General features: G+C 44.8%; 1 protein-coding gene across 2 annotated transcripts; it reads left to right on the top strand.

Moving 5' to 3' along the window:
* The first annotated feature begins 20,335 nt into the window (after positions 1 to 20,335).
* On the top strand, positions 20,336 to 47,281 carry DCUN1D5 (defective in cullin neddylation 1 domain containing 5). Of its 2 annotated transcripts, XM_088456673.1 has the most exons (10): positions 20,337 to 20,477; positions 30,574 to 30,627; positions 31,731 to 31,847; positions 32,568 to 32,656; positions 36,401 to 36,471; positions 38,472 to 38,563; positions 41,062 to 41,170; positions 42,734 to 42,838; positions 43,797 to 43,899; positions 45,300 to 47,281. In XM_088456673.1, the coding sequence occupies exons 3-10, from the start codon at positions 31,777 to 31,779 to the stop codon at positions 45,353 to 45,355; spliced, it is 696 nt and encodes a 231-aa protein (XP_088312799.1). In that variant the 5' UTR covers positions 20,337 to 20,477; positions 30,574 to 30,627; positions 31,731 to 31,776; the 3' UTR covers positions 45,356 to 47,281. The 2 variants fall into 2 exon arrangements, with proteins under 2 accessions (XP_088312800.1, XP_088312799.1); XM_088456674.1 differs by lacking the exon at positions 30,574 to 30,627 and having other exon boundaries at positions 20,336 to 20,477.
* The last annotated feature ends 24,808 nt before the right edge of the window (positions 47,282 to 72,089 follow it).

The raw sequence follows: 72,089 nt of genomic DNA, 5'->3' as shown, positions 1-72,089 counted from the left end.
TTGTAAGCTTAAACACCTCTGTCTCATCCATATAGGACCCCCATGTCTTTTAACCCATTATTTTGCATTTTGCAGCATATCACCGCAAAAAAAAATTATTATTGGCAAAATTAAGCATATTTGAAACTTCTACGTGCCTGATTTATTAATAGAGGGCGTCCCAGGGGTTCCAAATCAAATACTGACATTTTTACCTTAAAATAGCTATTTTCCCCCAACATTTCACCTGCTCGCGGCGGCAGCAAATATCGTCATTGCATGCTATGGTGAGTTACTGCCGGTTAATTTGCTAATTGAATAGCGAAAAATTCATGACCAGCCACATTGTCATATTTCCCTGCATTAACCCACCTAAAAGAGTTATTGGAGCTAATTTAATTCCCCCCTAATAGTATATACGTTTTCTATATTTTCACCTGCAGTTCACTATTATTTATATTAATAGTTTATATAATTTTTTAGATTTAAACCTGCAGACTGCAGTGCCTTCTTATTTATACTAATAGTGTATATCATTTCTTATATTTACACCTGCAGTCGCCTCATATATATTAAGAGTATATTGTTTCTTACATTCATACCAGGTGTGCCCTCATATATATATATATATATATATATATATATACTGATAGTGTATACTGTTTCCTCTACACCTGTAGTGCCGTCTTATTTATACTCCTTTTACACCAGAGCTAAAACCCGGGTTATTGCAGGGTTAACCCGGATAGCTCCTTGGTGTAAAAGGGGACAGGGTTGGATTTCCAGGTCGAGTGACTCGGCAATCCAACCCAGGTAACTTGCAGGGTTTCACAAGGGAATAACCTGTGAAACCCTGCAGTGTAAACGGCGCAGTCTGGTTCACGATGACCTGGAGCACGCCGCATCCGGCCAATCAGTGGTGATGCCATCTTCAAGTGTCCACTTCCACACTGGAAGAGCCGGGTCACTGCAGACCCGGCTCCGGTGTGAACGGCGCCGACTCGGGAATTTCCTGGGTCGGCGCCGGCCCTGGGTCTTCTGGGTCTGATCCAGGTTTGGAACCCTGGACCTGATTCAGACCCGCTCGATAAGAAGCGTTCGCACGCTGGCAGCCGATGTGTGCATTCTGCGCATGCGTATGTATCGCAGTGCATGTGCGCGAACCAGTCCCGAGCGATCGGGAAATGTCCGCTCGCTGCGCATAGACAGTCCGGCAGAATAAGTGACGGGAAGCCGTTTGTAGGTGGTGACGGTGGCTGGCTGCTAGAAACGGGGGAGTGGATGTGCGAACGCAGGCGTGCCCCGAGCATCTTAACGCCGTTTCAGAGACGTGCATAATTAAGAGGCAGCGTCATAGTACACTAAATTAAAAGTAAGTCAAATTCAGTGCTGGGATATACTCATATACAGTATATTCCCTCCACCCTATGACATGTCCCTCCAAAGGAGCGCTGAAAATTTTTGTGCCATTTTCTAGAATATCTGTTGTGGCCAGTCTGTGATAACACTGGTATTAATTTTTGGCTGCTCCATTCCAGCGCTGAATTTGACTTTTCATTTATAGTACTATTTTGTTGTAATTGTCTTTTTCAGAGGCAGGATGTTGGGATATAGAGAAAAAAGAAAACTCATATTGGACAATATCTTTGAGACATCAGAGATGAATATTATACATAGAGAGGAAAGTTTAGAACAAATTTTATTGAGATTAGAGAAAGCCCTCCTGAAAGAGAGTAAGGTTTGGTGGGTAATAGCAACCCTTGAGAGATATAGGGCTGAGGATTTAGGGGCTCATTCAGAGTCGGTCGCAAGCGCTGAGTGCTCGCAACCGACTCGATGTTGCCCCACTGGGCATGCGCATGACAGAGCCGGCTCCGTCGTGCGCATGCGCGAGATTCGGCTAGCAACGGACACTCCGTCGCTAGGGGTCTCGCAGCAGATGGGACGAGCTGTCGATGGTGAGATGGTGCGCCAAGTTTACACAACAGGAGCACCAGGTACACTCTGGAGAATCCTCCACATACCTACCCACCCACTTACACTGCTGGAGTAGACTGGATGGTATGGTGGTAACATCCCCACATTACAGCACCCTGTTTGCAGGATTGATTCATCTACAAATAAGTCGCTCCCCGCTGGTCGGGTTGAGTGCAGTACCTGCTGGGTACTAGGGTGCCTTCACCCTCTTTAACTGTGTGCTAAAGGATTGGAGCCTGCAGGTAACAATTTTGGGATTTCCTGCTCAATTAGTCCTGTACATACAGGGGCCTGCAACATCACATTCAATATTATATGTATCTTTTTTCAATCTACAGGTTCATTAGACTACTTGAACCCTCTCCTGAGATCATTATTGTGTTTTAACCTCCATGTTGTATGTATAGTTATACATTGGTTCAACAATATAAATTTTTATTGTGGATCATGCTAGATCACATGTGTGATTGTTTCTTCTTTTATTATTAATAAATAATATACATTACTAATTTTGTATATTGGCTTGAGTTTTATAACTGATATCCTTCAATCTCTACGACTGCTTTTACATATACAGTTTTTCCCTTTATGAGGCTGACTACCTCATTCAGTCGTTTTGAGATTGAAAGGATTTTTCAACTCAAATAAGTTCCTGGGCATTTGTTTCTATTTGTATTTTGGATAACGGAATATTCCGTATTTTGGAATATTTGCATATCATAATGAAATATCTTGGGAATGGGATCCCAATATACACACATAATGCATTTATGTATTATATGCACCTTATACACCCAGTCTGCAGGTAATTTTATACAATATTTTCAATAATTTTGTGGCTAAAACAAAGTTTGTGTACAGAAATTAAATTCATTTATGTTTCAAATACACCCTATACACACAGCCTGTAGGTAATTTTATACATTATGCTTAATAATTTGTGCTTTAGACAAAGTTTGTGTACATTGAACCATCAAAAATCAAAGGTTTAATTTTCTCAGTCATGACTCAACCTGTACAATAAAAATAAGAAAACTGGAGAATATAAATATATTCGTAACCAAAGGAGGAACTGATGATTACTTCAAAAGGAGAGATGAAAATCCTAGGGAGAGGATAAATAGGAGAACAAACTATCAGTACCCAACTTACAATAGGAAAATGGGACAAAAAACCTATTTAATAACAGATGAGTGGAACGAAGGTGATTTGGATCACTACACCCCAATAAGATGTAAAAACAAATTTGATGCCTAGATAGGGATTTTTTAGAGGGGAGTAGGAGGAGGTCACACCAAAGAAGGTGACCCACTATAAAAGGTAAAGAAGAGGAAAAGGTCTGAATAAAAAAGAAAAATAAAGTAAATTCTGGTATTTCTACCTTCCCACAACCACTTATTAATAAAAACACTCAAGTGGATAATAGAGTGTTCAATCTGAGCAATAGAACTCTTAATACAGCTGAATCGTCGGTAGGTTTAAAGTATGCTCTGGACAACAAACTTAATAAATTTAATAATATGGGTATATGAGCGCTGGTATGGATTAGAATTGGTGAACCGCACAAATAAAAATATATGAATGTAATGAATAATCAGTAATCAATAATAAAACAAAAAAAAAAAAATAATAATAATTAATAGAAAACAAAGATGAAAATAGAAAGAAAAAACAGCAAAGGAGAGAAAAGGCATAAACAGTATTATGGAATTAATGTTGATAGTCTTTATAGACTAGTTGGGGGTGTGCCAGTTCTGCATGTACCCCACGAGGGGTCCGCTGTGCTATTGCCACCTAACTCACCCTAACTAGCTCGGCGTTGACTGCTGACTTCAGCTGCAGATTCCCATCTGAGCCGCGATCACATGTCCCGCCGGGCTGGCGCCGCTTGATGACAGAGGGCTTCGGGGGATGTTCAGTGGGCTTGTAGCGGCAGCGGCAGTTGTTCTTTTCCTGGGCACTCCTTCCAATCTCCAAGGCGTTTCGGACCTTCCACGGGTCCTTTGTCAAGGATGAAGGGGGTGGGCCTTAGTATGGCTTTATTTATAGTGTGACTAATTAGTAAAAAGAGTTAAAACCCGGATATCCGGTCCCGGAATTTGCAGGAGGGTTGGAGGCAAACACGTTCTTTTTTCTGTGCCTGACTCCATTTTGGTTTATGCCAGAGTCAGGCACAGAAAAAAGAACATGTGCTTGCCTCCAACCCTCCTGCAAATTCCGGGACCGGATATCCGGGTTTTAACTCTTTTTACTAATTAGTCACACTATAAATAAAGCCATACTAAGGCCCACCCCCTTCATCCTTGACAAAGGACCCGTGGAAGGTCCGAAACGCCTTGGAGATTGGAAGGAGTGCCCAGGAAAAGAACTGCCGCTGCCGCTACAAGCCCACTGAACATCCCCCGAAGCCCTCTGTCATCAAGCGGCGCCAGCTCGGCGGGACATGTGATCGCGGCTCAGATGGGAATCTGCAGCTGAAGTCAGCAGTCAACGCCGAGCTAGTTAGGGTGAGTTAGGTGGCAATAGCACAGCGGACCCCTCGTGGGGTACATGCAGAACTGGCACACCCCCAACTAGTCTATAAAGACTATCAACATTAATTCCATAATACTGTTTATGCCTTTTCTCTCCTTTGCTGTTTTTTCTTTCTATTTTCATCTTTGTTTTCTATTAATTATTATTATTATTTTTTTTTGTTTGTTTGTTTTGTTTTATTATTGATTACTGATTATTCATTACATTCATATATTTTTATTTGTGCGGTTCACCAATTCTAATCCATACCAGCGCTCATATACCCATATTTTTAATCTGACCACTATTTATTGAGCTGCGGAAATACAAGCGCAACACACCATTTTTATTTTTTACTTCTAATTAATAAATTTAATACCTATGTAGATATACAAAAACTTACAAGAAATGTAACATTAAAAAGGTATTTTTCAACACAAAAAGAAGCAAATTCGGGTGCACGGAACATTTTCAAACCAAAATCATTATTCAATCTCACGTTTGCAAGAGGATGGAGGGGAGGATTTAGAAAACATTAAACCTGAATGGAAAAAAACAACATTTTACTAAATTAGAAAGAGAGGCAATTAAAACCCTGGAAGATGATGAAACAAGCAGATAAGGGGGGGGAGTGGTCATCCTAGATAAAGCATACTATGAAAAGGAGGCCCTTAGGCAGTTAAATGACAAAACCACCTATAAACTAACAGAAATAGAGAGAGGTTTTATTATTAACAACAATCCCACCCTCCCAGGCAGGCCAATAGTGGCAGGCACTGATTCTATAACAGCCAACTTGGCCGAATATGTTGACTATCACTTCCAACCAGAAGTAGTAAAAATTAAATCCTACTTAAAGGACACTATTAATGTGATGGGAAGAAGGTGACATTTTGGTCACTGCGAATGTGTGGTCATTATATTCTATCATCAATCATCAACTAGGTTTGGAAGCAGTCAAGTACCATCTTCAAAAAAGTGACATGACCCATAATAAAATTTTATTTTTAGGAGTAGCTAATAACTTCATATTAGAAAAAAAAATTTCTGGTTCAAAGGACACTATTACAAAAAGGTCCAAAGGACCGCTATGGGTACACGCTTTGCTTCTGCATATGCGAACATGTTTATGTCCTTTTGGGAGGACAATTCGATTTGGGAAAACAATATATACATAGCCAATATCAAATTGTGGAAACGTTATATTGATGATATAATATTCATATGGCACGGAGCAGAAAATGACCTCCCCACATTCTGTGAAGGACTCAATCACAACACTTACAATATATCTCTAACGTTTAATAAAAGTAAAGAAAAAATAAACTTTCTAAATTTGTGCATCTACATAAAGGACAATACCATACATACAAAATAATTTATTAAAGCCATGGATAATAATTCCTATATCCCAATATCTAGTAATCATCACCCAATATGGCTTAAAAGTGTACCGAGAAGTAAAATCCAAAGAATTCGAAGAAATTGTTCTGAAATGGAAGTTTATGATAAACAGGTTGAAGAAATGAAAATGCGATTTATAGAAAAAGGCTATACTGAAAATAAAATTGAAGAAACAAAAATATAAAAATGACTGAGAGTTCCAATCTTCTTAATTACAAAGAGAAAAACACTATTTCTAAAAAAAGTAATTTTCCTTTTATTACACAGTTTAATGGCCAATATAGAGAAAATAATAAAGTAGCACTGGCACATTTTAACAAAGGATCCAATTTTAAGAACTATTATTCCTCAAAATCCATTTATAGAAAAGCTCATAATTTGAAGAATTGTCTTGTAAAAAGTGCCATACCCGAAAAAAGGAGTGGATGTATAAATACAGTAGGTTTCCACAGATGTGGACACTGTATAATGTGTAGAAATCATAAAGACACACCGAACAAAGTAGTAGAATTTAAATCCACAGTCAATGATTGGGTTTTTTAAATTAGAGATTTAATGACATGTAATAGTAAGAACTGCATAAATCTGATTCAATGTAAGTGCAAGCTCCACTATATAGGGAGAACTTCCCATACCCTTAAAGAGAGGTGGGGCGAACATTGCAGAAATATTAAAAAGGGCTTCGAAAACCATAATCTGTCTAATCATTTTAAAGAAGCTCATACCTGTTCCATGGATTCTATTGCATTGGTAATTGGAATAAAAAAGATGGAAGGCAATTGGAGGAAAAAAGATACAGGTACCCTTTTAGCCTAAAATGAGATTAAATTAATCCATGATGTTAAAACTTTGGTACCCCAAGGTTTAAATGTGGAATTTAAGGTTGAATGGTTCTTATAAAAATATGACATTTTAGTTATATTCATTTAAATACAGGTTTTCTACATGTTTTGTCTACATATTTTATACCATTTTATATAAGTTATGATGGGATTTTATATTTATGTATTTTAATATACTCAGTTATATTTTATATATATTTGTTAAATAGAGTCCTTAAAATACTATATTTATTCCTAGTCTGTGCCCACTTTCTAATTACAGAGATGATGGCTCGTATTTAATTTTGCCGTTTAATTTGATGGACACTACAGAGCTCAGATTTATCATAAATGTTTGGGTCTCCAGAGTGTTAGTTCCATTAAGGCTGATGAACGTTATCTGGAAACAAAGCGTAGCTACATATCCGGCTTGCCGTGGAACGCAAGCCAGAGGGGTAACCTAGCTACACTTCCAGCTCGGCGCTATCTCGCTAACCCAGAGAGACCACATCCGGTGACGCTAACAGGACATCTGGGGGACAGTGTTAGTCACTAGAGGCCGGAAACTATTGGCCCTAGTGCTGGAAAATCAACATAGATGAGTAGCTGATTAATAGGTTACCAAGGCAACCACGGGGACACACTCGGACCGGTAGTCCAAACTAAAATTATTGGAACACATTTATAAGTTAAATTTTAAATTTATGAATATCATTATAAGGACCAGTATAGATATGTATGTTATGTATAATTAATTAAGCAGCTTCTGGGAAGTGTTTTTAATGCATTAATGGCCCAAATCCCTCAATTAGGGGGTGGAGTCCCATGATGTCTTATATACTCACTGCCAAAGGAGAACACCCACACCTTGAAAAAGACTGTTACACAGTCGAAACGCGCTGGTGAGACGGTGTGTGTTCTTTAAGACCTACCCAGCCGGTTACTAACAGCCTGTGAAACAAGGTGAGAACAATAGGGGCCCCTTTTACTCACACATATTTGTTTCTGAAGTGCTGTTTTTTTTTAAATAAAAGGATCAGTGCTGGCTGGTATATACTTATTTTTCATTCGTGTGATTTTTTTGTTCATTTGGATATTTGGAATTCATTTTGTCTATTATATGTGCATTTTTGAATAAATATCAACTCATTGAGTGATTATGCACATATATGAATACTGACCATTCGGAGAAGTATAACAGATACCTTTATGTGACCATACCACACCTAACACAAGTAAGCATACATGTGAGTACAATTACTATTGAAGATTGAAACATGAGGTGGTTCAACTACTCCTATACAAAAGCACGGGAGTTAAAGATACTGTTATATACGTAGAGCATTCTGACTGATGTAAGCATTGATGTGAGCATCATTCTGTGTACTAATATGATACGCACTTGTGGGTGAACCTTCAATTCCGATCAGAGCACGAACAATATTGATGATATTAAGGAGGATTTGGACTTTTTTCTTTCTATTTGAGATCCAAAATGTGCATTTGAAGTTATTACACTATAAGATTATTATTTGTTCATTTATTTTTCATGTCTTTGGAGAAAAAATCCTGACTGAACGGGAGGATCAGCAGAGAGACGTGTTCCAAAGTAAAGGAGGGTAACTGTGTATAGAATACTCATATGTATTCCCTCCACCCTATGACATATCCTTCCAACGGAGCGCTGACATTTTTTGTGTCATTTTCTAGAGCGTCATAGTACACGTCACTTGGTTGAAGTTTACACTGAAGTGCTCGCAGTGTTTGCGGTAGGGTATAGTCAACCAACAGCGCTGCGTATGCATCCGATGGTTGCATCAGGCTTGCTGACATTTAGATCCCTCCTTCCGGGAGGGAGCTGTCAGGCTTGCACGGCTGGGGGCGTGACGTGGTCAAAGGGGGACGGGGCCAGCAGCTGACGCTGCATTGGGGGCGGAGCATGGGGGCGTGGCAGCGCGATGGCGTCATTGTGGCTCCGCCTCCTCTTCACAGTGCCGTGATTAATGGCATTGTGCAGCCGGGGGCTGAGCCACAATGACGCGATTCACCGCGAATCGCGTCACTGGCCACCCTGGTGCCGGGGTTTTTCCTTACAAGTGCGCGGGGGGGGGCTGCGGACACATCGCCGGGAGGATTGCCTGCCTTCCCGGGAGGTCGGGAGCGGCACTCGATTTTCGGGAGGCTCCTGACCAAATCGGGAGGGTAGGCAAGTATGGGTTGCATAACTTCCTGGAGATGACGTGCACAAGTGGGCATCTTAAGACAGGCACGCCAAGTCATAGTGGGCGTGCTTATGCCTTGCCGTGCGATCGCCTGCCTTGCTGGGTGCGTGCCGGATTTGCATACGCTGGGTGTGTGCAAACGCACCTAGGAAGCGGGTCTGAATCGAGCCCCCTGTACCAACCTCCGAGTCAGACCCGGAATTTAGGTATAAAAGCAGGTATACTGATAGTGTATATCGTTTTCTATATTTACACCTGTATTCCCCTCATACATATGAATTGTGTATACCGTTTCTAATATATACACCAGGAGTTCCCTCTTATTTATGCTAAGGGATCAATTTAATTAGATGCTAGCTGAAAGTTTTATGAAACTCACAGACTTCGCACGTATGCGCGGACCCGAGAATTCTCCAATCCAATTAATAATACTTATACGCGGTACACGCAGTGGGGTTTGCGAATTGTCAGCCAAATGTGATGTGAGAGAAGTGCATGAAAAAGTGGGGTGACCATCTTGGACCCCAAAAAACTGACAATTTTGTTTGCAGAATCATACAGAAGGCTTTTAGTGGGCATAAGAAAAGTACTAGAAGTATTTAAATAGTGTTAAATGGCTGATTTAAAACAAGTAAAAAAAATTATAAAAAGCAAACTTTTTTCATTTAATTTTATACGTATAAACGAAAAATGGCAAAAGAAATGTAGGAAAACAGATGCTTTTGCGGTACTTTGATATGACTTTAGAAAAATGAAAACAGATAAAGGCAATTATTTAAAAAGTAAGTACTCTTAATTAAATTTGAGGTGCCTAAAGCAAGGAAATTGTTGACTTGGGGGCAATTCAGGCATTTTTTTTTTTAAATCCCAAATAATTACATATAATTATTGGACTAATTACGTTAATTGGAAACTTTCAATTACCCAATTAGTCATATAAGGGGGGGGGGGGGGGTGACCATGGGGTTCTGGGCCTGATTCAGAGCCGCTTGTAAGCGGCCGCTCGTTCGCTCCGAGCGATGTTCGCACATCTGCGCATGCGTATGGGTTGTAATGCGCATACGCCAACCAGTCAGTGCGGTCGGAAATCGTTTGCTCGCAAAATAGCGAATGCCTGCTAATATGAGTGACAGGATGAGGCGTTTGTGGATGGTAACAGGGGAAGGTGCTTGAAAACGGGGAGTGGAGATAAGAACGCAGGCGTGCCAAACGGTCAAAACGGGCGTTTTAAGGGTGTGCATAATTAACAAAGCAGCGTCATCGGCCACGTCACTTGGTTGTCTTTTAGCCTGAACTGCTCGCATGATTGTGGTAGGAAAATCCAACCACAAGCACTGCGAGCATTTCATACGCCTTTCGATGTACTCGATTAATCTAATAAATAGCGGAGATGATGTATGATGCGAGCAGCCAGGGGGCGTCTTTACAAAATAGCGAGCGCATGTTTCGTTCGCTCGTTCAGACATAGAGGCGTCAACAGACCGCAAAGAGCGAGCGCTCTATTTAAATATCCGGCCCCTTTTTCAGAACGACCGTCCGGCTCTGATCAGGCCCTCTGTACGGTGTCCCAACATTTTAACCTTGAAATAGAGATTTTCCTTACCATCTCTCACTCTCAGGGAGGTGCGAACAGTGGGCCTGATTATTATTATTATTATCGTTTATTTATATGGCGCCACAAGTGTTCTGCAGCGCCTAACAAAGTACATAAACAAATAAGTTAATTTACAGTGACTTACAGTACAGTACAATACAATACAAGGATAATGTACATTGCTACATTCGCGACCATAACAACCAGATAAGCAGCAATGCAAAGCAACCAAGTGTTATGTGCCCTGGTAGAGAGTAAGATTTAGATGAAGGTGGAGTAAGGAGAAGCACAAGAGGCTAGAGGGCACCCGCCATGTCCTGTAAATTAACTTATTTGTTTATGTACTTTGTTAGGCGCTGCGGTACACTTGTGGCGCCATATAAATAAACGATAATAATAATAATATATTGTGTAAACTCTTTCAGTGTGATTCCTCGTCCCCCTGCCATACAAACAACGCTCGCAAGCGGGTCGATGTTGCCCAAGTGCGCATGTGCACAATGGAGGTGGCTCCGTCGTGCGAGTACGCGAGACCCGAATAACGACGGCCAAGCCGTCGTTATGGGTCTCGCACCAAAGGGGGCGTGCTGTTGATGGTGATTGACAGCACGCCCCCTTTGGTGGGCGTACTGGGGGCGTGGCTGCCCAGACTGAGGCCTTCCCATGGGAACGCCTACCGTCTGTGGCCGGCCTCACTGACATCACTCTGATAGAGCCAAAAGCACTCCAGGGCTTGCGGCAGCGAGACCCTACCGCAAGGGTCTCGTCGCAAGCCCAGTGGTCGCGATGGTCTTGACCATTGCGACCATCATTTTGGCCGCTCGCTATAGCTGTGGGTGGTCACCCACAGCTATGCGAGCGGCCAGGAGGCCGCTCCAAAAAGTAGGAAGGACGGCCCTTATTCAGAGCGAACGCTCTGTCAGAGCGTCCGGCTTTGAATCAGGGCCAGTGACTTGTTCAATTCGAGTTGCTAATTGGATTGCAAAATGCAATGCGAGTTCACAGAGAAAACATGACTTACCACACTGTGGACCTCATTCAGAGTCGGTCGTTGCGGCCACACGGTCGTACGCCACCGATGTTCGCTAAACTGCGCATGCATAAAATTCGCAATGCGCGTGCGCAAACTAGCTATTACGATCAGAACTTGGCCAGGTCGTTAGTTTGAGTGACAGGATGAGGCGTTTGTGGATGGTAACAGGGGAAGGTGCTTGTGAACGGGGGAGTGGAGATCCGAACGCAGGCGTGCCTGACTATGCAAACAGCGTTTTATGGATAATTAACTAAGTAGTGTCATGGCACATGTGACATGGGAGGTTTTTACACTAACTTGATCCTAGTGCTCATGAGAGGGTATGGTCAACCTTAAGGTCTACGACCAGCTCCAATGGTCTCGATTAATCCTTATATGCCCGGAGATGACGTGTAATGGGAACGAGAAGGGGGCGTATTTTTAGTCTTACGGCCGCATCCTCCCCTCGCTCGTCCAGCTAACGATCCCATCTTAAGGACGCAACTTGCGAGCGCTTCATTTGCATATCCGGCCCCTTTTACTTTACGATCGTGCGGCCGCAACGACCGACTCTGAATGAGGTCCCGTCTCTCTGTAACTAACGATGCAGGCTGTAGTTCTCGTATGCCGTGTCTTGCAAGGTCTTTTTGATGACAGTGCTGTGGATGCCTCAGAGGTAGGAGGGATGGTGTCTGCAGCCAGCCATCCTCAGTCCTCAGCCCCTCATCAACTTCCTCAAATTCAGCCTCTCATCACATCCTCAGCCCAGAAGCTGCCCATCACCTTTCTCCATCCCCTGTCCCATCACCTTTCTCTGCCCCCAGCTCCATCACCTTCCTTCATCCCCAACCTCCATCACCTTCCTCCGTCCCCAGCCCCAATCACCTTCTGTCCCAGCCTCCATCATCTTCCTCTGCCCCCTTCACTTTCCTCCATTCCTAGCCCCCATTACCTTTCTCTGCTCCCAGCCCCTATCACCTTCCTCTGCCCCATCACCTTCCTCCATCCCCAGCTCCTATCACCTTTTGTCCCAGCCCCATCACCTTCCACTGCCCCTTCACCTTCCTCTGTCCCTAGCCTCATCACCTTTCTCTGCCCCCCAGCCCCTATCACCTATTCCTCTGCCCCCCAGCCCCTATAAGCTTCCTCTTCCCCCAGCCTGTGTCACCTTCTGGCCCATCACCTTCCTTTGCTCCATTACCTTCCTCTGCCTCCACCCCCTATCAGCTTTCTCTGCCGCCTTCACCTTCTTTCATCTCCAACACCCATCATCTTCCCATGCCCCAGCCCCTATTCCTCTACCATCCCCTATCCCCTCAACACCGGGCAGGGAAAACGGGTGGCGACGTGACCTATGATGTCACACCACCGCATTGCTCACTTATAGGTCAGGCCTGGGCAAGCTGAGCCACCTGGAATAGCCCAGCGCTGCCCGGGCCAGGCTACAAGGGACTCAGGGCCTGATTCAGAGCCGTTCGTAAGCGGCCGCTCGTTCGCTCCGAGCGATGTCCGCACATCTCCGCATGCGTATGGTTCATAATGCGCATGCGCCAACCAGTCAGTGCGGTCGGAAATCGTGCGCTCACAAAATAGCGAGTGCCTGCTAATTTGAGTGACAGAATGAGGCATTTGTGGGTGGTAATGGGAAGGTGCTTGAAAACGGACATCCGAACGCAGGCGTGCCAAACGGTCAAAACGGGCGTTTAATGGGTGTGCATAATTAACAAAGCAGCGTCATCCACCACGTCACTTGGTTGTCTTTTAGCCTGAACTGCTCGCATGATTGCGGTAGGAAAATGCTACCACAAGAATAGCGAGCAGTTCATACGCCTTTCGATGTACTCGATTAATCAAATAAATAGCGGAGATGACGTATGATGCGAGCGGCCAAGGGGCGTCTTTACAAAATAGCGAGCGCATGTTTCGGACACAATTTAAATAGCCAGCCCCTTTTTCTGAACGATCGAGCGCAAATAGCGTCCGGCTCTGAATCAGGCCCTCAGAGCTGGGGCTGGACAGCAGCTATGAGTCCCGGTGGCCGCAGCCCCATTTTGTGCTCATCCGGTCCTCGGGGCCTGGTACGGGGGTACCGCCCTGTCGCTGGGCCTGCACCCGACCACCATGGCGCCGGCATTAGATGCACGCCTGCAAAAATAGAAGAGCTGTCATGCTGCCGAGCACAGTGACTGGGGGTCTGATTCAGAGCCGGACGCTATTTGCGGTCGTTCGTTCAGAAAAAAGGGTCTGGCTATTCAAATGAACCGTTCGCTCTTTATGGTCTGTTCACGCCTCTATGTCTGAACGAGCGAACAAAACTTGCGGTCGTAATTTTGAAAAATACGCCCCCTGGCCGCTCTCATCATACGTCATGTCCGCTATTTATTAGACTAATCGAGGACATCGAACAGCGTATGAACTGCTCGCTATTCTTGTGGTTGGTTTTTCCTACCGCTATCTTGCGAGCAGTTCTGACTATAAAACAACCAAGTGACGTGGTCAATGACGCTGCTGTATTAATTATGCACACCCTTAAAACACCCGTTTTGACCTTTAAGCACGCCTGCGTTCTGAATTCCACTCCCCGTTTTCAAGCCCCTTCCCCTGTTACCACCCACAAAAGCCCTCTTCCTGTCAATCAAAATAGCAGGCATTCGCTATTTAGCGGACAAACGATTTTCGACCGCACTGACTGGTTCGCGCATGTGTATTACAATCCGTACGCATGCGCAGATGAGCGAACATCGCTCATAACGAATGAGCGGCCGCTTACGAGCGGCTCTGAATGAGGGCCAGGGTTAGGTACGGGACGGCGGTTGAAAGGCAGTCAAAATACAGACAGCGACATCCCAACAGTCAGAATCCCGACGCATGCGGGTAAGTACTCTAACTCACCTTACCCGCAGCCTAACTCTCCCCCTCACCGGAGCCTAACCCTCCCCACCCCGCAGCCTAACCCTCCCCCTAGTGCCTAATACCAACCCTAAACCTAATACCTTTGGGATGTCAGTGGTGATTCTGGAGCTGGGATCCCGACTGCTAGGAGACCAGCTGCATCCCCTGTGGCTTGCTCTGCCAGAGCTGCCGGGAGTGCGATGATGACATCACAACGTCACCATCACTGTTTTGGTGCAAAATGGAGCCGAGCCGCCAGCCATGCACTTCCAGTTGTGTCCCTGCCTGTCTTCCATGAGTGGGCTAGCAAGGTCCCTGTTAGATTGCTACCTGTCAACTGAGGAAGAGAAGCATGCAGGCGTTTAAACATAGAAGGTAAGTTGGAGGTGGCCGGGGCGGGTGTTGGCTCTTGAGGGGGCAGGAGACTGGACTGACAGGAGGCTAGAGGGGACATGGGGCAGAAGGTGACACAAGGGGCACACGTCTGGTTGAACCTCTGTTTTATGACAATGACATTGGTTATATTCCTGCGCAAACAGTCATCTTCTGGATCTCTTACATGAATAGTGAATACCGACTGAAGTCACAATCTGCCCAAGGATGATTATTTTCTTCAGAGGTTCACCTTTGCAGAGAAACCACCATATACAGATGTGTCCTGTTACATCGTTGCTCATAGCGTGCCATATAGGCCTCTAAGTCGCGACATGAGAATTGCGCGGCATGGTGCGGTAAGGTGCATTGAGACTTGACAACATCCACGGCATGCAATACACAGCTTCACCACTGGGTGGCCAGTGCTCAAAATTACATTATGGCACTACAGACCACAGGGCCTGATTCAGACCCGGACGCTAAGCTGCGCATGCGCTATGGGCGATTGTCGCCCGTCTGCGCATGCGTATGCATCGCAGTGTGCATGCCAGTCACTGCGATCGGGAATCGTGCGCTCGTAGCACAAAAACTGAGCGCTACCTTGAGGGACAGATAGCGCTGTTTGTGGGTGGTAACAGGGGAAGGTGCTTGTGAACGGGGGAGTGGTGCTGCAAACGCAGGTGTGTCTGGGCGTCAAAACGGAGTTTTGTGGGTGTGCATAATAAGCATGGAAGCGTCATTGTACACGTCACTTGGTTGTATTTCAGCCTGCAGTGATCGCAGTGCTTGCGGTGAGGTAGGGGCTACCTCAAGTGCCACACTTCCTGGAGATGAAGTGTGTTAAGGAAGGAAAGTGGGCGTCTTTATACACCAGCGTACGCTCACTGCCATACAGACATACAGTAGAGGGCGTCCTTACGCCACACAGTGCGATCACGGAATTTGCATACCCGGCCCCTTTTGGCCGCGAGCGATAGCGGCTTAGCGTTCGGGTCTGAATCAGGCCCACAATACAATAGAACAGTAAGCTCTGACAGGCAGGCCAATCACATACTGTAGAGTATTGCAGAGAAACTACTGTAGTAGTGCGGTCTGGGTAGCGAAACTGACTGCGTTTTAAGCTGCACACTTGCGGCACTGTCGGCCCTAGCGCTCATATACTATACTGTACTGTAGTGATTTCTTGTCTTACAAACTAGTAGTGGGGTCTGAGTGACATATATACTGTATATAGCAGCGCGAGGATGGAGGTGAGTATCACATCTTTTTTTCAGGTACACCCATTGGATTCTACATGGGACAAGGGGACAGACCAGCTGGCACAGGTAAGTATGTGTGACTGGGGTAGGTAGGTATGTAATAAAGCTGAACTATTTATGGTGTGTGTTCTGTCTTTTTATAACTATTTATTTTACAGAGGTGGTACGGGTGCTGGCCGCCTGCTGGCACTTGTAGTTCCACAAGTGCCAAAGGGCAGGCATGCTGGCACCCGTAGTTCCACTGTAAAATACAATAGTTTGGAACTATTTAACACATTATTACCCCTTTACCTTTACCCCTTTACCACAGCCCAGGAGTGCGGGTAAGAGCCCCCGGCTTCAGATCAAGCCTGGGGTTTCGGAAGAGGGGGGACCCCTTCTTGGGGGGGTCCCCACCTCCCCTGAGATCTCCGGCTTCGGGTGCTAATGCTTTGGCCATGGAGACACGGTAATAGGGTCTCCTGGCTGTGGCATTACACCCCGCTCAATTTACGTCCAGTGCTGGTTTTAAATATAAGGGGACCCCTATGCATTTTTTTCCTCACTATATTTAAAACCAGGACTGGACCTGCAGCCAGGTGCTGGTTCCTAAAATATGGTGGAACCCTGCACGTTTTGTTCCCTATAATTTTAGTTATCAGGACTGGCTGACAACTCCGGGGCTGGTTATGGCTTTTGGGGTGTGAGCCTACGTCATTTTTTTTACATTTAACCCGTTTTTTACAGGTATAACTCACAAGCAGCCTTCACATATCTCAATGATATGTGCAGGCTGCTTGCTCGGGAGAGTTTTGCAGAGAGAAAACACTGGAATAATAATCTCCTTCAAAACTTGCCACTTGAGGGAGATATCTTGACCTGCTTCACCATCTCACTCTCAGCTAACCTCACTTCTTTGTAAATTATACCCCTTTCAGACATACTGAGATTTCCGGGATTTTGGCCTGCCTCGGCCAAAATTCCCGGGACTCATGTCTGTGTGAAAGGTACCTACCCGGGAACACGTTCCCGGGTAGCCGCCCCTGCAATCGACCAGGTTACGTCCCGGGAAATTGCCCTGCTTCTGTCTGAATGGTGCTACCCGGGAATTTACTACTCCCGGGCAGCACCAAGGAGCTTCTGCATGTAGCTGACAGCGCAGAGCGTCCTATAGGACGCTCAGCGCTGCTGCCTTGAGCTGACAGCGCAGTGTCCTATAGGACGCTCAGCGCTGCTGCTTTGAGCTGACAGGGCGGAGCGTCCTATAGGACGCTCAGCGCTGCTGCTCACCACCCCCAGCACCAGCCGGCTGTGCCATAGCAGGCCTCCCGCAGTCCCGCTGGACCACCAGGGAATTAAAATAAATGTTAAAAAAATTATAATAAAAAAAAAAAAAAAACTGCATTTCGATTGGCCAGCTTTTGGCTGCTGAATGATGACATCATCATCATCAGCCAGAGAGGGGATAGGCTAGGAGGAGCAGACGGCAGAGAAGAGGCAGGTAAGCAGAAAAACCCTGCTCTTGTCTGAAGGGGTCTACCTGGGAATTTCCCGGGTAGACACTGTAGTGTGAAAGGGGGGTCTCGACCAAATACCCGGGAATTTGCACAGGAGAAATTCCTGAGTCTGAGCAGGAAATTACCCGGGTTGTATGTCTGAAAGGGGTATTAGTGAGTTTCAGGAGCCTCTAATCACCCAAGTTTCAGCGATGCTAATCAAGTTGAAAAAAAAAACTAGATCAGACTCAAATCTTAGTAAATTTACCCTATATTGTCAAAATTATGTAACTTTTACTAATTTTATTTTCATTTTTAACTAAACGAAATTTGACTATCATCTAAATGTAGAACCATGGTGAGCCCTGTATTAACAAGTTATGGCATGGAGTAATAGTACCTTGAAGGACTGATTCAGAGAAGCATACTAAGTTAGGGATGGACATCAACCATCATTGGGTAATAACCATCAATGATTAACCACTGATGGTAGATGGTTTTGCCATCAATGGTACAGAGGCCCTGATTCAGAGCCAGACGCTCTGACAGAGCGCTCTCTCTGAATCAAGGCCGTCCTTCCTGATTTGTAGAGCGGCCTCCTGGCCGCTCGTATAGCTGTGGGTGACCACCCACAGCTATAGCGAGCGGCCAGGAAGATGGTCGCGATGGTCAAGACCATCGCGACCATCGGGCTTACAATGAGACCCTTGTGGTAGGGTCTCGTTGCCGCAAGCCCTGGAGTGCTTTCTGCTCTATCAGAGCCGAGAGCACTCCCACTGACATCACTTGCGATGTCAGTGGGGCCGGCCCCAGACGGTAGGCGTTCCCATGGGAACGCCTCCGTCTGGGCAGCCACACCCCCAACACGCCCACCCCTTTGGTACGAGACCCGGAACTACGGTTTGTCGAAATACCGACGCCTATCTTAATCCTGACCTTGAAACGCCGAAGGACTCCAGCCAGAACAAGGTAAGTCCAGGGTGCCCTTAGCGTTAGCTGCAGGGGGGAGGGTTAAGTTTAGGAAGCGTAGCGGGGTTAGGTTTTGGGGGGGGTTAGGCACCCCCAGGGAGAGATTAGGGTAAGGCACCCCCCGGGAGGGTTAGGGAGCGGTAAGAGGGGGATAGTGTTAGGCACCCCGGGGGAGGTTAGGCACCCCCGGGGGGGGGTTATGGTTAGGCACCACCAAGGTGTGGGGGGGAGGGGTATGGATAGGGTACTTTCCAGCCCTGTCAGGATCTTCTCCCTTCAGTCCCCGAGACTTCATACCCATTCCCTTAGCTCCACCCCCAATGTGACCCAGCCCCCCCTCTGATTAGCTCACTGTCCGGTGAGTGAAGCCCCATACACACTGGATTATTTTTGTGAACAATATTAACATCTTTGATCGATATATCGGCCAAATCGTCCACTGTTAATGCACTAAGCCAGTGGTTCCCAAACTTTTTTGAACCATGGCGCCCTAATGTATCAGCATTGTTTTCACGGCACCCCTAAGCTAAAAGTTTATTGTGAAATTCAGAAAAAATGTAGTGAAGTAGTAAAGTGATGTAAATTGTGATTACCTGTCACCCTTAGGTTTGGTTAAATAGCGGTGGACAGGTTTGTGCTACTGTTTGTGCACATATTTACATTAAATTGACCATAAAGAATATGATTTGGTGCTAGACCACCAACCTGAGGCACCCCTGCAAGTGTCCTGTGGCACCCCAGGGTGCCACGGCACACAGTTTGGGAACCACTGCACAAGCGATGAACGACAAACGCTCCCGTGGGTCCCCAGTTGTCTGTATATGCAGCTCAATCTGGGGATATTGCCAGGCTTCCCCACCGTCATTCGTCGTTGCCAGCATCGGCAAGTGTGTATGCACTTACCGATGCCGGCACCCCCGCCGAGCTCATCGCATTCGACATCGCTCTTTACACACATTGTCCAGTGTGTACAGGGCTTAATAGGGCAGCAATGACTATCGGTGAATTAAACCATCGATTGTTCCCTTGTTGATAGTTTCATACCATCAAGGTTAACCACCAATATCACCATTGTTGGTTAACCGACCGATGGCCATCCCACCATTAAGTCGATGCCGCATGCAAGCGGCCAATGTTTTCAGTCTGCGCATATTTCCGAACCGCACTATGCTTGCGTCCCATTGGTTACCACCGAAAGTCAAAGGACAAATTTAAACGCAGGGAGAGGCAATTTCCTTGGGCGTTCCTGGGTGGTCAGGGGGGTGGTAAGCTAGACGCAGCAGTGTTGCAGTCAGCAACTGTGGCTTTTGCCGCATTTGCACTGATTTTGGCAGCCATGTTCAGATGGACAATCTACGCCTCCACAAAGCTTGTGAAATGTTCGATGGTGCGATCGATGGTATAACTAATTCCGCAAAGCGACGGATAAGCGCTGCAACCGGTGGGCATCTCTGTATGAATCCCATCGGCTGTGGCATTAACATAAAGAAGCAATTGTGCAGCGGAAAAAGACGCAAACCTCTGAATCAGGTCCTGAGTCTGCAGTACGTCAGATTGTGTGATGCCAATGCTTATAGCGTAGTGCAGTGCTGGTGGGCACTGAAGTGTTGGCAGTAATGGCAGTACTGGTATTGAGGGCAGTGCAGTGAAAGTAATACTGCAGTGCTGGCAATTCAGTGGGTAAAGTGCCGGCAATAGGGGCAGTGCAGTAGTTCTTATGGCAGTGAGGGCAGTGCAGTGAGGGCAGTGCAGTAGTTCTTATGGCAGTGAGGGCAGGGCAGTGAGGGCAGTTCTGCTGGCAGTAGTTGCCGGTGTGACACACACAGCACTCTCTCACGATTGGCTGTCTTTCTATGTGACGTCATCAAGGCTTCCCGAGACGTCGTCAGCTCAGCGACTTCATCATCCACCACCGGCCGCCGGCAGCAGCAGTAGGGATTCCGTGCTCTCCCGCCTGGGCTGCAGCACGACCCGGAGCTGAGAGGTAACTATATCGGGGATGGGATCCCTGGCTTCCCGTACACCGGCTGCCTGCCACGGGCTATGCTGTCTATGTATACAGGTCACATCCTTCTACGTCGTAGGGAATAATACAGTAGGAGGATACGTGCTCCTGTATGTGCCTGATCATATGCCGCTCTACCATGTGTCTACTTGTATGTTCCCAGGGCAATGTCCCAATGTGTTCCTGTATATTATACTGTCCCCATGTACATGTCCCTATGTGTTCCTGTATATTAGACTTCCCTATGTACACGTCACTGTGTGTTTCTGTATAATCGTCTGTCCCCATGTACATGTCACTGTGTTCCTCTATATCATAATATACTGTCCCCATGTACATGTCACTGTGTATGCCTGTATATTATACTGGGAATCAGTATGTAATGCCGACTGTCGGGATGCCTTCTGTCAACATACAGACAGTGGCATGCCGATGGTTGGCATTCCGACAGGGGTTGGGTAAGTATACTTACCCTCCCCCCTTCTCACCCTAACCCTCCCTTTTTGTAGCCTAACCCTAAAGGTGCCTACACACTTGGCGAAGTGCTCACGATGCGACATAGTGTACGATTTCCCTTGAACTTCCCGGCAGTCCTGCACACGATTTGGTGTAAAAATGTGACAAACGATCTGTCGCGCATCCTTCTTTTTCCAGTGCATCGTGTCCCAGATTGGCAGATCTGTCGTACAGCACGGCAGATCTGAAGATGCGATGTACGACCAGCGGGAACTCTCATCGTGATCGTGAGTGGAGACGCACGATTAGGACATATTTTACACGATCTGTCGTTCCGATGCTTCGGAATCGGGCAGATCGTGTAAAATATCACTAAGTGTGTAGGCACCTTTACCCTCCCCTTTAGTGCCTAAACCTAACGTTAACCCTGCTGTGCTACCTAACCCGCCCCCCTGCAGGTAACACTAAGGGCGCCCCGGCTTAACATCGTTTGGGCTGTCGTCCTCCTGGTTTCTGGCATCGGGATTAAGAGAGGCTTTGAAATACCGACGCCTATCTTAAATCCCTTGTCGGGCTTCCTGCGTTGGGATTGAGACTGGTGGCATCATGGCCACCAGTCTCATAACTACATCCCTTATACTGTCCCCATGTGCATGTCACTGTGTATTCCTGTATATTATACTGTCCCCATGTGCATGTCACTGTGTATTCCTGTATATTATACTGTCCCCATGTACATGTGACTGTATTCCTGTATATTATACTGTCCCTATGTACATGTCCCTGTATTCCTATATATTATACTGTCCCCATGTGCATGTCACTGTGTATTTCTGTATATTATACTGTCCCCATGTGCATGTCGCTGTGTATTCCTGTATATTATACTGTCCCCATGTGCATGTCACTGTGTATTCCTATATATTATACTGTCCCCATGTGCATGTCACTGTGTATTTCTATATATTATACTGTCCCCATGTGCATGTCACTGTGTATTCCTATATATTATACTGTCCCCATGTGCATGTCACTGTGTATTCCTATATATTATACTGTCCCCATGTGCATGTCACTGTGTATTCCTATATATTATACTGTCCCCATGTGCATGTCACTGTGTATTCCTATATATTATACTGTCCCCATGTGCATGTCACTGTGTATTCCTATATATTATACTGTCCCCATGTGCATGTCACTGTGTATTCCTATATATTATACTGTCCCCATGTGCATGTCACTGTGTATTCCTATATATTATACTGTCCCCATGTGCATGTCACTGTGTATTCCTATATATTATACTGTCCCCATGTGCATGTCACTGTGTATTCCTATATAGTATACTGTCACTGTGTTTCAGTATAATATTCTGCCCCCATGTGCATGTCACTTTGTGTTAGCCTCTATCCACATCCACTGTACAATTTTCTGTCAGATATCTGTCCAATCTGGCTGGTTGGAATGAAAACCTGGTAATGTATGGGAGCAAATGATCTATCATATGGTTTTAAACACTGAAAAAAGGACAAAAAATTGGTTAAATTTGTGTGTTTTAACCAATTTATCTGAACAACCATGTTTGGCTATTTTCCAGTGTTTGTGAGCAAATGGATGACTGTCATTTGCTCCCATACATTACCAGATTTTCATTCCAACCAGCCAGATTGGACAGATATCTGACAGAAAATTGTATAGTGGATGTCCAGCTTTAGTGTAATCTCCATATATGTAAAGGACTCTGCAATAGTTATCTCATAAAGGAGAGGTGTAAAGCTGGGCATCCACTATACAATTTTCTGTGAGATATCTGTCCAATCTGGCTGGTTGGAATGAAAACCTGGTGATGTATGGGAGCAAATGACAGTCGATCATATGGTCTTAAACACTGGAAAGCAGACAAAAAAAACAATTGATCAAATTGGTTAAATTTGTGTGTTTTAACCCATTTGTCTGAACGACCATTTTTGGCTGTTTTCCAGTGTTTGTGAGCAAATGGTCGATTGTCATTTGCTCCCATACATTACCAGGTTTTCATTCCAACCAGACAGATATCTAACAGGTAATTGTATAGTGTATGCCCAGCATTAGATGTGGTAGGCAACATGAGGCATTCCAGCTGATATGGAGCTACACTTCCCAGCATGCTCTAGCAGCCAACTTGTTGCAGGACATGCTGGTATGTGTAGTTCCACAGCAGCCAGAGGGACGCACCTTTGCTACCCCTGTAGCTAGTCAGTGCTAGATAGTTCAACCTTTGAAACAGGTGTCTGATGGCATGCAGGGAGATAAAGGCCATTTATGGGACATGTGTGGTGGTCTATACAAGTTTTCTTATATTTTGGTCCCCAATGATGGTCTGGCTCCTAAACTTTTAAGCTGGCTCCTAGATTTTACAAAAATGTGTTGATCCCTATATTATACTGTCACTGTATTCCTGTATATTATACTGTCCCCCATGTGCATGTCTCTGTGTAGTGTTCCCGCTAGGCTGTTTTAGTGGGGCGCCGTGCCCTGCCCTATTTCTGAAGGGTCGAAAGCACCCTGCCCTCCAGCGCGGCGCCCCGCTGAGACAGCCTGCAGGTTCTGTCTCCAACCGCGGGTCAGTGTCCTGCGGGTGGTGAAAATGGCGGCGCAGCAGTCACCGCTGGCGAATGGATGCTGTGCGCATGCGCCCAGCATCCATTCACTGTGACCGCAGCGATTGGGGGCTGCCCGGCACGCCCCCAGGAGTGACGAAAAGGGAACGCGTCATAAAGACATGCCCCATTTTCTTTGGCCACGCCCCCTATTCAGGCGCGCGCCGAAGTGCCCCAGCTCTAGGCCCGGCACCCTGCCTGCTGCCGGAGCTAAAGTGAGCACTATCTGTGTGTTCCTGTATATTATATTATACTGTCCCCATGTACATGTCATAGCTTTTCTGAATATTCCCATTATACATGTCACTATATTCCCATGATACTGTTCTCTAGTACTGTACAGTACATGTCACTGTTCCTGTATGTTCCCATGATGCACTCATATATTTACATGATAATGTCCCCTTGTACGTACCTACGTATCACTGTGTTCACCCTTAGATATTTACACAATAATTTCTCCTAGCACATATCATTGTGCTGTCCTGTATATTTACCCTGTCCCCTAGTATATATCGGGATGGGTACGGGATGCCGGCGCTCGGGATCCCGGAGGTCACAATCCCGACGCTGGCATCCCAACAGGGTTAGAGTACTGACACTTGTTGGTCAATATTCCAGCCCTCCCCTCTCCCTATCCTAACCCTCCCTCCCCGGTGCTTAACCCTAACCTCCCCCGTAATGCCTAAACCTAACCTCCCCGCATACTAATCCTAACCATCCCCCTAGTGCTTAACTCTAACCCTTGCCACCAACCACGCTGCTTACCTTCAGGGTGCTGGGATTCTGACAAGTGTCGGGATATTGATCACACCCCATATGTATCCCTGGGTGTGTGTTCCTTTATATATTTACATGATAATGTCCCCTTATGCATATTATTCTACTACATTACATGATCATGTCCCCTTATGTATATTATTTTACTACATTACATGATAATGTCCCCCTTATGCATATTATTCTACTAACATTACATGATCATGTCCCCTTATGTATATTATTGTACTACATTACATGATCATGTCCCCTTATGTATATTATTCTACTACATTACATGATCATGTCCCCCTTATGCATATTATTCTACTACATTACATGATCATGTCCCCCTTATGTATATTATTCTACTACATTACATGATCATGTCCCCTTATGTATATTATTCTACTACATTACATGATCATGTCCCCCTTATGTATATTATTCTACTACATTACATGATCATGTCCCCCTTATGCATATTATTTTACTACATTACCTGATGATGTCCCCTTATGTATATTATTTTACTACATTACATGATAATGTCCCCCTTATGTATATTATTCTACTACATTACATGATCATGTCCCCCTTATGTATATTATTCTACTACATTACATGATCATGTCCCCTTATGTATATTATTCTACTACATTACATGATCATGTCCCCCTTATGTATATTATTCTACTACATTACATGATCATGTCCCCCTTATGTATATTATTCTACTACATTACATGATCATGTCCCCCCTTATGCATATTATTCTACTACATTACATGATCATGTCCCCCTTATGTATATTATTCTACTACATTACATGATGATGTCCCCTTATGTATATTATTTTACTACATTACATGATCATGTCCCCTTATGTATATTGGTATGCTACATTACATGATAATGTCCCCTTATGCATATTATTTTACTACATTACATGATCATGTCCCCTTATGCATATTATTCTACTACATTACATGATCATGTCCCCTTATGTATATTATTCTACTACATTACATGATCATGTCCCCTTATGTATATTATTCTACTACATTACATGATCATGTCCCCTTATGTATATTATTCTACTACATTACATGATAATGTCCCCCTTATGTATATTATTCTACTACATTACATGATAATGTCCCCTTATGTATATTATTGTACTACATTACATGATCATGTCCCCTTATGTATATTATTCTACTACATTACATGATCATGTCCCCTTATGTATATTATTATACTACATTACATGATCATGTCCCCATTATGCATATTATTATACTACTTTACATGATCATGTCCCCCTTCTGCATATTATTGTACTACATTACATGATCATGTCCCCCTTCTGCATATTATTATACTACATTACATGATCATGTCCCCTTATGTATATTATTATACTACATTACATGATCATGTCCCCTTATGTATATTATTATACTACATTACATGATCATGTCCCCCTTATGTATATTATTATACTACATTACATGATCATGTCCCCCTTATGTATATTATTCTACTACATTACATGATCATGTCCCCCTTATGTATATTATTCTACTACATTACATGATCATGTCCCCTTATGTATATTATTCTACTACATTACATGATCATGTCCCCTTATGTATATTATTCTACTACATTACATGATCATGTGATCATGTCCCCTTATGTATATTATTCTACTACATTACATGATCATGTCCCCTTATGTATATTATTCTACTACATTACATGATCATGTCCCCTTATGTATATTATTCTACTACATTACATGATCATGTGATCATGTCCCCTTATGTATATTATTCTACTACATTACATGATCATGTCCCCTTATGTATATTATTCTACTACATTACATGACCATATAAATTTGTACAAATAATGTCCTCCTATATTTACATGATATTACCTTAGATTCTAATACATTCACATGATTATATTTATCTAATGTATTCCCTCTATATGCTGAAGTCTGCATGATCCATGTACTTCTATATACTTGCAATGATTTTCCCTGGTCTATACACTGTATGTTTCTTTATATTTATATGATCATTACCCTGGAGTCTATCGCTGTATGTACATTTTTGTTGTGCATATTCACCCTAGTACTTATGCCTTATGTATATCACCAAATCTAGCATATTCAATTAGCCGTGAAAAGTCCCGTACTTTTCGCATGCCGGACATTTTGCCGACATCGCTGGTTTTGCATGCGAAAAAGTATCACGTGCGTCCCCGCTTATCCCCGTATTCAATTCCAAAGGACGCGAAAACGCGTCCCGGTGAAACTCAAACAGCGGAAAAGTGCTGTCCGATTTGGGGAAATCAGCCTGACACCCCCCAAAAGATGCACTAATATTGGGGATCATGGTAGATGCCCCCGAATAGCCCTGCTGAAGATATTTGGGGTACTTAAATGCTCGCGTTAGCTGCACTTTTCTCCGACAGCTATTCATAGGCGAAACTTTTCCACCGGGTACATTGCATTGCGTTTTCGCACCGGCGAAAAGTCGCCACAATAATAAGTTTCCACGGGCGAAATGACGTAATCAGCGAAACTTTTTCGCCGAAAATGGATTTTCGCCGCTAGTTGAATACGGCCCTATAGCAAGAAGCTTGTCCAATGCAGAAATCTTTTTCTTTGAGTAATTTTGTGTATTTATAATATATATATATATATATATATATATATATATATATATATATATATATATATATAATCTCTCAAAGTAACTTCTGTAAGATGGATATCAGAAACAAGATGGTGTACTATGCTGACCTCACACACACTTCAGCTTAATCATAGTAGTGTTCAAAGTTCAAGTGACCACAGAAAGTGGCCCATGGTCACGTGAGCCTTGCATTGGTAATTGTACATTGTTTTCATTGCTGTTTGCAAGGTCCCTCATGTCTTCTAAATGCAGAGGAAGAGTGGCGTTTATTCGCGGCACACCATGGCACGTCTTTATTTTTTTGTCATAATTGATACTGATGATTGTCATGGTGTTACAGTGTGCGACAGCAGGGTTAGCAGATCACACATAAAACAGGGACACTCAAGATAAACAAGATAACCGCAGATTGGGAAGCAAAGATTAGGGAGGGACCTGCTCATGAGATGTGCCTAATGGGTGTAGTATTTCTTTAACAATGTGCTAGTTGGAGTAGCATTTCTGGCAGTAGGGTGACTGTGTGCTAGTGGGTGGGGTATTGCTGGCAGTAGGGTTATGATGATGTGCTTATGGCCGTAGCATTGCTGTCAGTGGGGTGATGATGATGTGCTAGTGGGAGTAGCATTGCCTCCAGTAGGGTTTGGACGATGTGGGAGTAGCGTTGCCGCCAGTAGGGTTTGGACGATGTGGGAGTAGCGTTGCCGCCAGTAGGGTTTGGACGATGTGGGAGTAGCGTTGCCGCCAGTAGGGCTAGGACAATGTGGGAGTAGCATTGCCGCCAGTAGGGCTAGGACAATGTGGGAGTAGCATTGCCGCCAGGAGGGCTAGGCCGATGTGGGAGTAGCATTGCCGCCAGGAGGACTAGGACGATGTGGGAGTAGCATTGCCTGACAGGAGGGCTAGGACGATGTGGGAGTAGCATTGCCAGGATAATGTGCTAGTGGGTGTAGTATTGCTGGCAGTAGGGTGATGTGCTAATGGTATTAGGGCGACTATGTACTGTTGGGGGTATTTGATGGCAGTTGGGTGAATATGCTAGTGGAGGTCGTATTTCTGGCAGTATAGCGACAATGTGCTAGTGGGTGTAGTGTTGCTGCTTGTAGGATAACAATGTGCTAATGGGAGTAATATTGCTGGCGGTAGGGTGACTGGGAGTAGCATTGTTGCCAGTAGGGTGGTGATGTACTATTGGGAGTAGCATTGTTACCAGTAGGGTGGTGATGTACTATTGGGAGTAGCATTGTTGCCAGTAGGGTTGTGATGTACTATTGGGAGTAGCATTGTTGCCAGTAGGGTGGTGATGTACTATTGGGAGTAGCATTGTTGCCAGTAGGGTGGTGATGTACTATTGGGAGTAGCATTGTTGCCAGTAGGGTTGTGATGTACTATTGGGAGTAGCATTGTTGCCAGTAGGGTGGTGATGTACTAGTGGGAGTAGCATTGTTGCCAGTAGGGTGGTGATGTACTAGTGGGGGTAGCATTGTTGCCAGTAGGGTGGTGATGTACTATTGGGAGTAGCATTGTTACCAGTAGGGTGGTGATGTACTAGTGGGGGTAGCATTGTTGCCAGTAGGGTGGTGATGTACTAGTGGGAGTAGCATTGTTGCCAGTAGGGTGGTGATGTACTAGTGGGAGTAGCATTGTTGCCAGTAGGGTGGTGATGTACTAGTGGGAGTAGCATTGTTGCCAGTAGGGTGGTGATGTACTAGTGGGAGTAGCATTGTTGCCAGTAGGGTGGTGATGTACTAGTGGGGGTAGCATTGTTGCCAGTAGGGTGGTGATGTACTAGTGGGGGTAGCATTGTTGCCAGTAGGGTGGTGATGTACTAGTGGGGGTAGCATTGTTGCCAGTAGGGTGGTGATGTACTAGTGGGGGTAGCATTGTTGCCAGTAGGGTGGTGATGTACTAGTGGGGGTAGCATTGTTGCCAGTAGGGTGGTGATGTACTAGTGGGGGTAGCATTGTTGCCAGTAGGGTGGTGATGTACTAGTGGGGGTAGCATTGTTGCCAGTAGGGTGGTGATGTACTAGTGGGGGTAGCATTGTTGCCAGTAGGGTGGTGATGTACTAGTGGGGGTAGCATTGTTGCCAGTAGGGTGGTGATGTACTAGTGGGGGTAGCATTGTTGCCAGTAGGGTGGTGATGTACTAGTGGGGGTAGCATTGTTGCCAGTAGCGTGACGATGTGCTGATCAGTTGTGTTAGGGCATTTCGTAGTGGAGGTGGTTATAATGGAGAAGCAGGTCATACATAGGTAGAGTACATTGAGATTTAAAGGTTCAGTGTCTTTGACACCTTGTTAAGCGCGGGTGGGTCATTTGTATTGCATTCTGGATGACACAGGGAGTCAATGTAAGGATTTGCAGAGTGCAGCGACGAGAGGAAGATGCATCTTACTGCAGCAATTAGGACAGGTTATAGGGGGATTTTGGGAATGCCAGGTAGTAGGAAGTTGCAGTAGTTGAGGCAGGAGATTAGAGAATGGAGAAGAGTTTTGGTTGCTTCTTGGGTAAGCACAGGTGACAGCCAGAGACTCGGGGGGGGAAATTGTAGTGGTGGTGATGATGATGTGGTGATTTGAAGGGAAGATGATCTCTTTTGAATACAGTTAAAACAATATCCCAGGCTGTTAGTTATGTCATAAGGTGGTATGGATTCTGCAGATAGGGACTCATGCACAGTTTCACACAATTGGACGTATAGTGCATGTTTGGAAATAACTTGAGATATTTGCCCATTAGCCTAGTTGCACCCATCTATGTGACCACACTGGCACTATCCATCCGCTTGTGGAAGAGGTCATGATAATTTTCAGTGTCAACTTGCACCAGTCCTGTGTCTGATGCAAGAGATCCGTTCAAGTCGGCGCCTCCTACACACCCACAACACAGGCTCACTCAGGTTAGCCTATGTACAAACGCCTCATTACCGGCCACTCAGCCACAAATGGAGACGTGAGTTGCGTACGGGTCTAATCCGCTTGTAGTTGTATACGCTCGGTTACCAGCAAGCGCAGCGTTAAAAATGACAAGATCCATCGGCTAATCAGGCTAGCATGCAACTTTACATCATCCCTAAGTGCTGATCCATCATGCACCATTTACTGGATAAATCTCTTCTGTTTCTAAAATTTGTACTAAACTAGAACCACCAATTAGACACTTGTTTTCATGCTCTAACTTGCTCTAGACCGATGCAGTCTAATTGCTGATTGGTTACTGTAGTTCAATGCAACTTTTGCAACTAAATGCAGTATTTGATAATAAGACCTCCTTTCTAGTGTTTCATTAATTGCCTAAAAAGCAGCCTTTTCCCAGGAAATCGTTTACGGTAATTTAACGTTGCCCATATTGCTGAGAGTATGTTTTGATAACGGAACTGATCTTGTCAGCAGAGTTCTGCTTTATGGTGCAGCATATTTTCTTTCCTTATTTTATTTTCTCTTTCTTGCTTCCAAGTAGACTCTATAATGGATGTGGTAACATAATATTTTTCTCTCCATATTTACAGCACTTTTAAGGGACACAATCACATCGAGTCTCTATACAGAAAGGTTCAAATTATGTAAGTATTTAGTACTCACTTCAGTACTTTGAAAGGTGTGTTTAGAAATCAGACATTCGTAATATGGCTGGTCACAAGCTTACTGGCAACGTACAGCTTAATAACACACAGAACGTTATAAGTCCGACGCAAAGTGGCTGTGTTTGCGTGATGTTGCGGCAGCCAGATTTACTGGCGTATGTTAACGTGAGGATCCACTCAGCCCACAGTTTTTCCATCCGTATCGGCACGCGTGCCAGCCCCATGCTCAGGGCAAGAGATCCCTCTGAAATTGGCTTCCCTTCCCTGTTCGCCCTCAAGCTACGCGCCAACGACACTCAATTCGCACTCGCATGTGATCGCTTTGTCACCGCCCATTTCGCGCAACGCAAGATCCAGCAGAGATCCTTCCTCCTCAGAATGGGACGGAGACGGGCAAAAATGCACAAATTTGCTTCTGCGCGTGCGTTGTTGGAAAATAAATGCGTCCGACTCTGAATCGGCGCCGTTAGTTTTAAATGTGCTCTTCTCTCTCTGTCGTAAGTAACCTGGCATTATATACGTTAGTTGTTGGTGGGGAGAGAAGTCCCTGTGACACCAGTGTACTGTAAGCTGGCAGCCTGATGACGTAATATGCTCCAGGAGAAAAGGTTCCAATACATTATAATTTCGTAGTAACCATGGATATAACATTCTATCATATGGTCTGTGCTGATGTTTCAAAGCTTGTAGTTCTTCAAGTCATTTACGGAGTCTAGCATTTTTATAAACTATAAGAATCATTGATCCCTATTACACGCACACCTAGTTTTGGTTGTACAGTGAATAGCTGCTTGTGTGTGTATATATAATGCGGGTGTCTGTAATCCCTATGCTTTTGTGAAACGCAGCCAATATTCCTATAAAATAACTAGAAGCCGGTGTCTTGTGTATGCTAGCCATGCCTCAGGACCTCGGCGGTGATTTACATCCTCATGAATACGCTGATGCTTCCTCCGCTGTGTAGGTGACGGGTGCATTGTAAATTACTATCTAGTTGTTTTGTATTAATATGATTCATTACCGCACCGGACATCATATTGTGATTTATATTTTCTGATTCAATGTACTGTTTTTTTTTGCAGAAATTCCGACTGTGTCATTATACATCATATATCCCCTCACCACAATATGCCTGTGAAAAAAAAGAGAAAATCTTGCTCTACCGATGACATGAACCTCAAGAAATGTAGAATAACTAGGTATTACCGTCGTATGATTGTACCGTGAACATGGCAGTAATGTATTAAGGCAGGGGTCTTCAACCTCTGGCCCTCCAGCTGTTGTGGAACTACACATCCCAGCATGCCCTGCAACCGTTTTGATATAACAGCATGCTAAAACTGTGGCAGGGCATCCTGGGATGTGTAGTTCCAGAGCAGCTGGAGGGCCAAAGGTTGAAGACCCCCTGTATTAAGGGAATGTAAGGACACATCAATGTGTGCATGTGATAAATATCGATCTATCGTATTAAAGTGCAGCATTGCAGAGATTCAATGACTCCCACTGGCAATACCAGAATATAGGGCCGGAATCAAATGTCTGGGAGTGGAAGCAGTTTTATTATAACTTTGTGCCCATAGCCACCGTAGAGCGTAATGGAGCATGCTGGCGCTATATAAGTAAGTGTAAATAAATACTAGAGATCCCCATGTACACAGCAGACCCTTGTGTCCACCAGTTTAGTAGTACCTTATACCCAGTGTGTAGTATTTGTGGGCCAGTGATCAGAAGACCTCCTTACCGCTATATGTTCAGCATGCGCCAATGTTCTAATTAATACGTTGCTGAGCACCAACATGTCTGCTGTAAGGTCATTATGGTTGTATCTGTTTCTGCTTATAAGCAGGAAAATTGTGCACGTGTCAGTCCATTTCCCCTTTTGTAATGTTCCTCTGTTTCTTTATTGTTGTTTCCCTCAGTTACTGCAGGACACAAACTCCAACTAGAATAATAAGTGAAGATCTGTTTTCTAGCAAGAAGTGCCTGGCTTGGTTTTATGAGTATGCAGGTCAGTAAAGATGCACCTTGTATTGTACATACATTCATCACCTGGGACAGCGCCATGCTCAGCCTGCTTACTACTTGTCTTTGGCTTGTGGAACAGACACTAAAGGTGGGTACACACTAGACGATATGTTGAGCAATTTGGCTGCTTCCGACACATCGGAACGACAAATTGTGTAGTGTGTACCCACTGCCACGAATCCAATGTGCTCTCGCAGGTTGTTCGTTGCATCTCCAGATCTTTTGTACATGCAGAAAGATCTGAGGATGTAGCTAGCAATGCCCCTGCTACCCCCCCTGCACCTTTGCTCTTTTGCTGCCAGCATCAGCACTCCGCCAGGTCCCATCGCACACGATGTTGGTACAAACTAGACATCGTGTACTTCTGCAAAGCTGAGCATGCACACATACGGACATATCTGTCTCTATGTTGTCACAATGTTCTATGTGGCTGATAGGGCGTAGCTACGTGGCGTGGACATGAAGGCTATGCACAGCTGTGTGCATGCGTAAATACCAACTACTCTTCTGCACCAAGAATAGCGCTGGTGCGATGTGCACTTGTGCACTTGCAGAGTACAGTTAGCGGTAGTACAATGCAGAGATGCATACAGGTGAATATCTTAGATGTGTCCTCATACACTTAGCTGCAATATTCCATGCGGTGCGAGATGCCTGGCACAAGTGGGCTGCAGCCAGTAGTGCAGCGTCTTATTTTGCGGAATGTTGCGCCCAAATGTTGCGTCTTAGTCACAATGCTAAACCGTTTCACGAGACTGCACTGATTCATTTGGTATGCCGCACTTATTTATCTGTGCGCGGCTGAGTCTGTACATCGGAACGTGGCATGAAAAAATAGCTGTGGGCGCTTCAAGTCGTATTCTGATTCAGTCGCACACGGATAAACGTGTCGCAATTCAAATTAATCGGTGAAGACTCTTCAAGTGGTTGCATTGCAACTAAGACACATTCGGGCGAAATATACGCAAGCAGAGTCGTCTGGGACCCGAGAGCACCGCAAAAGGACTGTTAGGCGCGACTGCGGCAATAGTGTAATAGTGTATGAGGGGGGCATACATTACTTATTAATAGATCAGCAATTGAATTTCAGGGTAACAGCCTTGTATTTTGTATCTTGCCATACTTTTGTGGGAACCAGAAGTATTTATCTCTGTGGCATATAGAAATATATTCTCTAACTATAGGGCAGTGACTACTTGGGGGGAATTCAAAAGTTTAGCCAGCGGCTTGTTTTTTTTTTTTTTTGTTTGTTTTTTTTTAGAAGCCCGACAGAGCAATTCAATTGTTGCTCTGTCGGGGCGCGATAGCCGCCGGTGCCGGCATTTCTGCATGCACTTAGGCGTGCGCGAGCGGAAATGTGTCTAAAACACCCTGGTTAGGGCGCGTTAACCGCAGATAGCGCGCCCTAACCAGGAAGTAAGGCTGGTTTAGCCATTTTAGATGGCTAAACCTAGTCTTTTAGGCGGCAAAGAGGGTGATAATTAATGAGCACCCAGAACAATCGAATAGCAATCTGGGCGCTCATTAATTATCACGCCCAAAAAAACAATTGAATCGCCCCCCCCTTGAGTCTCCCATATCCAAATATTCCGAAACACGTAATATTCCGAAATACGGAATTATTTTGCCATGACCGAGATCATGAAACCTTTGATTTTTGATGGTTCAATGTACACAAACTTTGTCTAAGGCACAAATTATAAAAAATATTGTATAAAAGTACCTGCAGGCTGTGTGTATAAGGTGTATATAACACACAAATACATTCTGTGTGTAGATTTGGGTCCATTCCCAAGGTATTTCATTATGGTATGCAAATATTCCAAAATACGGAATATTCCGTTATCCAAAATACCCCTGGTCCCAAGCATTTTGGATATGGGAGACCCAACCTGTACATTAGAGGTTGGCATTCTGTTGCTGTTTAGCAGTTGCTGAAAGGACACTTGGCTCCCGAGCAGCTGATAAGCCGCAGAGCCTGCCTCTGTTTTACAGATACACCTGGGAATAGTGAAAGTGATTATATGCCCCGTATTAAACAGGAATTCCGTTTTATACTTCTGATTTATAATGTACACTGTCACAGGTGGGAAAACATACTTTTGGGCTAATGCACTAAAGCTTTTTGTTAGACAATATATCTAGCAGTAAATGAGGATAGTGGTATATAAAGGGATCATGTATTTGCCTTTACTAATTGTTTGCCAGACTTACTGCAACGTTCTTACACTGGTATTACCAAGGTCCTTAGGCTGCAATGAAACTGCACCCCCTGCTGGTAACAACAGTGTATAGGTTATTTTCTAATTTCAAACGTATTATTTTCTTCTAGTCTGTGTATTTATGTTCTGGTTATACAGAGTGTAACACCTGAGCTGTAAGCTTCCACTGTCCCCCCTCCTGTGATCCATTTTGTAGTGCTAGCCGATATTATGGGGTCACTCCTCTGTAGTGAGATGGCTAGATGCTATAGACTGCAATTGTGGTTCACACTTTGCCTCTTTTTGTGCCATTCCAGGTTTCTGGCTTCTTTACTGTGGCCCTTTCTGGATATGAATGGACATGGAGGTCCCTTGGGTAGAGAGTATTGTGATGCATTGTGGTCACCACGGGACCCTAGTATTGCGTTTTAAGGCATGCTGCATCGATGTGAGAGCCTGTTCGTTTTCCAAGTGTAGTACAGGAACTAACCGAGAAAACCATAATAAATAAATGTTCCCTAGCTAGTACGGTTGACTGCTACCATATCCATCTTCCCTGCTCTTGTGAAATCACATATTATATATTGGTCCTGTGGACAGAGATTGATAGAGGAATCTGGCAAGTGGAACGCAGGGCTGCTGGTGGTCCTTTTGCATAATTATTACACCAAACTGAAGAGAAGTAACCGTTTGGGTTATATCCTCTTTTTTTTCGGAGAGAGTTGTTGGAAACATCATTGAGCATTGCCTGATAGTCTCCCTATTGCTCATGGTTCTGGTGAACTCTCCAAATGAAACTGTGGCCAGCACGCCCCCTCTTTACTCCTCTGTGTGAGTTCATCCGTAAAACTTTGTGTTATAGCTTGTGGTCTAGGTCTTCATTTCTGAAAGCACTTCTTGCACAATATGCCCCCACATTATTATTTATCATTCTATTATTTATATAGTGCCACCAATTACCGCATCGCTGTGCAGAGATTATTTGTTAATCATATCAGTCCCTGTTTAAGTGGAGTTTACAGTCTAAATTTCTTACACACACACACACACACACACACACCCACACCCACACCCACCCCCCCACCCCCCCCCTACCGGTATGTTTTTTGAGTGTGTGAGGGATCTGGAGTATCTAGCCAAAACGCATTCAAACATGAAGAGAACATCCAAACTCCACATTCAGTGTTAGGATTGGTGAACCTCCTTTTGAAGTTCTAAGTTATGGTTTTGACAACCAAAGATGTAACTGTTGTCCAAAAAGCAGACTACCGCTTTATGCATGGGGGATTGGTAGTGAAGGGAAATCTAGAACTGTAGTTCTCCATCTCCTGGTAAGATAGATAGTAAACTCTGTAACAGATAAGGATTCAATGGAAGGTAACAAACGCTCTATCGGATTTGTGTGATGTATGTCTGGTATTTACCTATACACCAATTCACTGCTGTGCTAAAAGCCTTTTTCCTCACACTGTAAACAAAAATGTTCTTATTGGTGCACCATGAATTTATTTAACTTTATTCGACAGGTCCAGATGAAATTGTTGGGCCAGAGGCTATGGAAAAATTCTGTGAAGACATTGGCGTAGAACCAGAAAATGTAAGTCCTATAGTATGCAGCTTTCAGGGGTTCTCCTGTAGTCTCTGTGCGTGAGACGGGCTGCTTCTTCTGCCATGTATTATCTCTAATTGCCATTAACAAGTTTTGCACACACAATATGGGAGTCTTGGTTAAGTGATTCAGGCTTATAGGACAAGGGACCAGATCATCAGGTTCCAGGACCTGGTGAGTCAAAATAGGAGCTGACCAGCTGAGGTTTGGACCATGGTGGGGTTATCCTCAGGTCTAAGCTTTGGCTAGGCTCGTCAATGTCCATGTTCAATCTCTTTTGATGTAGTTTGTGCTGTTAAATGGCTAATCTCTCATTGTCTTTACCAATCCATATACAACCATGATTGATGATCCTGGAGGTGTTCTGCTATGCTTAGTTCTACATGATTTCTTTTTAGACCATATGCCTCTCAGTCACATTGCAAGCCCCATGTAGACCTTTCACCTTATTCTTACCTCCTTTTGATGGTGGATGGTCCAGTGCCGTCTGTCCGTAGTTAGACCCCTTCTCTGCTCTCCTTTTTGTGGTAGTTTTCTTTACCATTGTGCCCAATGAAAATTGTCTCCTCCATAGTCCATTTTTCTGACCAACATCCTGGAGCTCAGGGCCTGATTCAGAGCCGGACGCTCTGACCAGAGCGCTCGCTCTGATTCAGGGCCCTCCTACCTTAAAATGGAGCGGCCTCCTGGCCGCTCGTATAGCTGTGGGTGACCACCCACAGCTATAGCGAGCGGCAATGATGATGGTCAAGACCATCGTGACCATCGGGCTTGCGACGAGACCCTGCGGTAGGGTCTCGCTTCCGCAAGCCCTGGAGTGATTTTGGCCCTATCAGAGCCAAAATCACTCCCACTGACATCACTACTGATGTTAGTGGGGCCGGACCCAGACGGTAGGCGTTCCCATGGGAACGCCTCTGTCTGGCAGCCACGCCCCCGGCACGCCCACCAAAGGGGGCATGCTGTCACTCACCATCGACAGCACGCCCCCTTTGGTGCGAGACCCATAACGACAGCTTGGCTGTCGCTATGCGGGTCTCGTGCATGTGCACGACGGAGCTTCCTCCGTCGTGCGCATGCGCATTAGGGCACCATCGACCCGCTTGCGAGCGTCCTGCGCTCGCGAGCGGTTCTGAATTAGGCCCTCAGAGCCATCTACTGGATGTTGGTCCTCTGTCCTGTACAAACTGACAATGCAAATGCAGTATCTTACATACTCCCAGGCCGTAAAGAATATATCCTGCACTGTGCTGAGACGTTTGCTTCATTCGTCTCAGAGGTCTATATCTCTGGGGTGTACAGTTGGGAGGGGCACTTCCTAATCGGTATTAAGTGCAGAGCTTGAGGAGTGTGTTTGCTATTGGATCAGCCAAGAGCATCCCTAACTTTAACTCTTGTCATGCAAGCTCCCTACTTTGTGTTTTACAAGGACACCATGAGAATCCAGACATCTGCTTCTACATTACCACTTGGTGGCTTTGGTTCCCACCATGTGTAACCTGCCAGCTCCCCCCTTCCCTCCTACAACAGGAGGAGAAAAAAATCTATATATTTTTTTTCTTTTTGTACAAACATCTGTCTGAAATAACAGCAGCCTCACTGTCACGGTTTATATCCCTTTCTCAATGGATGTTGGTTGGTCATACACTAGCCCATCCGGGCATTGCTCATTACTTTGCTACACTTGTTGACCATGTCTTCTTTCTGGCTTAGTGAAAATCTGAGAAGGGTTTAAGGGAGAAGAACAGTCCAGCTTTCTTCCTTACAATTCCATACCTACTAGTAATGGCATCTAATCCATCATCTGTCCTGACCCCCCCCCCCCCCCCCCCCCCTCCCCTCCAGCCTTAAGAAAGGGATTACAAAAAGAAGAAAAACATAAGACTGCTGCTTACATAGAAACTTCCTTTTTATCTTTTATTAATCTCTGGTCTAGATATAATTTTTGTATTTTGTTTTTGTATTCTTCACTTTTTTGTGTTTTCCAGATAATCATGTTGGTTCTGGCCTGGAAACTAGAGGCTGAAAACATGGGCTTTTTCACAAAGGAGGAATGGCTAAAAGGGATGACCTCATTACAGTAAGATCCTTTTTGTTTTTGTAATAAGACCATTTCACTCGTTCCTAACAGAAGTGGGTAAGGCTGCTCCATTTCCCTCAATGCGTTTCCCACAGATTGGGCCTATATGACATTGTGTCTAATGGCGCGTACACACGTAGCGATCTGCCAGCGATACGATATCGCTGGCAGATCGTACTGCACTTTCCCTGGTGTGTTGGATGATCTACATAAGATCATCCAACTTGCCAGCAACTAAAGCGACCCGCGATCAGCGATACAGGTTGTCCAGCATGCAGGGATGATGGGCGATATCGCTATCGCCCATACGTGCCGGCGCATCGCTGGTCAAAGGTAAGTTGATAGGGTCCATTTAAAAGGACGATTTGATAGATAACCATATTGTTATCGTTCAAATCTTCCTTTTAAATCGCTACGTGTGTATGCACTATTAGCCAGTGGTTCCCAAACTGCGCCGTGGCACCCTGGGGTGTCACAGGACACTTGCAGGGGGCACCTCAGGTTGGTGGTCCAGCACCAAATCAAGTTATGTATGATCAATGCAATGTAAATATGTGGACAAATAGAAGCACAAACCTGTCCCCCACCACATAACGGAACCTATGGATGACAGGTTAGCTTTATCTACTTCACTTTACTACATTTGTTTTCTGAATCTCTCAATAACAAGCTTTTGGCATAGGGGTGCCGCGAAAACAATGCTGATACTCTAGGGCGCCGTGATTCAAAAAAAAGTTTGGGAACCACTGGTCTAAGCATTAAACCCCTGTCCATGGGATTTCTCCCATGCATAGAGGGGGCATTGCTAAATATTAGGTTGCGGATTGGTTCTACCAGCAGGAATTAAACTCTTGTGGCTGGGATGTAGTTACAAATTAGGGTTTTTATTGGTTGGCAAGCCCAAGGTGTTGGGGTACCTCCTGGTATACCAAAACCAACAGCACACATCCTAAATTATACCAGGAGGTTGGGAACAGGATAGGTGGGAGAGAGGCAAGGGTTTTTTAATGGGATTAATTATGGAGGGGAGTCAAAGTGGTGGTAAGTCACTTTAAGTGTGGGGTGTGTATTGTAATTATTTAACAAAAAAAAGATGAAAAAAGTACATATAATTTATGATGTTTTGGGAATACTAAAATAATGCAAATGGACCAAATCTGCTGTTACCCATCGCAGTCAATTGGAGGTTGATCATAGGAGATGTATATGGACATCTGCAACATATGCATCATGTTATAAAAGAATAAGACTGCCTGTTGGGGGGGGGGAATGAACTTCTTCACTGTGTTCGGGCCTGTTTACACATTGGTGCTATAGCACACTGACATCGCACCAGACATTGTGATTAGTTATCCGTGTAACAGACCTCCCTGCATTCATAGGCCCGTACTCAATTTGGAGCGAAACGCCGTTTTCGCCTGTTTTTGGAGAAAACTTTTCGCCGATGACGTCATTTCTAGCCTGTTTTGCTATTTCTCCGTATTCAATTTGGAAGGCTTTCCGCCTTCCGCCTAGGCGGAAAGTCAATGCAATGTATTAGGCGGAAAAGTTTCGCCTATGAATACCAGGCGGAAAAAAGTGCAGAATTGGGGTTTTGGGGTGCAACGTTGCGGGAACCCCCGTTCAGCCTTCAGACAGTCCCCCAAAGGTAAACTGTGTCAAAAACATTTTTTAAAAAACATTTAAGGACACTCCCAAAAAAAATCTCTTTGAATTTGGGGGCGAAAAAAAAAATGTTGGGGGACAAAGTTAAAAACTAGCGAACTTGACTCTGGTATGCCCCAGGTGTGTTTTTTTTTTTTTTTTTTGCAGGTGCTTGCAGCAGGTGGATTTTTCACGTTTTTTTTAAACTTAACTTTAGCAACTTTAAAATATGCTGGCCCCCATTTTCAAGTACCCAAATTTGCTGGGATAAGTTATTTTCTGCAAAAAAATCTCCAGAATACTATTCTGTATCACTTTTATACAAGAATGCTATTTAGCAGCTATTGAGCCCGTTTAAACACAACAGATACCTTCAGCAAGCCAAATCGGGGTGTACCATAGGGAACCCCCATGTCAGAGCATCTTTTGGGGGGGTGTCAGGCTGATTTCCCCAAAGCTGACAGTACTTTCCGCTTGTTTAAGTTTCGCCGGATCCCGTTTTTTACCTACTTTTAAATTGAATACGGCGATACGCGGGCACGCATGCGATACTTTTCCACCTACAAAACACGCGATGTAGGCAAAAAGTATCGTGGCTCAGCTCGAATTGAATACGGGCCATAGTGAGATAGTGAGACAACACATGTATGCTCCCTGGACTTTAAAACATGGTTGTATTCAAAATGATTTTTTGAAAGTTTTTGAAGCATTTTAAAAGTCTGATCGCAATTAACTTTTGGTCGTTTGTTTTATTTTCCTCACCAGCGTGAACCAATATTATTGCTCTCCGTTCCATGTTATCCCGTTACTTTGTTAATCTGCTTCTTAATCCGCTTCTCATGCTTGTATTTAAGATGTGACTGCACAGAAAAGTTACAGGGTAAATTTGATTATCTACGCGCTCAACTAAATGATAACACTGCCTTTAAGAATATTTACCGATATGCTTTTGATTTTGCAAGGGTAAGTACGTTTGAAGACACTGTCCCCAATGGGCTGTGACATTGTAAGTGCATTTGTTTCTCTTTTCCAAACCTGTCTCCACATGTAGAAGAAGCGTATTGGGTGGTTACTGCTTTAACACACATACATGTATACAATCATATGGGACATAATTACATATTGTTTTACATATCAGGTTTTTGGATTTTATTTTAAACCACTTCCCGAGACTGCACTGATTTAATTTGATATGTAACATGTTGTATATCTGTGTGCGTCCAAGTTTGAATACTTTATACGAAGAGCGACGATGCCGCATTTTTATTTCACGCCAAGTTCCGTTGTGCTTCGTATACAGATTCAGACTCTGACACACAGATGTCACATATCAAATGAATCGGTGCAGTCTCGTGGAGCGGTTTTGTCACATCGCATTGTGTCTATGACGCGAATACGAGTGAAGAAAACCATATATCGCTCAGAACGCTCACTTGCACAAGGGACACATCTTTTTTTTTTATTTCATATTTGAGGTTATCCATATATTTTTGTCTACAAAACCTCTTCTAAGATTATACAAAATGTATTCTTAACTTCGAATGCATTATCAATGTAATAGTTACATTATTAGCGGCAGAGCCTTATGTAATGGCACTTATAGAAGAGATTACTTCAAAGAACGGTGTCGCTCAAACATATATAAGCAGTTTCTATTTATATTTGAAGGTTATTTAATAATAGTTAAATTTTTTAATTTGACATCATTTCAATTGAATTTCTGTCTGAAGTAAGAGCAGCCTTGCTGCTACAATTTACAGACTTTTATCAGGATGTGCCACCTTGGCAGCATGCAGTATATGTGCCACCTTGGCAGCATGCAGTATATGTGCCACCTTGGCAGCATGCAGTATATGTGCCACCTTGGCAGCATGCAGTATATGTGCCAAATGCAGAGAGATAATGGGCTGCAAACGGCTCCTATGACAACACAACGGGCACCACTAGCCGCGGAGTAGCCTGCACTCTGCTACTGTCCAGCACGGATGGTGTATTGGTTAGCGTGACTGCCTCACAGCACTGAGGTCTTGGGTTCAATTCCCTAACTGTGGAGTTTGTACATTCTCCCCATGCTTGCGTGGGTTTCCTCTGGGTGTTCCTGTTTCCTCCCACGCTCCAAAAATATGTACTGGTTGGTAGGACTCATCGATGCTCATTCTTTTAATCATGACAAAATGACTTTTTTCTTCTGTAAATACATGGGGGTCAATCCAATTACCCGCGAAGGGTGCGAGCTGCCGTTGCCATGGTGTTAAAATGCATGCAACAGCGCCGCATCTCGTGTCCCGCTCTCAGCCCGAATTTGCCCAGTTTTGAGCGAGTTCTTGTGGCCGTAAAGTGTGGCTTGTTGTCAAGCGAACTCGCTCCTGCGGTGTATTCGCGGGTAATTGGATTGACGCCATTGGTTTTCTTTATTTCTTAATTAGGTTTTCTTTTGCATGCAATCCTTCTTGCTAATGTTACAATATAACATGGAGCAGGGTATAGCTTTATTAATGCAAGGTATATTTTTGTACAACACTGTAGGACAAAGACCAGCGAAGTCTGGATATCGACACGGCAAAATCCATGTTGGCGCTGCTGCTAGGAAGAACGTGGCCCTTATTTTCTGTGTTTTTTCAATATCTGGAGGTAAGAGAAGAGAGAGGTGGTTGGGCCGTGTCGGCACTTTTCCTTCTTGCGTATGTAAATATGTAAGCCTTGGAGGTTTCTTTATATAACAACAGGATTTTAAAGCGGACAATCATCCTTAAGCTGGGCGCACACTACACGATTCTGTTAACGATTTGGCCGATTCGGACGCATCTGATCGACAAATCGTTAATAGTGTGTAGTGTGCACTTCCATGGGGTCGTCGGCCTCATCGCCTGATCTTTTGTACATGCAGTAAAATCAGGCGACGCGGCTGACTATCCCATGCAGTGCTATGCGTCAGGGGGCCAGCATATCTGGTGGACGGGTACCGGATCGCCCAGTGTGTATGGACCACCCGATATGTTGGCCCGTCGGCAGGGGAGGGGTTTCCGGTCGGATCGCTGGGTACACATGTCGTTAAGTGTCTACCCAGCTTTAGCTTTGTCAGCTGTATTTAAAACATCAATAGTAAGAAATGTTATGCCTTATTGTTATTGCGGTTTTAAATTCACCGTTCAGTGCCGCCGATAATCGGCTGTTTAGTAAATAAACCCCTTGGTCCCCAGGCGGTCAAACCTTAACAAAGCAATTCAGACATGTGTTCATAAGTGCTAGGGTGCCACCACTAGAGGGCGCAGATCACACATTGTCTAGTGTACTACAAGGTTTGCTGTGTGATTAACGATCGACTCCCAATTTTTTTTTCATTAAAAGCTGTCCAATTTGATAAGAGGAGAGCATCAGGGGCTGTTACTGTATGGAAAACGGAGGATCAACGAGAAGAATTTTTTTCCATTAATAACTTCTTAAACGCCACTCAAAACTAAATGCTGTTCATGCTTTAAGTGCTCTCCATTGACCCATCACAAACAATACATTTTTAGTTTATTGCAAATGATGAACACTCTAATCTGTCCGCTTGTTTTCTTTTTTTTTTTTTTTTTTTTTTTAACAGCAATCGAAATACAGAGTTTTGAACAAAGACCAGTGGTACAATGTGTTAGAATTTAGCCGGACTGTCCATGCCGACCTTAGCAACTACGATGAAGATGGCGCATGTAAGTTTATGTGCTGTTATTTGTATCTATGCCTCGTAATACTGTGTAATCCGGCTAATATCTTCAGTATTAGGAGACAGGAGCTGATTGGCTGGCACCTTATCACTTTTCACTCTGGGCCTGATTCAGAGCCGGACGCTTTGACCAGAGCGCTCGCTCTGAATCAGGGCCCTCCTACCTAAACTTGGAGCGGCCTCTTGGACGCTCGCATAGCTGTGGGTTACCACCCACAGCTTATGCGAGCGACCATCGGGCTTGCGACGAGACCCTGCAGTAGGGTCTTGGTGACCGCAAGCCCTGGAGTGATTTTGGCTCTATCAGAGCCAAAATCACTCCCACTGACATCACTAGTGATGTCAGTGGGGCCGGACCCAGTAGGGTCTTGGTGACCGCAAGCCCTGGAGTGATTTTGGCTCTATCAGAGCCAAAATCACTCCCACTGACATCACTAGTGATGTCAGTGGGGCCGGACCCAGACGGTAGGCGTTCCCATGGGAACGCCTCCGCCTGGCAGCCACGCCCCCGGCACGCCCACCAAAGGGGGCGTGCTGTCAATCAACATCGACAGCACACCCCCTTTGGTGCGAGACCTGGAGCGACGGCTTCCCCGTCGCTCCCCGGGTCTCGCGCATGCGCACGACGGAGCTCCCTCCGTCGTGCGCATGCGCACTAGGGCACCATCGACCCGCTTGTCTCCTAACACTACTTGGTAAATAGACCCCTTAGAATCGACACTCTCTCTCTCTGTAAGGTGACTATAGTATGTTGAGAGTGGTAGAAGCAAAGTTGGTTCTGCCATTACGTTAATGATAAGATCAGCTTACATAGCTGTTGATGGCCGTGAAATTCAGTGATTTGGGAAGGGCCATGGTTTTTTTTCCCTTTTCTTTATGGAACCTTTATCCCAATTATAACTTACAATTCCCTATCCCAGCAGCCATTTGTAATAATATTGTGCTTAAGGTGCATACACACGGTCAGATGAACGATTTGACCGACGATTTGAACAATTTTTGACTGCATTAAAATGAATGGAATCGTCCAAATCTGACTGCAAACACATCAGATGTCAGATATCGTTATCTAACAATCGGGAACGCGCATCGTTCATCTGTCAGATTTTCCTTCAGATATGAACGATTTTTAAAATGGTTTTCGTTCACATCTGAAGAAAAATCTGACCGTGTGTATGCTCCATTAGTTGCTGGTACAGCTGCTATTCTGATATTTAGCTCCATTTCTTGTGGTCCAGGACTCCCATCCCCTCTCTTCCCCCTTCTGTAACTTTATTAAACATCCTTGAACGCTGCACTGACAGCTCTTCATGCCAGTAAGTTGTGTGTCCTAAAAAAATCCATTAAAGCAGTAACGAATAATACATCCCTAACAATCTTTTCCAGGGCCCGTTCTCCTTGATGAATTTGTTGAGTGGAATAAAGTCCGTCAGACATTATAGCAAGATCTAATCTGGGGAAAATAAAACACGTGAACTTTCAGATGCCCTAACATGAAGTGTTTGAAGAATATTTTCATCCTTGCCGAAGTCGCTTACTTACTTTTTTTTTTCTTTCTTTCTTCTATATGGAATTGACATTTACTTGTTACACGTGAAATCGGCAATGACCTACATCAGATTGGCTGCTGGTGTTGATACAATTTAAAGTCTAATGAAGTTTACACTTGTTTTCAATACAGATAAAGGTTTTGGAATATGCGAACCTGTTATCAGGCTTTCTAACCGTTTAAACCATTAATTCAAAGGACGAGTGTTGGCTTCCACCCTAATTAATTATTCAGAGGCGCTGGGAGTATCTGTTGTGTTTGCAATGATGAGTCACGGATGAAAAGAACACTTTTTGGTTGCTTGACACGTCCTGCTTGTTCTAGATCCTACAATACAAAAACACATGTATAGTTGTTTTGTTTTTGTTTTGTTTCAATTTTAATTTTTTTTTTTCCCCCTGGCCAGAGTCATATGCAACATTAATTTTTCGGGTTGCAGTTTTCCCGATTATGTTTTTATTCTAAACAAAAAAAAGGAATTTTTTTTATTTATTTTTTTTCTTTCCCTGCCCCCAATTTTTTTTTTTTTTTTTTTTTTAAACGTGAGTAGAATTTTTGAATTTATGACTAGTTAGTAATAGCAATTGGACACAGCGTTTTCTTGAAAGCTCTTGTGTCTAAAGTCCTTGTAGAGCAGGCCTGGCCAACCTGTGATTCGCCAGCTGTTGTGAAACTACAAGTCCCAGCATGCCCTGCCACAGTTTCAGCATTAACTAATAGCTAAACTGTGGCAGGGCATGCTGGGATTTGTAGTTTCACAACGGCTGGAAGGCGAACACGTCAGACAGGGCTGCTGTAGAGCGATATAGAATTGCAGTCTCCTGTCGTTTCTCAGTGACGCTGCAGAGACCGGTGGGGGAGTGACCGGTATATTCGTAATATGGTAAAACACTGCAATTTCACATGTTAAGAGTCTGAATATTCCTAACCTATTAACTCTCGCAACAGTTTCCACAAATGTATTGTTAATGGGTCTTTAAGCTTGTTGTTAGAACCGTTAATAGGACTTATTTTAAGCATCCTTTTCTTTAATACTAATACGTGCACAAAGAGGCGTATGTAAAGGGGAATCCCACTTTGGTTTAATTGATTTTTTATTTTACAATATCCCCTTCTACCCGTAAGCCGCTAAACTTGGGCAGTCTCTATCATGTGACTGCCATCTATCCTGCCATCTAGCTCTGCTTAACATCGTGTACCAGTCTGGTGGCTGCGGTTTATGGGAACTGGTCATGTATACTAGTTTTGGTCAGTAGAACTTCACCTAGTGGAAGGAAATAGGTGGCTGCTCTGCTCACAGCATGTGAAGATTGTCCAGGTCATCCAATGAGCCTCTGTTAGATATTGTTATGTGAATTATGAGCTGGTTTAAGAGTCTGCAAAGTGCTGGATATTAGAAATAACTCTGATGTTAATATAACTTTGGTCAACAGGAGATGCCTTTTTGCGCTGTGATAAATAGTGAAGAGCCTTGTCCGTCTCCCAGTCTCCTGTATCCCGGCCCCTCTAATGCTTCTCTTATCTTGGCACAAATACTTAGCCCACTGCTACAAGTCGACTTATTTAAGCAGATTCCCTCTTTTGCCAAAAGTTTTCCTCCAGTGTCATTATTTATTGTTCATTTTCTCAGCAGAAGGACGTTGAGCATCGACCCTCATTACAATTAAACTTTGAGTGGATTATAAAGGGAGGTTAATTGTTCTGTATCGACGTTTCGTCAGCTCACATGCTCTTAACTTTTTCTCCCAAATGTCGCGTTAATTGTCCAATTGTTTGTCTAATTTTCATGCCACATTAAAGGTTTTTTTTGGAATCATTATTTTCCTTGTTATATCCTTTGCTATAATAATGTTATTTTTCTTGAACATGTGAATTCTTAAGACGGTCATGTTGTAATAAGATGAAACCGTTCAGAATAGAGCCCATGGGCCGAATGTAATAGCCCGAGATGTAAGAGCCGATGCAGGTCTGCGGCGATTAGCTTAATGCGGGTTGTGCCTTTTAAACTACAGTAATTGGCGCTTTGTATCTAGTGACCATCTCGCCGTGCCTGCGCCGGCTCTTAATTTGCGTATTATTACATTTGGCCCCATAGAGTGGGCCTGATTCTGAATCGCACACTGCAGTGTCTGTTGGCGGTCACCCGTCTGCCGCTACAAACTCCTTCCCTTGAGCACATTCGTGCGTCTAAATGTGCAAGGTCTGAGACGCCCGCTTTTAGCGTCCGTGCATGCTGTAATACCCATTGGTGTAACAGCGCCTTTATGCGTACACTGTAACGCGTGCACCAAAGGACTTCTTAAAACTTTTCGAGCATGCATATTTGCAACAGTCGATCAACTAAGGCATAGGTTCTCAAACTCTGTCCTCGGGACCCCAAATGGTGCATGTTTTGCAGGTCTCCTGACAGAATCACAAGTGAAATTAGCGCCACCTGTGGATCTTTTAAAATGTGTCAGTGAGTAATGAACACACCTGTGCACCTGCTGGGTGACCTGGAAAACGTGACCTGTGTGGGGGTCCTGAGAACCACTGAACTAAGGGAACATCTGCATTGTTGGCGGTTCTAAATGAGGTCCAGAATGTGCTGTCATTTGTCTTCCCAAGAAAAAGGATAGTCTAGTAACCATAGATATGAAAGCTGCTCATCCTTACCTCCCTGGTACGTCTGTTACCAATATTTTTGAGGTTTGCAGCCTTTATTTAAGGGCAACACAAACCTCTCCAATTTATGGCATTACCATTGAGAATTAATTCTGTGTTTTCCATATAATTTGGCCATAAGTAATTGATATTCCTGAAGGTGTGTGTGTGTGTGTGTGTGTGTGTGTTTATTCTTTTTAGATGATCAAGGGAGAAATTGAGTAGACTTCTGGTTTTCACAGATTTACTAATGTGAAAAGTTACGCAACTCCCCCATATCCCCTATAGAACGAAAATCACTGTCTTGTCTTTTTATTTTAATTGAAGACAATGTAAACTATCTGATTTCACACAGCGTTTTTGACAACAGCAAAAAAAAATGCTCTTAATGTAAGATGTATATGTAATATATTATGTTTTTTAAACTTTAGAGGCTGGCTAAGGAAGGGGCTTCAGTTAAAACAAATTGCTGTGACCTTGCCTTTGTAATAAAGTTCTGCAGTGGTTAAACACACTGAATGCATATGTGTAACTAGTACCAAACTGAATAATGTTATAGAACAGTCTTTCACCTAGGTAGAGAAATAAATCATAAGATGGACGTACCAAGCCTACAATCAATGCGGCTAAAATAACCCAGATCTTAATTTAGTCATTGGGTGTTTGGTGGTATTCTATGAAAACATCTGTTTAGAGCAGTGTGGGATTAGATGTCAGCCACTAGATTTGTCAACATATTTTCGTTTGCATCATAACTAGTCTTAGGGTCATACTCAATCAGCCCCGCTAAAAATTTTTTTATCTTTTTTACCGTGGCTGTAATTAACACCTGGCGCATCTAATTTTCACTTAGCGCCACTATGCATGTCCCTGTTTTCCTATGAATTTCAATGAGAAAAAGCACTTGCGCGGTAATTCTTGCTGTAGCCACGTTAAGTGTTTAGAAAAATGGTGAAATCGGCCTGCATCCTAAAAACCAGAGCAAATAAATATTGCCCAACAGTATAGATGTCTATTAATGGCCAATAGAAAAATAATTGGGGATCTTAAAATGTTTCAATGGCTGATATATAGATATAAAAAAATATATATATTTCTCCTTCATCCACTAGGGGACACTGGAGTTCAAGACAGTGGGGTATAGACGGTGGTAGAGTAGAGCCTGGCACTTTAAAAAAAATCTAGAAGTGTGACTGGCTCCTCCCCCTCTATGCCCCATCAGCCCCAGTTTTTAGAATGTGCCCGAGAGAGCCGGAAGCACATCAGGCTGTCTCCAGCCTTTTTTGAGTATAATTTATTTTATTTTTTTAGAGCTTTTTATTTAAAGCATTGAGGACAGGCAGACTGTTTACTGTGGCAGTCTGCCTGCTACGTGGGAGCCACCGGGAGGGCACCACACGGCTACTGCAGCCTGTGTCCGGTGACCCTGAGGGGGGACTTTAAACAGAGTCATCGGACTCCATGAGGACCCGACACAACTGAAACCGGTTCGTGTCCGGGTTTCCTCATTTGCCCCCCAGCCCAGCAACCCGGCCGCAGCAGTTTGTAAGTATATCCCACCACTCCTGACTAGCTGGAGCGGTGGGCCAAAACGCTGGGCTTAGGGACAGCGCGTGCTGCGCGCTTGTCATACACAGCTCCTTCCAACCTGCCACGTGGTGGTGTCGGAGCTGCTGACGAGACCCGCCGCTGCACTCAACAGTCAGCGTCAGGGTCTCTGGCTTATTCCTAGCCATCACCCTCTTAATTGAAGGAGGGGATGGAGCGCGGCCCCTGCTACATTAAAAGCGCGGTGATGCCGCGGCGGTCACTGAGGACTACTGCTCCTCCCTCTTCTATATAGGAGTTGTAATGCTGGGTGAGTAGATCACACAGTAATGACGCCGCACTGCTGCTCATTAGGCTGCTCTTGTTGAGAAAACAGCGCTGACAGGCGAGGTCCCGCCATCTGCCGCAAGCAGTGTAAGGTGCCGGCTTCGGAAGCCAGACGAGTCCCTCTACAGGAGGCAGTGCAGCGCTGACAAGCAGCGCGGTCCTTGGCCCCTGCGCAGAGTAGGCTGCTCTTGTTGAGAACAAGGGCTCAAACTTATAAATAAGTGGAGATGAGCCTTACAGTGCGCACGCGCATATATAAAAGCCGGTATTATGGAAAGGGCGCGTCATGCATGTTAGCGGCGCCATCTATAGTCTGGCCCGTGCTCTCCCTCATCTGAGAGCAGCGCGGTTCTACCAGTGCTCGCTTCAGCAGATAGATTAGCTCTATAGCAGGGCTTTAATGTTATAACTAACCAGCAGCTCTCCTCTAATGTACAAAGGAGGAGACACCGCGACCCTATGCTTTTTAGTGGCTGGGCTGACAAACGGAGCGGTGTCATCCCACAGCCCCCGGACGGGCACTTAGTACTTCAGCGGCGGCATGGCTTCCTCCACTAACGTGTAGCAGCCTGCTTTTGGGGGTGTTTTCCTGTTAGCGCAGCAGCGCACACATTCTCTGCATTAGTCCCCCCGCGAAGAGGCACCCGGATGGAGTGCTGTGCAGACAGCCGCCTGCATGAGGAAAAGCACATTAAGTGTAATGGTAGCGTTACTGCCTCACAGCACTGAGGTTATGGGTTCAGTTTCCGCTACGGCCCTAACTGTGTGGAGTTTGTATATTCTCCCTGTACTTGCGTGGGTTTCCTACGGGTACTCCGGTTTCCTCCCACACTCCAGCAGCCGCCTCCCGTTTTCCCTCTTTCGGGCTGCCCTAACAGCAGGGATTATTAGCGTGGGTCTCCTACGCGCCACCCTCCCCCTCCTACGCTGGGAATGCTGAGGCGCAAAAGGTAGGGGATGCCTGTCACTGTTTGACAGGAGTAGTGCTAGCTATAGTAGATAGCTGGTTGCTAGCAATATGGGTACTAGCCCAATACCTTTTTTGCTTAACACCGCATTATGCGGTTATGAAAGTAAATGACTGGTATTACCCCCTGTCAGGCTTCCCCTTGGTTCTATAGAAAGGGTGCATAGCTTAATCTAATTGCTTGTGAAGGCTTCCTCAGGGTGCACTAGCTACCCTGCCTAAATGAACATTGTTTTACATTGGCTCACCTTAGTCACGGTTCTGGTGCTGCTGCCAGAATTTATGGTTTAGCATACCCTTAACCCAGGGTTAGCAGATTATTGCGTCCCATACCCAGGTTATGGCTCACCTTTATAGAGGGGCAGTACTCTTCCCATGCATATATGTGGCAGCACATATACTAACTCATAGGCTGGTCTTTAAAAACTTCTAGTTCTCACCAGCCTTCTGTGTTTACCTTAGAAGGTATGCATATGTGCATCTATGTAGATTATATTTTAGGTGCTCCATTCAGCAGCACATACAAGAGGAAGTTAGTTACTGCCGGTGTGGGGGTTGGCATTACTGTCTCACAGCATGGAGGTTGTCTTTTTGATTCCCGCTTTTAAAGTAAGTAACCAGTAACAGAAGGGTCCCAGGATAGTCTGGGATAGCACGTTGCTAAAATATCCTGCTTCCTATGCCGTAGCAGAATGACGACCACAGGCGGCACATGAGCAGTTCCCCTGCGTGGAGGTAAGCCACATGTCTGTATGTATTTGTATTTTATACTAAGCGTGTGGCTCAATTCCTTCCATAGCTCTACTATTGCTCATGTTCTATTTTCAAAATATTATCGTCACCTACTAATCTTGTATGTAGGTATGCATGTTTGGAGATAAATATCTATCGCTTCTTATCCTTACCATAAAGGTAGAGGTAGGGTTATCAGTTTTATGTTACATAGCATAGTTTAAAAGATCTGCGATTGGAGGCTGGACTCTCCTGATGCGGTAGTTAATACAATAACTCCGCTTTACACCATCTGTCCCTAAGGTTTTGTATGTGGGTATATACCTATATTCCACAGATGGGAAGCCGCCTGGGATTACCAATAGCTGTCAGCTTTATCCATATATATATATATATTAATGGTGGCTCTATAGACTAGAGTCAAGTTCTGCAGCTTACATAATGATAGTCGCAATTCCCTAAGGCATTGCTTCTATTATGAACCCTATACATGACTGGGGCCTTCTTGTATGTATATGTGTGTATATATATATATATATATATATATCATATGTACTTTAATCCTCCTGGGGTTATAGTTCTGTTCTTGTCAGTCCCTATCTATGACGCCCCCCTTTAGGGTGATCTATGATTATTTTCAACTTTGCACTTGGTAGCAAACTGATAAGACACTAAGAAGGCGGGATATTTGTGTGTGTGTGTGTGTGTGTGTGTGTGTGTGTGTATATATATATATATATATATATATATATATATATATATAATATATAGCATGCTGATCTCCCCGTGCAGGAGTCTGACAAGTAAACTTGCTGTGTGGGCACTACTCTTCCTTTCAAAGAGATTGCTTTCTCATGCAACTATGTTGTCTGTGTGTATGTGTGTGTATATATACTGATATATTCCCATTCCTGGTATGAATATTTTCTAATAATTGGAAAAACCTTGTTTTTAACCCTATTGGGGTTATCACTACAGATATATCCCTTCTTTTCTGGGGATAACGAACGCACAGTCTATGTACAGGTACCCTTCTCCGTATAGACTCCATATTATTGTCTTGTCACATATCTCAATACATGAGTGTCTAAAGGGCCCCTAGGTACACTCTATCTGTACATAGAGCATCCAGGTTCTATTCCATCCTCAGGGCTTCATTTGTTAAATTAAATGAAGGCCTAGGGCCACCCGCTGATATAGGCAGGGTCAGGCCTGGATTGTATTAGATTTGTGGGCATAATACACACTTCACCATTATAAGTGTTAATGTACTGATACTTACACGAGCAGACCGTTTTCTGTTTTATGAAAAGTTTCTATATGGATACACATCCCTAATATAACCAGCTCAGGTGCAGAGTACTGTTGTACAACCTTCTTGTCTCCACTAACATTTTGCTAGTTTATACAGTGTTTTCTACCTCAACATCTCCAGGCTGAAGTCCGTGCTGTAGAGCATAGGGTCTTAGCCCACTGAAGCTACTCCCTATACCTGATGGGGCAGGTTGCTGTGAGATGGAAAAGGTCAGTGACATTCTACATAGCGTCCAGAGGGCTTTTGGACGCTCATAAGTAAGCGGGCTTACCCCACTAATGCCCAACCTGACATGGCATAGCCGTTATTCTCTCTTATGCACCCTAGTGGTGGTCCTAGCAGCCATCCGCTCTGTTAATCAGTTGGCTCTACATTTTAGAGCTTCCCTGGTGCATAGTTTTAACATTGAGATTAGTGACACTATTCTACTAGAATCTGTTGACTGGTACTTTCAGGGTTGTCCTAGTGCTCTAGCCTTGCTGTATGGAATGCTTCCCTATATTGGTAGCTCTCCCTGGGTGGCTGTTGCATACGTGCTCTTTAACTGCTAGGGTATCCTGTGTGTTTCAGAATATGTTCAGGCCAGCAGTTGGTACTGACTATGCACTTCTATCATGTTGGGAATTGTCTGTTGTTTTGGAGTTTGTGGCTGTGATTTTCTTTTCAGCTGCAGGTGTTCAGTCGCTGTTTTCTACTCTGTTTTCGGAGTGGGGTTCTGCTGTCTGACCCTCTGAAGGTATTGTAATCTCAATCCTCTAGATGCTGCCTCTGCTTCGTCCCCAGTGTGATCTCCACTCATGGGAGACTTCTATGGTCTTTTCCTTCTGCTGGTTTACAACTTTGTAGTAGTTGGACCTCCAGAATGGTTGATGGTGACTGTTCGGCCTTGACTTTTACCTCCCTGCAAACTCTTTGTTAGGAGTCTGTGGACAGGATCAGCACTGTTTCTGTAGATTGGTATCGTTATACTTGTATCTATATGATTATGTCCAACAGTGCTGGTTTTCTACTATCTGCGACAGCTGCAGTTTCCTGTTTCAGAATCTGGTACGGTTTTCTCGAATTTTGTTCTCGGGTTACTGCCCTTCTCATATGGATTCTGGTTGGAGCTCTCTGCTCCCAATAGTCTGGCTTGGTCTGTTTTCAGCTGAGTTTACAGTGTTCTGATGCTTCTCACCTGAGGGTGTTTTCTCGCTAGCCACTTATTCCATTCTATTTACGCTGTAAGTTGTGGAATTTCTGTGTCTGTTCCGCTTGGAGTTCTGATTGTCTCCTGGCTCACTACACTTGATCCTCCGCTCTTGCCTTCCGTTGAACCTCTGGTTCTTGGCGGTCCCTGTTTCTGTTGGCCAAAGGGTCAGCATGTTCTCCGCGCTTCCCACCCAGGAGGTTGGCTTTGGGACGTCCCCACTGTCTTGAACTCCAGTGTCCCCTAGTGGATGAAGGAGAAAACAGGATTTTGGTACTTACCGATAAATCCCTTTCTCCGATTCCACAGGGGACACTGGACGCCCGCCCAGCGCTGCGTACCTGCCAGTTGTTTGGTTCCTTCTATGGTTGTGTGACTGCATAATTCCCTGCAGTGGTTTCCTCTGTTCTCCTTCAGTCGGTCTTGTTCCGTTCTGTGGTCTTCTCCTTCTCCTTGTTTTCCTGTTGTCCTCCGTCTCCTCTCGGGCTCAGTTCTTAAACTGGGGCTGATGGGGCATAGAGGGGGAGGAGCCAGTCACACTTCTAGATTTTTTTTAAAGTGCCAGGCTCTACTCTACCACCGTCTATACCCCACTGTCTTGAACTCCAGTGTCCCCTGTGGAATCGGAGAAAGGGATTTATCGGTAAGTACCAAAATCCTGTTATATATATATATATATTTTTTTTTTTTTTCTTAGAACTGTTTTAAAATGATAGAAACCAAGTGGTGTCTTTCTATAGATAAATGCTCCACACATTAATTTATTTTATTAAACCCTAGATCATAGTGATCTGTACAGTGCATCTGTTTGGACAGGTTTGACGTTGGAAATCTTGTCAATGTCAGATGATTTTAAAATCAATCTTAAGTAAATTTACCCCTTACCCCTCTTCAAATACACCACCCACCCAATTAAATATCTGGCCCATCCATCAATGCGGTATACAGTACATCTTACCCACTACTACTCAGATACCATCCCTCACCCATTGATATACCCTTACCTCACCCACTGACCTAACACTCACAACCACTCCCTGACCCACTAATATACCCTGCACTCACCATCATGCCCTGACCCCATACATCAGCCACTGACATACCCCTCTGCCCAACCCTTCCCTGACCCACTAATATTCCCTGCACTCACCATCATGCCCTCACCCCATACATCAGCCACTGACATACCCCTCTGCCCAACCATTCCCTGACCCACTAATATACCCTGCACTCACCATCATGCTCTGACCCCATACATCAGCCACTGACATACCCCTCTGCCCAACCACTCCCTGACCCACTAATATACCCCGCACTCACCATCATGCCCTGACCCCATGCCTCATCAAATGACATACCCCTCTGCCCAACCACTCCCTGACCCACTAATATACCCCGCACTCACCATCATGCCCTGACCCCATGCCTCATCAAATGACATACCCCTCTGCCTAACCACTCCCTGACCCACTAACATACCCCGCACTCACCATCATGCCCTGACCCCATACATCAGCCACTGATATACCCCTCTGCCCAACCATTCCCTGACCCACTAATATACCCTGCACTCACCATCATGCCCTGACCCCATACATCAGCCACTGAAACTCATCATCATCAATACTCTCTCCATAATAAAATTGTATAACAATGAAATTGTCCTACCTCAGTGAACCTGTTGCTATTCGTTCCTCCTCCCGCCGGCTGTATTACTGGGAATGTTTTTCTCAGCATGAGGCTGTTGCTGTATTCCAGCATTGACCTGTGTATGTCCTGTATTGTGCCCCCACACTTATTTGTGTATATATAGTATTGTGCTGCTCCCATCCCCCTCAACTGCAGGTCCCCTCAATCTGTTATGTCCAGTATTGAGCTCCCCATCTGTATGTCCAGTACAATCTGTATTTCCAGTATTGTGCCCCCACCCCCTCTTATCTGTATGTCCGTGGTTCCCCCTCACTCATCTGTATATCTGTTACTGTGCTCTGTCCCCTTATAGTCTACATCGGTAGTTCACCTTCCTTCTCTCTTCTTGTGTTCCTCTCACACTCTCCAGTGGGTCTCTAGTGCTGCCAGGCATCATTGCACAGACCCTAGAACATGACCCCTTCCATTAGGCACAAAATGCTCTGCTCCTGGACTTCCCTCTTAATTGATGATTGCAGCCACCTGTGCTGAAACACCTGTCTCATCAATTACCTAGTTCAATACAGATGGCTGCAATCATACGTTAGGTGGGAAGTCCAGAAGCAGTGTTTTGTACTTAATGGAACGGGTCATGTTGGAGGGTAGGATTGCATCATGTCTGCGGGCCATTGGTAGGTGATTGTGGTGAATTCCTTAACAAGCCTAAAGTGTACTATAAGTGTATAAATAAAGATTAATTATCATACTTTCCAATTATCCTTGAATGTCACTGAGACCACCTGACAAGTCTACCAATCTCTCTGAGGTTAGGCTGAGTGTGCGCAACTCAGTGATGACATCATCACTCTGCTCATCATGGAGGAAACACTGGGCAGAAGAATGAGGATGAGTGCTACAAGAAAATGGCCGCTGCTACCCACCACACTGATGGCTACATGAATAGTAGTGTGCTCAAAGATGTGTGATTCATTTTAAGGGGATGTGTGATGAATGGCATGAACCTGGTAGAAGGGAGAGGATTAAAGGCTGCCAGAAATTAGAGTGCAGCAAATTTTTTAGACATGCCTATAGTAAAACATTCCATGCTAGAGTGCAACACTGGGTGTGACGTCTGTTCTGACGAATGACGTATTCAGCTCAGGTTATACTTAACACTCTAGTGCAGTTGCGTCATATCTAGTGCGTTGTGTTCTATGGTGGGGCGCAGTTTCTGACCGATTTTGACATATTTTTTTTTCCCCCAAGTATCCTTTCAGCACTCCATTGGTTTGGTGACCAAGTATAGTTTTTAATAGGGGTACAGTATGTTTATGAATGTCGACCTTCATTATCTAGACCACACAATGCTGACAACCAAAATGTCCACGTTAAAAAAGTTGAAATTGACAAGCTGTCGACAGGTTTAAAATATTGACGGGTACATAATGTTGACACCAAATTTTAAGCCTAACCCCCAACCTTAACATTTCTATTGCTAACTTTCTGACAGTCATCAGGTGCTACATATGCCAGGATTCCCAAACTTGGTCTTCAAGGCACCCTAACAGTCCAGGTTTTAAGGATATCCATGGTTGCACACAGGTGGTTTAATCAAAATGAATGAGGTTTTAATTAAGTCACTTGTGCAGAAGCATGGATATCCTTAAAACCTGCACTGATAGTGTGCCTTGAGGACTTCATCAAAGCCTTCCAGCTCCCATCTTAACTTGCTGCAACATGCTCCTTCCTCCCTGTCTACCCCATGTGTGTCACACCTGTTTGTCTGCCCCTCCCCTTTAGAATGTAAGCTCTTACTAGCAGGGCTCTCTTCCCTCATGTGCTTCCCCTTACTTTACTTTCATCTACTTCTTAAGGGGCCTATCCACTAGCAGACATGATTACGACATTGTAATCGTGCAGTCATTTGTCAGTCTGTGATGAGCCTGCACTGAACAAGCAGTCGTTCAGTGCAGGCTCATCAATCATCTGCAAACATGCTCAACCTGACACTATTGTCAGGTTGACCAGCATGTTTGCACAATGATAGATGTCTAAACGACCTGCGGGCGCACGCATCGCTGGTCGTTTTATGTGACAATTGGGGTTTTGGGTGGTTCCTTTTTACGGAACTACACCACTTCTACTAACATAAACATTATTTATATCAGGGATGGGCAACGTGTGGCGTTCCAGCTGCTGTGGAACTACACATCCCAGCATGCCCTGCCACAGTTTTGCTGCTAGGGCGAAAACTGCAGCAGGGCATGATGGGATGTGTAGTTCCACAGTAGCTGGAGTGACAGATGTTGCCTATTCCTGATTTAATTTATCGGCTACAATTACTTTTAAAGGCAAGGCCTCCGAGATCTCTGTCAGGTCCCAGTAGTTCGAGGTGTGTGAAAATATGATGTCATATGCTGCACCCCCCCTGTAAGGCTTGGAATCATCGTTGGGCGGACCTGAGTAAAGTATCTTATATAAAGTATTAATAAGAATAAATAATAATACAAACATGACAAATAAAACACTATAAATAAGTGGGACATAGGGTGTAACTGGTTACAGTAATTTATTTTCACTGCTTTTTGACCAATGTCTAACATAATATTTGTATACACTTATTTTTAAGTCATTTTAACTAATGTAAGACTGGGTACATACATAAAGATTTTCTGTCCAACCATCCACCTAGTTGATTGGTTGGAATGAAAATCTGGTAAAGTATGGGAGTAACTGATGATCAGCAATTTGCTCCTAAATTATTATTATCCTTTATTTATATGGCGCCACAAAGGTTCTGCAGCGCCTTACACAGTACATAAATGAGCACACAAGAAAAACAGTAATAGTAATATAAAACAATGCAGGACAAAGACATGGTTTATAAACATAGCTGCATAACACAAGCAGCAGGACATGAGCAATCAGGTGTTAGGTGCTGTTGTGGGGAGATAGGAGTAAATGATACTATAAGTAGGGGGAGGAGAAGCACGTGAGGGACGAGGGCCTTGCTTATGAGAGCTTACATTATAAAGGGGAGGGGCAGACAGACAGGGGCGACACAGATGGGTAGATAGTGAGGAAGGAGCATGGAGCAGTGGGTTAGGAGGATATGTGCTGCGGAATGTGTGTGTATAAGATGACCTGATGTTATGTCAAAATTAAGTCCTTCATTCATCTATCTCTAGGACAGAAAACAGATGAAAATGGTTGGTCAGACAAGTTTGTTAAATGTTTGATCTAAACAATTTGTTCAAACAACAGTTTTTGTCCATTATCCGGCGTTTGGAAGCAAATTGCTGATTGTCATTTTCTATCATACCTTACCAGATTTTCATTCCAACCAATCAACTAGTTGGATGGTTGGACAGAAAATCTTTACGTAAAGCTGCATACACACACAACGATTTTGTTACCAACGATTTTATAAACTATTTTATGAACGATTATCTGTCAGATTTTTTAAAGTGTAATGAATGATTTCTTTGAACTACAAATGATTTTTGCATATTCTCTTACTGAAAATCGTTCAGTTGACAAGTCTGACTGAACTACAAACGTGAACGCGCATGAACAATAATCGTTCATCGTTTGACTCAGAAAGTGAACTATTTTTTCAAACGATTATTGTTAAACGATATTTAACGATAATCGTTCAAAAAATCATTGTGTGTGTATGCAGCTTAAGTAATAGACATTTTGGTTATTTTCTGACACAATTGCTGCCTAAAGTATAAAGAAGATCAATTAAAATAATCACAAACAAAATATTGATAAGAATGTGACATAACCTCTAAGGAGGGTGAAATAAGTCACAAATTGGTTAAGAAGTTAAAATAATAGGTCAGCAGGAAGAATAAATGACAAGAAGTCATACATACCAGGGCGATGAGTGTCGGCAAACTTCCTAAAAGAAAAGAAAGAGTGGGCAGAAAATGACCAGATAAGCTGTTACGGTGTCAGATGACTACAGATGGTTTCAATAAGCTGAGCTGACTGCTCGCTAACCTTTATACATTCTGAAACCACTTCACTCAAACACCACTGACTGCGGCCATCTGAGGGTCTCTGAGCCAGCGTCAGACATGTGCAAGTTTATTCTTCTGTACTTGTGCCCAGAGTCACAAACAACACACTTTATATACACAGATAACACCTTTCATCCATGCTGCCTCGGTTTGATGACTGACAAGTGAATTATGGATCCATAGCATTTAAAACAGAAACTGTATTATTGGCATTTTAGCTGTTCAAATATAAGACATATGTGCCTGTGTTGTTGTTTTTTTTTAACCCTTACCTTTTCCGGTGGCATCACAAGGGGGGTGTGGGCCACACCCAGCTGTCACCTGCCGAGGGGTGACACCAAAGTACAGACTCCTCCTCAGTGACAGGAGACGAGTGCTGCACTGTAGCATTACATGCAGCACTCCTGACACAGTGAGGGAGCCGGCACTGCACACAGAGTGGTCCCCGGAGGCAGTCCACACCTCCGGAGTGACTAGAATGAGGGTTCGGGCTGCGAAGCCATGCCCCCTGACCACGAGGCCATGCCTCCTTTAAGGCCAGCACGCCTACAACCCTCCGCGCACTGGATGTCACCACGGGGAGGGACGCCACTGGCCTTTTTATATGATAGAATGTCAGCCTAACGTCCCTGGTAGCCCAGCGGTAAATGACCTGGAACCGGTGGAAGTGGTGTCTCCAGCGTCTCCTTCCGGGTCCCGGTGGTCATGAGAGCTTCAGCTCCGACGCAGATGAGAGACTCAGCGGCGTTCCATTAAGTATTTCCCCCCATCCCTAACCCTCCCCCTAGTGTCTAACTCTAAACTACCCCCCCCCCCTCACCCTTATTCTAACCTCCCTGCACTAACCCTTGGCATTCTGTGAATGTCAACATTTCAGATGGCGACATGTGAACATGCTGACATACTGAGTGCCTGTTAACTCATGTCAAAATTCTAGTGTTGAAATTTTGGTATCAGCATTATAAATGTCTACATGGTTACTGTCGACCATCTGACAAGATACCATAAGAAATAGGCGCCATAAGCATTGCCAATGACTGATCACAAGTACTACTATGGGTGGGATGTACTATGTGCAAAAATGCAGTCAATCCGCGTATCTCATAGTACCAAGCTCTGGAATGTGCTCCATTCCTGAGCTTGGACCCGGTGGGTAAGGCCATCTTGAGATGGTGTTACCCGATAGAAGCCTATGGGCTTTGTTCCGCAATTTTTCTGGGAGGGATCCAATCGTAACCGTCTTCAGAGGACCATAATGGGCCAGTCATGTTGCCATCTTACCCTCCCCCTAGTGCCTAACCCCAGAGCCGTAACTAGACTTTTAGGTGCCCTGTGCCAGAGAGAGCATTGGTGCCCCCCCCCCCCATATTTTAAAGAGGGACATAAGTGCATGGGGAAGGGCCAGGGAAGAGATAGGGGAGGCCAGGAGATGCTGGGGATAAAAGAAGAGGAAGCTACAAGTGAGAATGATAATAAACAGGAAAATTGACAGGCCCAAACAGCGCCCCCTGCCCTGAAGTGCCCTGTGCCATGGCACTGGTCGCACTACCCTAGTTACGGCCCTGCCTGACCCTAACCCTCCCCCCAACCCTGTTACTTACCTTCGTCATCCCGACGTTCGGGTTGCTAGCGCCAGGATTCTGACCGGCGTCGGTATTCTTTCGCCAGTAATGTAAGCATCGGTAACACGACTGCCGGGAAGCCGAACGTATACAATTTAGAGAATGACTGACAAGTGTTATTCTACAGTTCTGAAGCAAAGCTAGAATAATAGTTTTTAACAGGATCTACAGTGACTGGACATCTATAAACATGGGACCACTGCTATAATGTGTCCTGTTTATGGATGCGGTGTGTTGTACAGCAAATCATGGCCTTGTTATGGTAACCCCGGCCATTGAGGTTCACCACTATTTTCCTGTAAAGGGAGCACCATTGTCAGTACGGGCTGAATTGGTCACGGTGGTTGCTGATGAGAAGGGTATTTTTATTTGTCAGTGCTACAGTTCTTGTAAATGACTCTGTGCTTCAATACCAAGACAAATATATATATATATATACATATACATCCATTTGGCCACTACTGGGCACAAACTGTACAGTGAGATAATGGCCAAATATAGGATCAGATGCAATTGCAGTTTCAGAAAGTCCTGTCTGATTTTTAATCAGGATTGACACCTAATCTGGAGCACACGCTTGTCGCACTTTGCTGCCAATTGTCACAAATGCTGTCATTGATCACTGGAAGAGCCCAATCGAGGTGTATCAGAGCCATAAAAAAATATCTCTGGTACCCAAAGCTCCCTTTGCTTAGTTACTTCAGCTACTAGAATATGTGTGTGTGTGATAATATTACATTAATAAGTCAATAAATACATGAGTTAGGGGGAGATGTATGAAACCTTCCAACCAATCAGCTCCTATGTCTCATTTTTCAAACACAACCTGTAATATGATAGTTAGGAGCGGATTGGTTGGTACATTATCTTTCTCCACTTAATCTCTCTAAGGTTTAAGGCTTGCTACATATCTCCCTTACTGAGTAGATGGAAAATAAACTTCTAAACCTCAGTGATGAAATGGGATCCATGTGTTGAACTAGAGAAAACCGAACGGTCCTGGAAACAAGCCTTACCTCCTTGGTTTTACGCCTTGCAAGAATCACAACGTATCAGTTTCATAACAATAATTACTACCGTATGCTGGGGAAATGTGGAGTCTGTCACAATAAATGCAAGCATGGCACACAGACAATAACAGATATAGGATATCCGATTTGTCTTGTGATATACACTAAGCTGTACTTTATTTCATGACCTTGTAAGGGCAATCCCAAAACTTATGCCGCATACTCACTAAACGATAAGTTGGACAATATGAACGATAACTATATATCGTTCATCACGTTCAATATCATCCAGTGTGTATGTAAGACATCGTTAACGATGCGTGCTCGAGCGGATCATTAACGATGTCTTTCATCGCCCGTACTTGCAGGGCAACCTGACGATATGGTCAGGTTCTGCAAGTATGGGGATGAGGGATGGTTCCATGACTGAACAATATCGTTAACACTGTATGCTGTTGTATGCTCAATGTCGTTAACGAGATTGAGCCCGGCAGTGCAGGGGAAACACTTAAAGATATCCCTCATGGAGCATATCATTAAGTGTGTATGAGCCTTTAGGCAGATCAAGACGTACGGGGTTCGTACATCTATTATGACTGGAGAGATTTTCATAACTTCAGTTTCCATTTTGTATATGTGTGTATATAGTATTTGTTTTGTGTGTCTGTAAGTCCTTTTTATTATGTAATACTTGAAACCCATTAAAGGTTAAATTTTATAATATAGAGGTATTGCAGATTTGTGTGCTCTCGTTATAGAGTCTATTTGTGGGTGACTAGATCATCCACTACTTTCTTTCCCCTCCCTTACCTTATGGGAGAGATGGCAAGCACGGCCCAGATATACTGTATAGTGGCATTATTGTACAGTACATACCCCCCCCCCCATGATAACCTCCAATGTAAATAAAAATCAGACCCCTAATCTCTGGGGTGAGCCAAATGAATCATTTACCCCTCCGCAGTCTCCTGCTCTCTCTCCCAGCACACTGTAGAGGACACTGTACCACCCACCAATCAGCACTCTAGCAGCCATATACTGAATATGACAAAAGCTTGTCATACCCAGTAACAGCCCAAGCTAGGGGTCAAATTAGCTTCGTTGCACAGGGACGCAGAGAGCCCGGCAAGGGCCTAATTGGGGATGCGAGGCCACGCCCCTTTAGGCTAAAAAAATTTGCAGCGCACTGGGGAGTGGGCGCTGTGTGCTCCTCAGCCTGGCGCAAAGCGAGGGGGGGGGCGCGATCAGTATGATCACTCTCCCCCACAGGCATGGGAGACTGCTGGGCTGCAGTCGTGAGCAGCCTCCCAATGCAGCCCAGCACACAGTAGCATGTGCTGAGCTGCTGTGAGGTAAGAAGAGGGAGGGGGGGGCACCAGACCTGTGTCCCCGTCGAGCACCTACAGCAAGCCCGGGCCCAGGTAAATAGTACCCGCTTCCTTCCCCCCATCTCGTTGCAGCCGGTGTACTGGTGGCTTTAATTTTCTCAGACTGGCTAATTAGTAAGCCACCGCGCCCCAGCTCCACGGTATTCCCCTCCCCTCATCTCTCCCCTGCTCCTCCCCTCTGTCTCCGGAGTGCTGAGGCGGTATTGCTCTTGGTGCCGCGTGGCCGGGGATCTGACGTTACCATCTTGTGACCGTCCCCGGCGCAAAAACCCTGGCAGGGCAGATAGGAGGAGCTATTCTGCTGTAAGCCTGTATCTACATTGTATACAGCAGAAGGCAGACGTTTCTGGAGCCACTACTTTCTCATCTCCTATTTTCAATTACAATGATGTGAATGATGCAGTGGTAAGGCAGGAAGGGTCATTTATCTATAGTAGTGGGTATTAGTAAGATACTGGGGGTCATTCAGACCCGGTCGCGAGCGCTGAGCGCTCAAGACCGGGTCGATGTTCCCCCACTGGGCATGCGCATGTCGGAGCCGGCTCCGACATGCGCGAGATACGGCTAGCGACGGGCGCTCCATCACTAGGGGTCTCGCACCAAAGGGGGTGGCTGTCGATGGTGAGTGACAGCTCACCCCATTTGGGAGGTGGGCAGGGGGCGTGGCTGGCCAAACTGAGGCGTTCCCGAAGGAATGCTTGCCGTTTGGGGCGTCCCCACTGACAGCAGTGATGTCAGTGGGGAGCTTCCTGGGGCTTGTGAGTGCCGAGACCCAACCTTAGGGTCTCGTCGTAAGCCCTGATGGTCACGATGGTCTTGACCATGACGACCATCACCCTGGTCGGTCGCTAGAGCTGTGGGTGGTAACCCACAGCTTAGCGATCGACCAAGAGGCGGCACTACTAGTTTCATATAACATATCCAGCATGGTTAATAATTTGCAAGCACAGTGCACTACACTGTATGTCCATTTTCTAACTGCAAAAGAGTTTTGAGTACCCTCATTTTGGTGGCACAACAAATCACAGCAGACACTCATCTAGATAGGGCCTGCATGGAACTTGTAGTAACACATGATTTGGGCAGTCACATGTTGCCTGCCTCTGCTTTAATTGCATGTTGAATTTTATTAGAGATAAGATAATAATTACATGACAGTATTGCACCCTGGGCCTGATTCAGACACGCTCGCGAGCGCTGAGCGCTCGCAAGTGGGTCGATGTTGCCCAAGTGTGCATGTGCACGATGGAGGCGGCTCCATCGTGCGCATGCGCGAGACCTGAATAACGACGGCCAAGCCGTCGTTATGGGTCTCGCACCAAAGGGGGGGTGCTGTCGATGGTGAGTGACAGCACGCCCTCTTTGGTGGGCGTGCCAGGGGCTTGGCTGCCCAGATGGAGGCGTTCCCATGGGAACGGCTACCGTCTGGGGCCGGCCCCACTGACATCACTAGTGACATCACTAGTGATGTCACTCTGATAGAGCCAAAAGCACTCCAGAGCTTGCGGCAGCGAGACCCTACCGCAAGGGTCTCGTCGCAAGCCCGATGGTTGCGATGGTCTTGACCATCGCGACCATCATTTTGGCCGCACGCTATAGCTGTGGGTGGTCATCTGTGTGCAAGATACACAGTCAATCGTATGGTGCATACACACGGTCAGATAAAAAGGACGATAAAAACGTTAACCATATAGTTTGATCATTCATATCATCCTTTTTTTAGCCCCCTCCAACGACTAAACAACTATATCGACCATCGCCCGTGCATGCAGGCCAACCTGGTTGATGTCGACCAGGTTAGCCTGTTTACTATAGGGACCCGCGATCGTTGATTGCGGGTCGTTATAGTAGTTTGGTGCATGTGCTGGATGTTCGATATCGAACATCCAGCACATGAAGGACAATCAGACAACGATATCTGATCGTTGTCTGAATGTCCTGTGTGTATGGGCCAATACTCAAACAGAAGAAGCCAATTCACATTCCTATCTACTAAGAGTCAATGTTAATTTATTGACACAAAAGTGGTATAAATTTTGCTTGTAAGAAAACATGCAGAACTACAAGCACTAGCATTTCCGGTATGCAGAACTAGCTGGGACCAGTAATGTCACACTGGAAATTACTGAAAAACAAACAAAACAAAACAAAAAAAACCTAAAAGTTTGTAGAAAATATCATGTACTTTAAATAAACATCCTTGCCCTACACTTTATTAGACTCCTTATTCCTGCAAGGTAAATTCTCTTATAGTGTATATTTAACAGCCACAGCACCTGTGTATATAAATGTTTTTTTATAGGAAGCCTGTACATGAAGCATACTTACCTTCTCTCCTGGAAGATTTTTCAGGTAATCCCCCGCATCCCCAGGAAGAGTGGGTGTATCTCCTGCATTCCGCCCATTGTCTAGTGAATTAGGTGGGATGGGCAGATAATTACCAGGAATATGTACGTAGGGAGGGGGCAGGACTAAAATGACACAAATCTCATTGTGTTGCAGCAGGGGTGGGGCCTAGTGACCTGAGAGCCTGTCCCCATCCCCAGAGCAGTCAGCTGCATCCACTCTCTGAGCTTCTCCTGCAGAGGAGCACTTCAAATTTGGCATGTACGATATGAAGCCATCCCACGCGACATCATTATTTTGGTCAGAGCCGGCCCTAGGCATAGGCATAGCAGGCAAATGCCTAGGGCATTTGCAATGCTTTAGGGGCATCCCGCCGCTCGGCAGCCCAGCAGTACTAATAATGAGTCACACTGACTCATTATTACAGTACTCTCTATGCGCTGCCTGTGGCTGGCAGGGGGCCGTACCGAGGAAGGAGGAGGAGGGGGGCTTCCCTTACCATCACTGTATGACCAGCCTGTCCCTAGATTGACTGCCTGAGACCCAGCCCCGCCCCCAGAGTCAACGCCCCCTCCTCTTCATCTGTTCCACATTCCTACAGTCCTTTCCCTGCCTGAGACTCCGCCCCCTAACCCCGGGTCCCCTCCCCTTCCTGCAGTCTAGCCCTCTCTGTCACAGCCTCTCTCCTGTGACTGTCATCATGTGCCATGGGAGTCCAGCCCCAGCAGGGACCACACATCCTCTTCCAGGACAGGTAAGTGCCAGTCTAGGGTGTGGTATCTGCATGCAATGGGGGAGGAGTATTGTTTTTTGTTTTCTGGGGGAGGGAGGTTGGAGTGTGTTTTACTGTCTGTGGTGGGGGTGTATTAATGTAGTAGTAGTTTGTTAATGGCGGGGTGTATTAATGTAGTTGTGTATAAAGGTGCCCACACACATAGCGACATTTTACACGATTTGGCCGATTTCGACGAATAGTGATGACGAATCGGGTAAAAAAAGTACAAATCGTGAATTTATACTCACGAGCATGATGCCGATGCGCGTCCCCGCTTGTCGTATATCGCATCTTCTGATCTGCCGTGCTGTAGGGCAGATTAGCCAACCATAAACCCGATCGACGCCGATCGTGAGGGTTTTTTTCCTCACGATGAATCGTACGATTCATCACACAATGCAGAATTTGACTGACAGAAGCCTGGACACGCCCCATCGCCATCTTGTGCAGCATCGTTTATGGAGCAAGTCAGTCGCACTTTGGGAGCCTGCACACTGGATATTTGTTTTGTTGGATATTTGGTGAGTATTTGTACAGTTTGCAACCACACTGACCACCAATATGTGCTCCCCACTGCCCACCAATGTATGCCCCCAGGCAATAAATGCATGACCCAGCCACCGCCCGCCGTATTGAGGTGGGCGGTGGCTGGGTCATGCATTACGCTCCCCCACTGCCCACCAATGTGTGCCCCCAGGCAATAAATGCATGACCCAGCCACCGCCCGCCGTATTGAGGCGGGCGGTGGCTGGGTCATGCATTAAGCTCCCCACTGCCCACCAATGTGTGTAATACCTCAAATAAATAAATAAACACGTTTTTTTAAAAAAAACACCATACATTACATTTAAAAACACATTATTTCAAGCTGGGGGTCTTCTACCTTTCGGTCTCCAGCTGTTGTGGAACTACAGATCCCAGGATGACCTGCCACCCACCTTTGAAACTATTTTTAGGGCATCCTGGGATCTGTAGTTCTACCACAACGACAGGCCCAAAGGTGGAAAACCCATATTGTCAAAGAAAAACATTATATTACCAAGCAATAAACACATAACATTCCTGTAAAAGAAAACATGATTAGAATACCATAACAAACATTTAAAAACCTGTAAAAAAGAAAATATTAAAACATTAAAAATGTGAACTATAACAACATTACATTTTACAAAACTATATACACAAATATTTAAATGTCCTTTTTTTTCTTATTCATAGATAATGTCCATGGATTCTGAACGTGAATTCGTTACAGGATTCATTGAAATCCTGCACTCGAAAGACTGTCTGTGGAAGATCAGTTCTCGGAAGTACCACAATAAGTCGCAGAAGTTGGCCGCACTCGAGGAACTGTTGGTGTATACAAAAAAATACATATCTGATGCAGACCTGAAAACTGTACGGCAAAAGATACAAAATCTCAGGACAGTATACATCAAAGAAACAAAGAAGGTGGATGACTCCAAAAAATCAGGAGCGGGCACAGATGAAATATATACTCCTGCACTGTGGTACTACCAAATGATGTCATTCATCAGTGAACAAGAGCCTCAAAGGGAATCAATCATCTTGATGTCTGAGCGTGAGGGAGATGAGGAGGTTGCAGAAGTCTTGGTAAGTAGTGACACAGTTTAAACCAAAATCCTTAATGTTTTTGTTGTTAAATCCCAAATGTCCAATTTAGTCAGTAGTTCACAGATAGTCCTCCTGCCATGGTACAGCACCTGGTCCATTGAAATAGGTCATGTACTCCTCCCTCACTTCTTTGGCACGTGCGGTGGATGTTGTTGTAGTTGTTGGTGCAGACACAGATGTCAAATGTTCAATGTCCTCCAGGGGTCCTACATCTTCTGGTCTAGCTGGGACTGGTCCTCGTTGAGTAGATTTTCTTCGCAGAAAGTTGTGCAGCACACAGCACGCCATCACGACCCAGTCTATCTTCTCCACATGTAGATTGATGGTGGTGTGGAAAATGCGGAAGCGGTTGCTCATTATTCCAAACGCATTTTCCACAATGCGCCGTGCCCGGGATAGACGGTAGTTGTATATCCTTTTCTCTCTGGTCAGGCACCTGTGTGCAAATGGCTTCATCACATGTTCATGTAATGCAAAAGCCTCGTCTGCAACGAAAACGTAATTTAGGCCGTGCTTTGTCTGGTCCAGTGAGGGCAGGTTGAGGGTTTTGTTGGCGAGTCTCTGGTAGAAAGCCGTCTTTTTGAAGGATCCACCATCTGAAGCACGCCCATTCTTGCCGACATCCACAAACAGAAATTCGTAGTTGGCATTCACCACTGCCATGAGAACGATGCTGAATAATCCTTTGTAGTTGTAGTAATATGATCCGGTGTTGGCAGGTGGGTTGATGCGGATGTGTTTCCCATCGATGGCTCCTCCGCAGTTAGGGAAATTCCAACGTTGTTCAAAATCTTCCGCGAAGCTAGTCCACTCCTCCACGGTGTTAGGAAACTGTAAATATAGGAAAAAAGATGTTAAAACATGACTATAATATTTTTTATATCTTTTTTCCCTATATAGACTCCCACCCAAGACCCTGATTTATCATCCACACCGGACCTCAGTCTGCTCGGTGGCGACAGTGATCCAGAGAATAGCACACAAGTGGAAACTCCACTTCCACCTGGACCCTCATCTTCTCAACAACCCCAAAAAAAGAAAAAAAAAGGCAGAAAGGAGAATTTTACAGAACGAGAGGACCATTTTTTACAAAAGGCAGAACGGCTGCTGCAGAAACCCCCAGATGCAATTGATGATTTCACAGCTCATGTGAACAGCACATTGAGAAATCTGGATGCAGATATCCCAAAAAAATTTTTACGGTTAAACTACGACCTCTTGAGTCGCTGTATGAGCAAAAATATCTCAAATTCGACATACATTGCAGATCCAATGCTATTTTCCCCTGCCCCAAATAGGTATGTCCACCCCCCCCCTGCCCAGTTAGATATTACTCCCCCACCAACCACCCCAAGCACCAGCACCACCTTGTATAATGCTCTGCTGGATGCAGCAGATGAGTCGCCCCAATATACAGAGATGTAAATTTGTTCTATATTGTAATATCACCAAATTTTATGAATTCCAATCGGTGCTGCTGCATGGGATAGGGTGGTGATGTCGCCATTTGAACAAGGTCACTACGCACATGGCTCAAGTACACATAGCTGGAAGCCGGGGCCACAATGTGTACTTGTGCCATGTGTGTATTGGCCTGTTCAAACTGGCGTCTGACCCACCCTATAACATACAGCCGGCTACCTATTGGGATTCATTAAATTTGGTGATATTTAATTTGGTTGTTTTCTTGTCTTGATTTTAATGTCACCAAATTTTATGAATTCCAATCGGTGCTTGCTGCATGGGATAGGGTCGTGATGACGCCATTTGAACAAGGTCACTACGCACTAGGGGTGTGCACCGGCCACTTTTCGTGTTTTGGTTTTGGATCTGGATCTTTCTTCGTGTTTTGGATCTGGATTGGTTTTGCCAAAACCACCCTTCCGTGTTTTGGGTTCTGGGTTTTGTGTTTTGGATCTGTATTTTTTTTAAAAAAAGCATAAAAACAGCTAAAATCACAGAATTTGTAGGTTTTTCTGCTCCTATGCTATTATTAACCTCAATAACCTTAATTTCCACTCATTTCCAGTCTATTCTGAACACCTCACACCTCACAATAGTGTTTTTATGTCCAAAAGGTTGCACCGAGGTAGCTGGATGACTATGCTAAGCGACACGAGTGGGCGGCACAAACACGTGACCCATCTAGGCGTGAAACTGCAGTGGCAGACAGGATGGCAGTTTGAAAAACTAGGCCCCAAACTGTACATAATGCAAAGAAAAAAAAGAGGTGCAAGATGGAATTGTCCTTGGGCCCTCCCACCCACCCTTATGTTGTATAAACAGGACATGCACACTTTAACAAACCAATCATTTCAGCGCCAGGGTCTGCCACACAACTGTGGCTGAAATGATTGGTTCGTTTGGGCCCCCACAAAACAAGCTGGCAATTAATCTGTCCCTGCACAACCTGGCTCTACGGAGGCAAGATGTCATCCTCATCCACCGATTCCTCACCCTCTTCAGTGTGTACATCCTCATCCTCACAGAGTATTAATTCGTCCCCGCTGGAACCACAGGTCCCTCTGTACGTTCTGGAGGCTGGTCTCCCTGGAAGAGTTGATAATTCATTTTATGAACATCATCTTCTCCACATTTTGTGGAAGCAACCTCCTACGCCTTTCGCTGACAAGGTTCCCGGCTGCACTAAACACTCTTTCTGAGTACACACTGGAGGGGGGGCAACTCAGTTAAAATAGAGCCCGTTTGTACAGGGACCTCCAAATTGCTTCTTTTTCCTGCCAGTACAGGTACGGACTGTCTGACATGCCTACTTGGATGCTGTCACCGATGTAATCCTTTAACAGACAGATGCACGCTTGTCGCTGCTGCTTTGAGGATGCAAGTGCGGCTACAGCCCACACAATTCACAAAGACAGAAAAAAAAAAAGAATATTTTTATTGTTTGTGGAGCGCACTTTGAGGGTTACACCACCCTTTAACAGACAGACGCACGCTTGTCGCTGCTGCTTTGAGGATGCAAGTGCGGCTACAGCCCACACAATTCACAAAGACAGAAAAAAAAAGAACAATATTTTTATTGTTTGTGTAGCACACTTTGAGGGTGTCACCACCCTTTAACAGACAGACGCACGCTTGTCGCTGCTGCTTTAAGGATGCAGGTGCGGCTACAGCCCACACATTTCACAAAGACCGAAAAAAATAGAACAATATTTTTATTGTTTGTGTAGCACACTTTGAGGGTGTCACCACCCTTTAACAGACAGACGCACGCTTGCCGCTGCTGCTTTAAGGATGCAGGTGCGGCTACAGCCCACACATTTCACAAAGACCGAAAAAAAAAGAACAATATTTTTATTGTTTGTGTAGCACACTTTGAGGGTGTCAACACCCTTTAACAGACAGACGCACGCTTGTCGCTGCTGCTTTGAGGATGCAAGTGCGGCTACAGCCCACACAATTCACAAAGACAGAAAAAAGAAGAATATATTTATTGTTTGTGTAGCACACTT

Source organism: Taudactylus pleione, unplaced genomic scaffold (genome assembly GCF_031769625.1).
Source record: "Taudactylus pleione unplaced genomic scaffold, aTauple2 ptg000711l, whole genome shotgun sequence".
Taxonomy (NCBI): Eukaryota; Metazoa; Chordata; class Amphibia; order Anura; family Myobatrachidae; genus Taudactylus; species Taudactylus pleione.
Note: the sequence above shows the minus strand (reverse complement) of the source record. Positions and strands in the feature narration are given on the sequence as shown.

What these genes read in the sequence shown, in the direction of transcription:
- DCUN1D5 (XM_088456674.1), top strand. Translation starts at nt 31,777, where the DNA reads ATGCCTGTGAAAAAAAAGAGAAAATCTTGCTCTACCGATGACATGAAC. An exon ending in ATGCTTTTGATTTTGCAAGG is followed by an intron (nt 41,171 to 42,733) that starts GTAAGTACGTTT and finishes ACAACACTGTAG; the next exon opens with GACAAAGACCAGCGAAGTCT. An exon ending in TGTTTTTTCAATATCTGGAG is followed by an intron (nt 42,839 to 43,796) that starts GTAAGAGAAGAG and finishes TTTTTTTAACAG; the next exon opens with CAATCGAAATACAGAGTTTT.